This window comes from Zingiber officinale, chromosome 8B (assembly GCF_018446385.1).
Source record: "Zingiber officinale cultivar Zhangliang chromosome 8B, Zo_v1.1, whole genome shotgun sequence".
NCBI classification, from domain to species: Eukaryota; Viridiplantae; Streptophyta; class Magnoliopsida; order Zingiberales; family Zingiberaceae; genus Zingiber; species Zingiber officinale.
In genome coordinates this window covers 59,170,887-59,242,975 of record NC_056001.1, presented here as the reverse complement: position 1 = coordinate 59,242,975, position 72,089 = coordinate 59,170,887, and the positions used below count along the sequence as shown (strand labels likewise).

Genomic DNA, 72,089 nt, shown 5'->3' with positions numbered 1-72,089 from the left:
AAACTTCATTTTTAAAAATAGAAGAAAAGTTTTTAAAACTGCATGATTCACTCTCTCCCCTCTTACGTGCGTCTCAATCTAACAGAAAGAAGTACTCTTATTATCTAGTCTTTTCTGGAATATGGGCAAGAGTTTACAATGATCAGAAAGAAATCAAAATAGTCATACAAGAATGTGAAAAATCATCCTACAAAGGTTTTTACTCCTTAAATGAGGCATTTACTTCTGCTAGGGAAAGAATAGACTCTAATTTTTTATAAGCGCCTTGGTAATGATAGGCGGAAAAATTTAGTTAGACAAAACATATGCTCAAGCAACTTCCAATGAGTCTGAAAAAACAAACACACAACATTCAAGCCTTATTCATAGGCCCAATTACTCAACTTTGGCCTAGCTTAAAGTCAAGGTTGCTGAAGCTTCCGAACAAAGGGCTTCAGAAGCAATGCTTTTGGATTTTCCTACTACTATCCTAGAAGACATATTCTCATATGTTCGTAGTATGGAAGAAAGATCTACTTTCCAAACATTCCTTGACTTATGTGAAATACTCAAGGAATTCCATACAAGCCCTCTTGAAGTTATGACAATTATCTATGAAACTAAATTCAATTATAAACTGAAATGCCAAAAGCGTTCCAAAGCCTGTGTAGATTCAGAAAAATATGGTTGTCCGTGCCAACTAATTTACTCCTTTAGAAAAGCCAATATTAACTTTGGAACATATATACCAAGAAATTTCATAGGAAGATTTATTACTCTATTTGTTTAATGGATTATGGACTTCTATATAAACTTTGGGTATACTACTTGAATTCCGTTAAAGACTTCCCAAAGAAATTGGGTGACATTATAGCTTACGCTCTTAAAGAAGAAGAAACACTTGTTATATGCACTTTTGAAAGTTCTCCACCAGAGTGGATAAACTTAAATATAAAACTAGTTAAACACTTAATCAAGATAGACATCCATGAAATCAATGACCTTCAATTAGAAATTGAAGAATATCCCTCTGATCCTAATCTAGAGTGGGCATCACTTCCTGCACTAGAAGTTCAACTTAAGAACTGGTGTGCTTCAACACAAGGAAACAATTGATTATGGGATCAGCATGAAGACCCAGAAAATTATATACTAGTCGAAGAAACTTACACGGAAAAAATCTACTGGCCAAGAGACATGGACACTAAATTTTTTTGTTTAATTTCTTTACTCAACATACAACCCTCTACCAACATTATCAGAAGAAAGCAGAAAGGTGAGCAACAAAGAAAATAGCTGCTCAACAAGATCAACAACGTCCTACAAGCGTGCTCTAAACACTACCAACACTTCGACTCAAGCCACCAGCTCTAGAGCTCTGCCATTAAACTCAATAGGTGAACACAATTTGAAAAATATGATAGAATACTGAAGACGATGTAAATAATGACATCAAAAATGCAAATAATGATGTCATCATACCAAAAATGTAAGTCGTGAGTTGTGATGACATGGAACATTAGTCTCCAACAACAACTTTATTTACTAGTAGCAATTTTATTATCCACTATCCTACTTCATTCTCCACTACCCTGACACCTCATCTCCACCATATTTGCCCCCCCCCCCCCCCCCTCAACTCATCCCGAAGCAAGCACCTCATCCTTTCTTCACCCTAAAACAAACTCTCCCTCTCCAATAAATACCACTCTTCTCCAACATTAAAGGCATCCAAATCTGTGTAAGCAGTGAGTGCAAGTGTGCAAGTGTGTTTCCAAGTATATTTCTAGTTTTTCTATAAGTATCTCCTGTAATGTTCTTATAATTTCCTTATGTAAGCTTGCAACTAGCTAAGTTAGTTTGTATGCTTTCAATTTCCTAATTTGTATGTCTTCCTATAAAATTTCTATGATAGCTTAGTAAAACTTTCTGTTAGTACTGGAAGTACCAACTAATCAAATCTAATTTGGATAACGACAAAGGATTCAAAGTTAAGTCATGTTATGATCTAACAAGATTAACTAAGTGTGCAGAAAAGTCCTAGTTGAGGCTAGGCAAGAAATCCTCATCAAGGTATTGAGTAAAAAATCCTGCCCGAGAGGACTGGGCATAGAGTAATGGTCAAGAGGATTGGGCACAAAGTCTTGGTCAGGTAGATGATAACCATAATTTTACTGCATTATTTTGATTCATATATGCATGGTTTGATGTTGATTTCATAGTTTAAATCATGATTACATCACATTTTGTGCATAGTGTGTATTTTTGGACTTAATTACAAATTATTTTATTTTTATATTATTTGATGCTAATATTTGATTCTTATTTTATAGGCATCAAAGGATCTTGAATTTGGATCTATTTGGACCGAAATTGGGCTCAAATCGGAGTTCAAACAAGAAGATCAAGCTTTGAAGTATTATGGGTCGTTTATCAAGAATTGGAGAGATCTGTACCATCCGTTGAGAATCTGGCCCATCCAACCTAATGAGGAGCAGATCTAATCCATTGATGAAGACCCAGAAGTTTTGATCCAGATCTGAGTTTATCTAGCCATTGATCAAGCCGAATTAATCTGGGCCGTTTATTGAAGACTAGGCGGATCTGGGCCATCCAGTGATGATCTGATCGATCTGACCTACGGGAGGGTAGATCCAGACCCTAGATTAACATCAGTACCTTCGGATCGGATTTTGGATGACTTTTCACCGTTGATTTAGCCCGGAATCATCTCAGTCGTCCGTTCAGATCCAGATCTGATTTAAATCTGAGAAGCTACAGTAGCATTCCTCTTCGTCGATCCCCTGCGCTGTTCTTCGTCCCGCGGCACGGCATCTTCCGGATCTCGGCCTCATTCCTTCTCCGATCAATTTCCCGAGCTTCTACCTTGGTGGAAGACTTCTTAGCAGCTCATCCCGATCATCTGGAGCACCGGCGAGTGTTCTCTCCGGCGGAAATCTGCTCACTGCGACTTCTCTGTTTTCGTCAGATTTGGAGGTGGTCTTCCAAATCTGTGCATCCGCTTCCATCCGTGAGCTTTGGCGGTGTTCCTCCACTGCTTCTGGACCATTTCCGACGACATTTCATCCATCATCTTCTCCACATCAAATCTAAGGTTGCAGCTCACAGATTGTCAGATTTCTTGAGGTTGGCAGCTCCAATCTTCATCCGTTTCGTTTGGAGTGGTCTCCGATGATGCTGGTGAAGGCTGAGCTGAGTTCAGTTGCTGAGGTTGTCTTCTCCGATTACAGTTGGAGTGTTCTCTGTTGTTTCCTTGTGTGACGGCAAGGAGAAGTTGCCGAGAAGATTGGTTTGGTGTTGAGATGGTTTAGGGTTTACTTTTTGCATTCTTTTTATTGTTGATTGATTTAGATTTCAGTTTCCGTTGTTGAATTCATTAATCATAGTTCATTTTATGCTTAATTGTTTTAATTCATGTGTTTTGAGTAATTTAGTTTCAATTGATTTTAAAGTTGTTGTTAATCTTGCTTTAGCTTAAATTTCAGTACTGTTGAGTAGTTTCATTACTGTAGTTAAGGTTTAAATGTTGCTTTAGATCGTATTCATTATTGTCTTGTTGTTCACTCTTAGTTTAGATATGTGTTGATGGATTTATCACAACGTAGTGTGACAATGCGTAATGATTTGTTCATTGGCACATAGTTAGGTTTCACTCTTGCATTATATTTATTTCTTATTCGCTGTGCTTTACTTTTGTTAGATTTAGATTCAAGCATCAACCCCCCCCCCCCCCCCATTTTCATATTAAAAACCCCAAAAATAGGAATAAATATGATCCTAAGATTACATCCTACCATTTGTTCCTCGAGAGATCGATCCTGGGCTCGTTACTACAACGTTATTATGAAGACACAAATAAGTGATACAAGGTGATGTAAATCTTCAAGATATCCAAGACACAAATAAGTTACAACAGCATGTGCAACCCTGTTTTCTGAAATTGCTATTGTTGTGAAAGCTGAATGCAGAATTTGGGATTAGCCAGTTACACTTTAATGCAGAAATTAGTGAATTGTTCAGATTCGGTTTTCAAAGTTCTGGAATGTTTACAGAAATTTGACATAAGAAGCAACAAATGATGCTGAATTGATTTACAGAAAATCCGGACCCAAAGAACTGAAATCATCTCATTGCTTATGTGAAATTGATTGTGATTGTGAAATTAATTGTTTTCTTGCTAACATGATCAGAAATAAATAGAGATGCAAAGTGTGTTGTTATTGCAGTTGTGAATTGTGTGCTGTATTGCAAAAGCTGCATTTCAATTTTAAAATCAGTTATGGCACAGCTGGGCTACTGAACTTGAAAGATTATTATTACTTATAGAGTCTTGAAATGTTAGTTGAAGTGCCTTATATTTGTGATGATAGCACCCAATGGAAAACTACGGATTGACACAGTACAGAAAAAATGAAATCTGCAGAATGAAAAGGGAAGCAGTGGCTAGAAGAGTTTCAAATAAGTGGAAAGCATGATGTTCTTCATTGTCCGAGACGGCCAAATTTTAAGTGTGAGGGAGGGAGTTATTCTTCATGAGTTGAGATTATTTTTGAAGTTTCAAAGTGTTGGAATTTAAGTGTAGAAACAGTGAGAGAGAAAAAAATTTTGGCACATCAAAAGAGTGTATCAAAGGTGAAGAAAGAGTATCAAGATTCTTTGTTGGTCATCAAATTGAAGGGGAGGTTAGCTTGGTATTTTGAATTGATAAAAACAAATGGTATTCATCTCTTTTTACATCAAAATGGTCAACTCATCAAGTATATTCCTCCAATACTCTCATCTTCTCATTTGCGTCATTAATGTCTTTTCTTTTGCTACTTCATCTACTTTCATTGTACTTTTTGCTTCCATTTCAATTCTTGATGATAAATTCCTTTTCATTCATGTATGCTATGTTTATAGTGGTGGAGAATTAGAAAATGAGCAAGCTTATGGTAGTGAAATGTTGTGAGTTGCATTGAGTGAGCTCCACATATATGCAATTTTGAGTGTGAGAGTTAGAATAGGTAAATCCCTTGAGAGAGTGCAACTTGCTTAAATTTTTCAATTGGATTGAAACTACCATACCTACTGATTATTGTTTAGATTGTATTCATGATTGTTTGTGATCTTAAGATGATCTTAGTTAAATTCTTTTTACTATCTTTTAGATATTGCTAGGGAAATTTCTATGGAGATGATTTTTAGTTTTCTTTACTTGCACGGGACGTTCAAGACTAAGTGTGGGGGATTTGATAACCATGATTTTACTGCATTATTTTGATTCATATATGTATGGTTTGATGTTGATTTCATAGTTTAAATCATGGTTACATCACATTTTGTGCATAGTGTGTATTTTTGGACTTAATTACAAATTACTTTATTTTTATATTATTTGATGCTAATATTTGATTCTTATTTTGTAGGCATCAAAGGATCTTGAATTTGGATCTATTTGGACCGAAATTGGGCTCAAATCGGAGTTCAAACAAGAAGATCAAGCTTTGAAGCATTATGGGCCGTTTATCAAGAATATGAGAGATCTGTACCATCCGTTGAGAATCTGGCCCATCCAACCTAATGAGGAGCAGATCTAATCCATTGATGAAGACCCAGAAGTTTTGATCCAGATCTGAGTTCATCTAGCCATTGATCAAGCCGAATTAATCTGTGCCATTTATTGAAGACTAGGCGGATCTGGGCCATCCAGTGATGATCTGATCGATCCGACCTACGGGAGGGTAGATCCAGACCCTAGATTAACATCAGTACCTTCGGATCGGATTTTGGATGACTTTTCATCGTTGATTTAGCCCGGAATCATCTCAGCCGTCCTTTCAGATCCAGATCTGATTTAAATCTGAGAAGCTACAGTAGCATTCCTCTTCGCCGATCCCCTACGCTGTTCTTCGTCCCGCGGTGCGGCATCTTCCAGATTTCGGCCCCATTCCTTCTCCGATCAATTTCCCGAGCTTCTACCTTGGTGGAAGACTTCTTAGCAGCTCATCCCGATCATCTAGAGCACCGGCGAGTGATCTCTCCGGCGGAAATCTGCTCACGGCGACTTCTCTGTTTTCGCAAGATTTGGAGGTGGTCTTCCAAATCTGCTCTCCGATTCCATTCAGTGACGCTTGGAGGTGGTTCGCCGGTGTTATTGAGCTTCATCCGACGCTCATCCGCAGTCCACATTTTCACTTCAGATCCAGAGAGCTCCGAGATGTAGATTTCCATCATTTTCGGCATTTATGGGTTTTGGGATGTTCTTAGCTCGTCGGGGGGTGGTCCGTCGGCGTTGCTGAGTATACCTGAAACTGATACGCCGCTTAGATGCTCCACTGAGGTCCGAAATTGGGTGGTCACGATTTCGGCCTCTTGTGTGACGGCTTGAGTGTGAAGTTTGGTGAGATTGATTGTGAGATTGGATTGGTTAGGGTTTAGTTCACTTTTATTATTATTTTGTAACTTAGAACAGATTACTTTTATGTTTTGTTATATTTTTATGCAGGTAGTTAGCATTTCTTTCCTTGTTGAAGCATAGTTTAATTTTAATTTGTTGCTTGGTTAAGTGTTTAGAGTTTAAATTCAAGCTAGGGTTTTAATTGGTGTTGTAGATCAGATTTATTTGCATCTTGTATTTCATTCCTTAGTTTAAGTGTGTCAATAATTTAATCTCAATGTAGGAGTGACAATGCGTTAAGGTTTGATTATTGACACATAGGTAGGTTTTATTTGTGCATTAGATTAATTTCTTTATTCGCTGTGCTTTTCATTTGTTAGATTTAGATTCAAGCATCAACCCCCCTATTTTCATATTAAAAACCCCAAAAATAGGAATAAATACGATCCTAAGATTACATCCTACCGTTTGTTCCTCGAGAGATCGATCCTGGGCTCGTTACTACAACGTTATTATGAAATTAAGGGGGTCAGTGGATATACATTTGTTAATTTGATTTACGAGTGTGACAGACATCGTTATCAGTGGACCAGACAGAAGAATTGATAGATTGAGGACATCGGGCAGAAGTCCTAGGGGTTGTGGACACCAGGAGGAAGTCTAGGTGGATCGAGGATCAAACGTCTAGCGGAAGTCCAAGAGGTCAAGATCGGAGCTAACAAAATGTCCAACACAAGTGTTTGGTAAAGGTAATCTCTCATGAGAGGAGTAGGTGAGGACGAGTTTCCCAATGAGGGAACAGTAAGCATCAGTCCGACCTAGGATTTCACCGAAAACCTAAAAGTCAGGACCGGATAATCCGAGATTATCAAAATGTTCTTATTTCATATTACATTTGTTTATGCTAACTCGGTTTTGTAGAGTTAACTAAGCATGGATCAGCTGATACAAGCATTTGATGGATCTAGGTGGCTCAAGATATAGGCACCTGAACAACTTTCAGGCGCATATATCACCTCAGCGCGCAGAGCAAGGTGAGGTGTCAACTTCTAGTTGGTTGGCACACGTTAGATCCAGGTGCCTCAAAGGGATTAAGGCGCCTAGGATAAGATAGAGGCGACCAGGAGGAGCTCCACTCAACATTTGCCACAACAACAATCTAAGCACCTCAAAGGGATTAAGGTGCCTATGTTGGTGCAATATTCCCTGGGTCAGGTTGACCAGATTAGCTAAACTTAAGTTGGCTCAAGCTTGAGTCTTAATATTTAGATTTCGATGTTTGACAATATATGAAGATTGTAGGTGCAATCGTCCGATTGGGAAGATTATTGGAGAAATTTCCCTCTGATCAAGGTTTGACCAGGTTGATGTGAAGAAGAGTCAAGTAGGTCAAGGTTGACCGGATACTTGACTGGAAATCCTGGTGAGTGAGTGAAGCTAGGCATTTGTCAAAATCCTAGTGAGTAAAGTTAGGTGAAAGCCCTGGTAAGTAAAGTCAGGCAGATGGAAAGTCCTAGTGAGTGAAGTTAGGCAGTTGAAAATCCTGGTGAGTGAACCCAAGTGAAAGACCTAGTGAGTGAAGCTAGACAGTTGGAAAATCCTGGTGAGTGAAGCCAGGCGAAAGTCCTGGTGAGTGAAGCCAGGCAGGTGAAAGTTCTGGTGAGTGAAACTAGGCAGGTGAAAGTCCCGATGAGTAAAGTCGGGCAGTGGAAAGACCTGGTGAGTGAAACTAGGCACGTGAAAATCCAGGTGGGTCAAGGTTGACTGGACACCTGATGTTGGAAAGTCCAAGTAGGTCAAAGGGTTGACTAGATACTTGACACGCGGAAATCCAGGTGGGTCAAGGCTGACCGAACACCTGGTGTTGGGAAGGTCAAGTAGGTCAAAGGAGTGATCGGATACTTGACACGAGGAGAAAAGTCCAAGTGTGTCAAAGGGTTGACCGGACACTTGGTGAAGAAGTCCCAGCAAGTTAAGGTTGACTGAATGTTAGGCATGAGGAGTTCCAACAGGTCACGGTTGACTGGATGTTAGAATTGGAGACCCTTGAGATTGAGTTGAACAAATCAAGGGTGGTCAATCGATCAACCGATTGATTGAATGTGTGATGCAAGTGAAGGTTGGCCCAATCGATTAGTCGATCGATTAGGAAGTAAAATCGCGAGCACAGAATACTCCCCAATCGATCGGTCGATCGATTGGGCACCTCTAATCGATTGGTCGATCGATTGGGTACCTCCAATCGATCGGACGATCGATTGGGGGCTAGAAATCGCGTGTGACGCGAGAGAGCTGAATCGATCGGCCGATTGATTCATGCCATTTTCCAGAGAGCATAGAAGAAGGCTAAATCGATCAGCTGATCGATTCAGCCTCCCCAATCGATCAGCCGATCGATTAGGAGACGACCGGTGCGCAGGATAAAGTCGTTGGCGAGTGTCTTCCTCCGCAGTTCTTCCTCTCCACTTCTTGCGATCTCTCTCACATATTCACGCCAGTTCTTGAAGCTTTCTTGAAGGAAAGTGTTACTACACTTCCAAGGTCAAGAGGCGTTCCACGAGAAGAAGAAGTAAATTAGGGTTTCATATTGTAAATCTTGTAAGATTTCACTTGTATTTTGCTTTCCTTTCTTCTTGTTGTATTGAGAGTTTATACAAGGCTTCTCCGCCTTCGGTGGTTCCCAAGAGGAGTGTTTTTCACAGTAAAGAGTGTGTCGTGTGTGGATCCTTGAATTAGTCATCTCTTCTTGAGGTGGATACCAAGTAAATCCTTATGTTAACGTTGTGAGTGTTTGTTTCGAGCTCTTTTCCGTTGCACATCATCACAAAACATCAAGATAACGAACTCGACGAGCTATTCACCCCCCTCCCTTCTAACACCAACCGACCCTAACAAGTAGTATCTGTTGGGAGGTATACTATAAGCCTAACTTTTGTATGAACATCTGTTTTAAAATATTTTGAAATAAGAATCACTTTGGTCAAATGATTGCATTTTATATTTATATATATGTCAATGCAGTTGTCCATTTAATTTATATTGTAGATAATATGGTGTGTGGTGCCACATAAAAGATCATGTTATCGGTTCCTTATAAATTATAAATAGTAGCTCACAACCAAGATGGATTGGGGCAAACCATTGGAACCGTTGTAGTGTAATTTGGTATTAGTTTGTCTTGACTATAAAATTACACTAGTACACTATGTGTGTATTGAGCAGGACCCTTTGAGATTGTTCGATTTGTACTAACTACATAAAAGAACAGAACCTCTGTTATTATGGATGTGCGTCCTCTTAATCCCTATATAATAACAAGTACGTATACTTAGTATTTATTTCTTTAACTTATCAATGGGTGAGATTTATTCGTTAAATCAATGGGCCTGATGAGTTGGGAAATAGTACTATTTATATGGTGTGTTGTTGATTATAGAAGGAATTTGTATCCTAATTATTTAGGCTGATGATGTCCCTTAAGGAGTTCATAAGAATTATCATGTAAACCGTGCAGGTGGATTTAGTCCGGCATGATAATAAAATTGAGTGGTACTACTCTTGGAATCATATGTTAATTAATTGAGTTATCAGTAACTCATTTAATTAACGGGCATACGATATCTTAAACACGGGGAGATTAACACACTTATGATAAGAAGGAACCCATATTGTAATATAGGATTGGTGCGGTAGTTCAATAATAACCCTTTAGTGGTATGTGTTATTATTGATGGACTTGGGTTGGGTGTTCGGGCCGAACACAGGAAGCCCAAGCTCATCAGGAGGCCTAAACCAATTCCTCCTCTAGGTCCCTGTTGTAGCCTCTATATAAAGCCTCGCATCCACCCATCCTTAACTTGGTTTGGTTTAACTGGGTTTGGTTTAACTTGGTTTAGTTTAACTTAACTTGGTTTGGTTTAACTTAAGTTGGTTTGGTTTAACTTAACTTAGTTTGGTTTAACTTAACTTGATTTGGTTTAACTTGGTTATAGAAAGAGAGATTTTTTCTAAATAGAATTCGGTTATAGAAAGAGATTTTTTCTAAACAAAATTTTGTTATTTTTTTTCTTTCTTTGTAACTGACGACAAACATATAAAAAGGAGTAGGTGGTGGCTCCTAAAACCTAACTTTCTAATTTTCTATAATCCTCTTCCCTCCTTGTGGTCGGCGCCCCTCTTCCCTTGCTAGGGTCGGCCACATCTCCACCTAGGGCCGGCCACTTCTCTTCCTTATGGCCAGCGCCCCTCACCTCCCCTCTTCCTCCTTGGTGGTCAACGCCACCTTCACCTCCACCTAGGGTTGGCGTCATTCTTCCCAAGCTAGGGTCGGCACCCCTCCCCTCATCCTTGAGGGCCAGTGCCCCTCCTTGCTAGGGTCGGCGCCCCTCCTTGCTAGATCACTTGGTGGCCGGTGGCTTGGAGAAGAGGAAGAAGTTGAAGAAGAAGAAGATTAGAAGGTGCCCCCTCCTAGAGCCTCCTTTTGTAGCCGGCGGTTTGAAAATCGAGAAGAGAAGGAAGGTGGTGTTGTCTTGGTAGATCGTCGCCCACACGACATCCAAGAAGATGAGAGGAATACGGCAGAAGATCAAGAGGTCTTTAGCTACGAAGAAATATACAACTAGTTCTTTAATTCCACTGCGTAATTAGTCGAGTTTTCTTCGTATCGATTTTGAATACCAACACAAGAGGCCAACAATCTTGTACTTCGATCAAGGTGTGTTTTGATCCATCAAGAACTTGCTTGATTGATCAAACACATGTTTGATCGAACATGCGGGTTGCTAGGAAAAGTTTTGTATTTGTACAATTTTTGTACAGGGAAATTTAAATAGAACGGAATTCCAGCACCTTCAAGTGGTATCAGAGCTAAGTTTCCTGGTTCTGTGTGATTGATTTTCGGTTAAATTATGCACTGCTCGTACATAAGTTTAGGCCGGATAATAGTAAAATGTGCTAGATAGATTAACTCTGTGGTTGCAGGCATCCTAGATCCAACTATTATGGCTTTGTGTGTTTGTGTATGATTTCAACCCTCGGGCATATCGAGGTTGTTTTGTATGCATGATTGTAATAATTAAAATACGGTCGGTTGTCGTATTATTTTTTTACATTTTGTTCGATTTAGATTACATGTAAATTCCTTTGTAGAATATAGGATCGATAAATGTAAATTTTATTTCTTTTTGTTGCGGCTTGTATTCTTGCTATGCGTGGTGTTATTTTGAGGACCGGAGACGCGGCAGAGAAGGAAGCGAGATAGACGCGACGGCTTGATCCATTGGCGGCATATTGGAGGACAGCGATCTATTGGCGGCATATTGGAGGACAGCATTAGATGAGGTCATAATAGTTGGAAATTTTATTTTTATATTTATTGCCTTTATATGTTGTTTATGTGTGCTGTGATAATGCTATTTTTTATGTGTTGTGATGTGTATGCTGTGATGTGCGTGCATGATTAAAATTCCTCAATTTAAATAACTAAGTAGGAGAGAGATTATTTAAATAAATTCCACGGTCTCTATTATTGGTTTGTAAGTGATGCATTCAAACTTGCGCGTTGGTTTTGAGTGTCTTCCTCCACATCGGATGAGTTTGTTTACGGGTCACTAGATCAAACTTCCTCTATGGATGATTATAGGAAATTATTTAGGGTTGTGTGATTTTTTCCATCTGAAGGAGCACAATCCTAATTAATGGACTAAGTATCAAGTAATGGTATATACTTATGTGAATTTAATAGTATCCTCCCCATCAGAATCACTGCTATTATTTGTGTGACCGAAGATGAACCAACTATTAATTTTATTTGTCATAAAGTTAGGTTGACAAGATAATAAAATTAATGGGTAAAACCTCCTCTTACAAATGTTTGAATTAATATACGTCCACACTATCGTGGCATACGAAATTCATGGTGTTTTGAAGTGTTGGTGAATTTAAATTATATTGTTTAAGGAATCAATATTATTTTAAATTCTAAAGTTTTGACCAAATATTTTATTTTTTGATTCTCAGGATTTTAAAATGGCTTTCAATCCTCTTGCTTTTATTTTAAAAGAAAATAAACTTACTGGTCCAAATTATATTGATTGGAAACGAAACTTGGGCATTGTCTTAACTACTGAAGAATACAAGTTCGTACTTCTTGAGGTCTGTCCTAGCATGCCTGATAAGGATTCTAGTGAAGAGAAGATAGAGAGACATAGGAAATGGGTCAAGGCAGATGAGATGGCGTGGTGTTACATTTTGGCTTCTATGTCAAATGTGTTGCAACATCAGCATCAGACCCTACCCACTGCCTATGACATGATGCTCAATCTCAAGGAACTCTTCGGACACCAGAATCGGGCTACCAGACAGGAGAACAATAAAGGTGTATCTTATTCATTAGTTGTTGAAACATGTTTAGCGGTGTTATCTACCGGTACCTGGTGTGTAGATACAGGAGCCACTGATCATGTCTGCAATTCATTGCGGAGGTTTCAGGAAACTTGACGACTACATGAAGGGGAAATCACCGTCTACATGGGTAATGCTACGAGAGTGGCGGCTATTGCAGTGGGAGATGTTTATCTATCTTTTGATAGGAATAAAACTTTGATTTTGAAAAATTATCTTTACGTACCATATTTTAGAAAGAACTTGATTTCAGTTTCTAAATTATTTAATGATAGATATTCTGTTTCTTTTGATGACAAAGTGGTTGTCAAGAAAAATAAGGTGGTTATCTGTTCTAGTGCATTAGTTGTTAATTTATATACTCTTAATCCAATAACTCCCACGATGCAACAAATGGAAATTAATAACACATCTTCAAATTCTAATAAGAAAAAGTAACCTTTGGAAATGAAAACATATATTTGGCATCTAAGGTTGGGTCATATTAACTTGAGTAGGATTCAAAAGTTAATAGCCGATGGACCTTTGGGTTCATTGGTAGTGGAAAACTTTCCGACCTGTGAGTCTTGCTTGCAAGGAAAAAAGACCAAAAGGTCTTTTAAAGCAAAGGGGTATAGAGCCAAAGAAGTGTTGGAATTGGTTCATTCTGATTTGTGTGGGCCTATGACTATCCAAGCAAGATGTGGTTTCGAATATTTTGTCTCTTTTATAGAAAACTATTCGAGATATGGATACATTTACTTGATGCGCCGCAAGTCTGAGTGCTTTGATAAGTTCAAAGAGTACAAGGTTGATGTGAAGAAACGTCATGGTAAAAGTATCAAGACACTATGGTCTGATCATGGTGGAGAGTACCTCTTAGGAGAGTTTAGAAGTTATTTATCAGAGGTCGGGATTCAATCCCAATTGTCTGCTCCTGATACACTCCAACAGAATGGTGTGACGGAACGAAGGAATAGGACTCTTATGAAAATAGTTAGATCAATGATGAATTATTCAGAATTACCAAATTCATTTTGGGGATATGCTCTGGAAACGGCGGCGTACATTCTGAACTTGGTACCTTCTAAATCAGTACCCTCTACTTCCACAAAATTATGGAACGGGCGTAAGCCTAGTTTGAAACACATTCGGATTTGGGGTAGTCCAGCACATATGCTGAAGGGAGATGCTGATAACCTAGAATCACGTACAGAAGTTCGCTTGTTCGTGGGATATCCTAAATGAACGAAAGGTGGTTTGTTTTATATTCCTAAAGATCAGAAGGTCATTGTTAGCACCAATACCCGATTTTTAGAAGAGGACTATATAATGAACCACAAGCCCATGTTCTTGAGGAAATAAGAGAGGACACTTCTACTTTAGCACCAACGGTGCAAGATGAGATACCACAAGTTACTGCAACATGTGTCCCAAATGATGCACAATTATAGGTAGTGTCTCGCCGTAGTGGGAGGGTTGTTAGGTAACCTAATAGATTCATGTCTTTGTGAGAGTCTTCGAACTTGATCCCTAGTGAACATAAAGTTGATCCCTGGACATATGATGAAGCACTCCAAGATAAAGATGTAACATTTTGGCAAAGTGCAATGAACTCTGAAATAGAATCTATGCATTCTAATCGGGTCTAGGAGCTTGTAGAATCACCAATGGTGTAAAAACCATTGGATGTAAATGGGTCTACAAAAGAAAAAGAGGAACAGACGGGAAGGTGGAAACCTTTAAAGCGAGGCTTGTTGCGAAGGGGTATACTCAGAAAGAGAGAATCAATTATGAGAAAACTTTTTCGTCGGTAGTCATGCTTAAGTCTATCCGGATTCTTTTATCTATTGCTGCTCATATGGATTATGAGGTTTAGTAAATAGATGTCAAGATAGCTTTCCTTAATGGAAGTCTTAAAGAGAACATCCATATGAAGCAACCAGAGGGATTCATTGCGAAGGGCAAAGAGCATCTTGTATGTAAGCTCAATTGATCCATCTATGAACTGAAGCAAGTTTCGAGATCTTGGAACATCCGGTTTGATGAAGTGATCCAGTCTTATGGATTCATTCAGTGTCCGGATGAGTCTTATGTATACAAGAAAAGTGACGGAAACGTGGTGGTATTTCTTGTACTATACGTAGATGACATTTTGCTCATTGGCAACAATGTCAAAGTGTTGTTAGACGTAAGGATATGGATGTCCAAGCAGTTTGATATGAAGGACTTGGGAGAATGTGGCCATATTCTTGGGATCAAAGTAATAAGGGTTCGTAAGAAAAGGATGTCGTGCTTATCCCAAGCTTCATACATCGATACTATCCTAGCTCGTTTTAGCATGCAAAACTCCAAGAAAAGTTTTCTACCTTTTAGGCATGGAGTACTTTTATCTAAAGAGATGTGTCCTAAAACATCAAAGGAGATAGAGGAGATAGAGGAGATAAAGGGAGTTCCTTATACTTCGGCTATGGGAAGTCTAATGTATGTGATGCTATGTACGAGACCGGATATCTGTTTTATCATGGGCATGGTTAGCAGATATCAAAGTAACCCAGGATCGGGACATTGGACTGCCGTAAAGCATATATTGAAGTACCTGAAAAGGACTAGAGATTATATGCTGGTTTATCAAGCAGATAATTTACTCCCTATGAGTTACACGGATTCGGATTTTCAATCAGATAGGGACAGCAGTAAATCAACCTCGGGGTATGTGTTTACTTTGGGAGATGGAGTCATAGCATGGAGGAGTGTTAAGCAGAAATGCGTTTCAGACTCCACCATGGAAGCTGAGTATGTGGCAGCCTCTGAGACAGACAAAGAAGCTGTATGGCTCAGAAACTTCTTGATGGACTTAGATGTAATTTCTTATTTGCCCAAAGTTGTCACAATTTATTGTGATAACAGTGGTGCAGTAGCAAACTCGAAGGAACCACGAGCACATAAGGCAAGTAAACACATTGAGCACAAGTACCACCTGATACAAGACATCGTAAAATGAGGAGAAGTTGTTGTCGCCAAGATTACATCAGCAGATAACCTGACAAATCCTTTCACTAAGGCTCTTTCGGCGAGAGCTTTTGATAGCCATGTTTAGGGGAAGGGAATCAAATGTATGGCAGCATTTATGGCAGCATAGTCTTTTAGTATAAGTGGGAGATTGTTGGGATGTATACTATAAGTCTAACTTTTGTATGAACATCTATTTTGAAATATTTTGAAATAAGAATCACTTTGGTCAAATGATTGCATTTTATATTTATATATATGTCAATGCAGTTGTCCATTTAATTTATATTGTAGATAACATGGTATGTTGTGCCACATAAAAGATCATGTTATCAGTTCCTTATAAATTATAAATAGTAGCTCACAACCAAGATGAATTGGGACAAATCATTGGAACGGTTGTAGTGTAATTTGGTATTAGTTTGTCTTGACTATAAGATTACACTAGTACACTATGTGTGTATTGAGCATGACCGTTTGAGGTTGTTCGATTTGTACTGACTACATAAAAGAACAGAACCTCTATTATTATGGATGTGCATCCTCTTAATCCCTATATAATAACAAACATGTATACTTAGTATTTATTTCTTTAACTTATCAATGGGTGAGATTTATTCGTTAAATCAATAAGCTCGATGAGTTGGGAAATAGTACTGTTTATATGGTGTGTTGTTGATTATAGAAGGAATTTGTATCCTAATTATTTAGGCTGATGATGTCCCCTTGAGGAGCTCATAAGGATTATCATGTAAACCCTGCAGGTGGACTTAGCCCGGCATGACAATAAAGTTGAGTGGTACTACTCTTGGAATCATATGTTAATTAATTGAGTTGTCAGTAACTCGTTTAATTAACGGGCATACAATATCTTAAACACGGGGAGATTAACGCACTCATGATAAGAAGAAGCACATATTATAATATGGGATTGGTGCGATAGTTCAATAATAACCCTTTAGTGGTATGAGTTATTATTGATGGACTTGGATTGGGTGTTCGGGCCGAACATAGGAAGCCCAAGCCCATCAGGAGGTCAAAACTAATTCCTCATCTAGGTCCCTGTTGTAGCCTCTATATAAAGTCTCACATCCACCCATCCTTAACTTGGTTTGGTTTAACTGGGTTTGGTTTAACTTGGTTTAGTTTAACTTAACTTGATTTGATTTAACTTAACTTGGTTTGGTTTAACTTAACTTGGTTTGGTTTAACTTAGTTTGGTTTAACTTGGTTATAGAAAGAGAGATTTTTTCTAAACAGAATTCGGTTATAGAAAAAGAGATTTTTTCTAAACAGAATTCTGTTATTTTTTCTTTCTTTGTAACCGGCGGCAAGCTTATAAAAAGGAATAGGTGGTGGCTCATAAAACCTAACTTTCTAATTTTCTATAATCATCTTCCCTCCTTGTGGTCGGCGCCCCTCACCTCCCCTCCTCCTCCTTGGTGGTCGGCGCCACCTTCACCTCCACCTAGGGTCTGCGCCATTCTTCCCAAGCTAGGGCTGACGCCCCTCCCCTCATCCTTGAGGGTCGGCGCCCCTCCCTGCTAGATCACTTGGTGGTTGGTGGCTTAGTGAAGAGGAAGAAGTTGAAGAAGAGGAAGAAGATTAGAAGGTGCCCCATCCTAGAGCCTCCTTTTGTAGCCGACGGTTTGGAAATCGAGAAGAGAAGGAGGGTGGTGTTGTCTTGGTAGATCGTCGCCCACACGACGTCCAAGAAGAGGAGAGGAATATGACAGAAGATCAAGAGGTCTTTAGCTACGAAGAAATATACAACTAGTTCTTTAATTTCACTGCATAATTAGTCGAGTTTTCTTCGTATCGATTTTGAATACCAACACAAGAGTCCAGCGATCTTGTATTTCGATCAAGGTGTGCTTTGATCCATCAAGAATTTGCTTGATTAATCAAACACATGTCTGATCAAACATGCGGGTTGCTAGGAAAAATTATGTACTTATATAATGATCCGGCAGTAAGAAGGGGGGACCCACTTCCTGAAGGGTCTCAGCCTGAGAACCGATGAAAGGCTGTGCGGTGGATGGCCGAGCCGAGCGGATGGGTAGGTCCAAACGGAGCTATAGATAAACCCATCCATGGGCTCATGTTTCCGACGCCCAGGCAGGAAGACCGAAGGGCCGAACGGGAGTCCGATCGGCAGGGGCCAAGGGCCGAGGGGGTTGTCCGTTCGGCCAAAATAGGGGCGAGGGTATAAAGGGGGTCGAGCGGCCTATGCGCTCGACTCAGGATATGAGATATCAGCCGAAGCATGTCTAATGATTAGGCCGTACACAAGATCGCACGATCTTGCCGTCACATCATGGAGAGGCTGATACAGTAACAGTATGGTCTCATGGACGTCTCCCTGACAGATCCATATTTAGACATGGCCCTTCTGACAAACCCATACCTGGGCATGGTGGCGGTGGTTGCTTTGATTGGCACGCCCAGCTTCTTTGAGAGATCTATATAAGGCTTCCATTTCTCCACTGGAGGTATGAAAATCTTCATCTTGAAGCCACCTTTTGTTATTCCTCGCTTGACTTGAGCGTCGGCGTCGCCGGGACACCCCTCCGGCTCGGTTTTGTTGTTCACCGAGCATTCGAGGATCTAGCGAGGCGCCACGTGCCCGCCCACCGATTCCGGTTCGACAGATCAAATTGGCACCGCCTATGGGAACGCCTCCGCATCCGATCGGTAACAATGGACGGCTGGACGACAAAACATGGTGACGCTGAGGGAACTCGACGCCCTGGTCGAGATAAGGGCCAAACTTGTTGAACAAAAATAGAAAGCAGAGGGAGCAACAAGCGACATCTGCGTCAGTGGCGGCGGAAGCACCTCCAGCCTACCGCATTTCACGGGCCTTATTTCGCACCCAAGCCGCACCATTCGAAGAGATAGAGGTTCTTCTTCGGACGAAATACCAAGGCGGGATGACAGAAAAGGTAAGGCTCCCCGGGCGGACTCATCTCCCGAGCGGGCCAACCGCCAATTTTCGGAGGCTATTCTACGAGACCCTCTGCCCAAGCACTACGTGCCTCCGACGATCGGCGAGTACAACGGAACAACGGACCCGGATGATCATCTGGGTAAGTTTGATAACACGGCCACGCTCCATCAATACACCGATGGAGTGAAATGCCGCGTCTTTCTTACCACACTCTCGGGATCGGCTCAACGGTGGTTCCGGAGGTTGCCGGACGGATCTATCACAAGCTTCAAGGATTTCCGAACGGCCTTCCTCCACCACTTTGCTAGCAGTCGGCGTTATCAGAAGACAAGTGTCAGCCTGTTCGCCATCAAGCAAGATCCAAAGGAATCGCTTCGAGCTTACATCCAACGATTCAACCAAGTGGCAATGGACATCCCAACGGCCACATCGGAGACGATGATGAACGCCTTCACACAAGGCCTGGTAGATGGTGACTTCTTCCGGTCGCTCATCCGAAAGCCGCCCCGAGATTATGATCACATGTTGCATCGGGCCAACGAATACATAAACGTGGAAGAAGCGCAAGCCGCTCGGAAAAAGGAAACTCTAGCCGAGCGTGCACCTGTTCAGGCCGAGCGGAAACAGCACGCCGCTCAGCAGCCACCTAGAGGACCAAGGGCCGAAGCAATTCGATTCCCCCACGCCATCACATGTACAAGAGGTGGCTGCCGCTCGGCCCAAACCGAAGAAGAAGTGGACCCCTCCACCAGTCGGATACGCACAACACGAGGGATTGTCAAGTCTTCCCTTCGTGACTAATCCCATTCCTGGAGAGCCGAACGACGGTCTCCTCCCCTCGACAGAAGACAGAGGACCTATGAAGCTGACCGGACCCGCACCGAGAGGCGACATCACCAGACGCCCGATCGGCACCGATCCCCAAGACGGGAGAATCGCCGGGCGTCCAGAGAACGGTCCCGACCGTCCGCTCGGGAGGAGGAAAACAGGAGCAATACTTCCCGGGGCGAGATCAGCGTTATTGCTGGAGGGCCGACCGGAGGAGATTCCAACCGAGCCAGAAAGGCGGGCGTTCGGCAGCTGCAGATCCACGCGGTCGGCTGTAGCCAAGAGCGGGCAAGTGGACCGGAAATTACTTTCGGGCTCGGAGATTTAGAAGGAGTAGAAGTGCCCCATGACGCGCGCTGCTCATCAAAGCGGTAATAGCAAATTACACCATTCACCGCATATTTGTTGACACATGGAGCTCGGTCAACATCATATTCAAGAAGGCGTTCGATCAGTTGCAAATTGATCGAGCCGAGCTGCTGCCCATGACGACCCCGCTCTACGGGTTTACGGGCAACGAAGTTCAGCCGGTCGGGCAGATCCGGCTAGCCACCTCGCTGGGAGAAGAGCCGCTCAGGAGGACCAGGACAATAAACTTCGTGGTGGTCGACTCTCCGTCATCCTACAACGTCATTTTGGGACGACCGGCGAATTCCGAGCGGTTGTCTCAACCTTCCACCAAGATAAAGTTCGGTGGAGGACCAAGTAGGAGAAGTACCGGAGATCAGCTAGCAGCTCGGCGGTGCTATATAGAGATGATTCGAGCAGAAGCTTGCTCCTCGAGGTACACGTCATAACCGAGAAACCTCCTGCTTTAATTTATGATGAAAAGGAGGAAGTTCAGATCCATCCAACCCGATCGGAGGCCACGACTTTTATCGCCTCGGATCTGGAGGAAGAATAGAAGGAGAAGCTGATCCAATGCCTCCAACGAAATCATGATGTCTTCGTCTGGTCGACACATGAATTGCCCGGAATTTCGCCGAGCATAGCGCAGCATGAGTTACATGTCCGACCAGACGCTCGGCCGATAAAGCAGAGAAAAAGAGATTTCAGTGCGGAGCAGAATGCCATCATCCGGGCGGAAGTAGAAAAACTTCTGAAGGCCAGCCACGTACGCGAGGTGCAGTTCCCGAGCTGGCTGGCCAACGTAGTATTGGTCTCCAAGCCGGGCGGCAAATGGAGAGTTTGCATCGACTTTCGGGACTTGAACAAAGCATGTCCCAAGGATTTTTATCCTCTGCCCCGGATAGATCAGCTGGTGGACTCTACGGCCGGCTGCGAATTAATCTGCATGCTTGACGCCTACCAAGGATATCATCAAGTGCCGCTCGCCCGGGAAGATCAAGAAAAAGTAAGCTTCGTGACGGCCGACGGCGATTGAAGAATGCCGGGGCCACCTATCAACGCTTGATGAACAAAGTATTCCGGGAGCAGATCGGGCGGAATCTGGAAGTTTATGTAGACGATATTCTTATTAAATCCGTCCGAGCGGTAGATCTCTGCAAGGACATGGAAGAAACCTTCCGAACGCTGCGCAGATATGGAGTCAAGCTGAATCCCCAGAAGTGCATGTTCGGAGCAAAAGGAGGGCATTTCTTGGGATATATAGTGACCGAGCGGGGAATTGAAGCCAACCCCAGCAAGGTGAAAGCTCTGCAAAACATGCTTCCTCCTAGAAACACAAGGGAGGTACAACGGTTGACCGGTCGGATAACTGCATTGTCCAGATTCATCTCCAAAACCGCCGACCGGAGCCTGCCATTCTTCAAGATCCTGCGCAAGGCTACTAAGTTCCAGTGGGATGAAGAGTGTGACCGAGCATTTGAAGAGTTGAAAACATATCTAAATTCTCTGCCTGTGCTGGCCAAGCCGAGCGGGGGTGAGTCACTTTATATGTATCTATCGTCAACTGAGCATGCTGTAGGCTCAGCACTTGTGAGGGCGAACGGCGAAGAGCAGCCGGTGTATTTTCTGAGCCACATTTTAAAAGATGCTGAGTCTCGTTACACCGGCCGAGAAGTTGGCCTTTGCTTTGGTTCTAGCCGCTCGTCGCCTTCGACCGTATTTCTTGGCTCACACCATCATTGTCCGGACGAACAGTCCACTCGGAAGAGTGCTGTTGAATCCAGAAGCGTCCGGACGGCTCATCAAGTGGACGACAGAATTAAGCGAGTTTGACATCCAATATCAGACCCGCTCGGCGATTAAAGCCCAATCCTTGGCTGATTTTGTGACCGAAGTGCAAAGGCCTGAGTCGGAAGCTATGTGGAGAATATATGTGGATGGATCCTCCACTCGGCTCGGAAGTGGGATCGGAATAGTACTACTCTCACCTCAGGAAGAAAAGATGCACCTATCCGTCCGGCTGGATTACAAAGCTACTAACAATGAGGCAGAGTATGAGGCCCTTATAGCCGGACTGCAGGCAGCACGGCATGTGGGAGCCGGTCGGGTGACACTTTATTCGGATTCACAGTTGGCCGCTCAGCAGCTCTCCGGCACCTTTGAAATCAACTGTGTTCGGCTCAAACTCTACGCTGAGGCCTTTGAAAAACTCAAAGCTGCTTTCCGAGAGGTGCTTATTCAGAAGATTCCCCGAACGGAGAACCAGGCGGCCGATGAGTTAGCCAAGCTTGTGAGCTCGATAACGCCAGTCGCCCTTCAGCAACCAATTGAAAAAATACTACTGGTAGCGCATGTCGACCGGACGCAAGGCCTCACGTTTCCAAGTGACTGGAGGACACCTATTATAGAATTCCTCCGTTCGGGCACCACACCATCTGAGGAATATGCAGCCCGGCTCCTCAGAAGAAGAGCCGGTCGGTTTACACTCATCGGAGATCAGCTTTACAAGAAAGCTTTTTCGCGTCCTTTGCTGAAATGTGTAAGCTCAGAAGACTCAGCTTACATCCTCCAGGAAGTACATCAAGGATTATGCGGGGGACATCCGGGCGGGCGCTCGTTGGCCAAGAAGATCCTCTTGGCCGGATACTTTTGGCCAACCTTACAAACAGATGCCGCTCGGACAGTATCTACATGCCAGAAGTATCATAACTTCATCCACCGACCGGCAGAGGAGATGAAGGCATCAACCATCTCATGTCCGTTTGATCAATGGGGAATGGATATTGTGGGTCCATTTCCGATGGCGACCGGGCAGAGGAAATTCTTACTAGTGGCGGTAGACTACTTCTCCAAGTGGGTGGAGGCCGAGCCGCTCGCAAAGATTACTGAACAAATGGTTAAAAAATTCATCTGGCAACACATCATTTGTCGGTTCGGCATCCCCCGCCGACTAGTGTCCGACAACGGGCGGCAGTTCACAGGGAAAATGTTAGAAGAGTGGTGCAGGAGCTACGGCATTGAGCAACATTTCACGTCTGTGGCCTATCCTCAGAGCAACGGTCAGGCTGAAGTCGCCAACAGGGAAATTCTCCGTATTCTGCGGGCTCGGCTCGACCATTTGGGGGGGAGTTGGCCAGATGAAGTGCCGAGCGTCTTGTGGGCCATCCGAACGACGCCAAAGGAAGGGACAGGAGTCACACCGTTCCATTTGGTATATGGCGGTGAGGCCGTCATTCCAGTCGAAGTCAGCATTGATTCAATCCGGATCCAGAGCTACGATGATAACAACGCCGAACGAAGAAACATGGAGCTGGACTTGGTAGAAGAGGAGAGGGCGAAGGCAGCCGTTCGACTGATGGCATACCGCCAGCGGATGAAGCAAACTTACAACCGGCGCGTCATTCTCAGATCATTCCAGGTCGACGATCTTGTCTGGAAGAAAGTCAAACCGGTCGGCGACGTCGGCAAGCTTGAAGCTCCATGGGCCGGTCCCTTCAGAGTCATCGAAAATCTCCGCTCGGGCGCGTATTATTTGGAAGACAAGGACGGTCGGCAGCTAGATAGACCGTGGAGCGCGAACCACCTCCAGCCTTACCGGGCGGGATGAAAGGTGTATCACTGTAAATCACTCGGTGTACTTCATTTTTCGACTGAATGCTTGAAATGCAGAAATGAAGAGTCAAAAGAGCGAAAATGAGACGTTATCGTGGGTCGAAGGCCCTGTACCGTTCGAACGGCGGTAAATTATCTTAGCAAAAATGCTCGACGAAGCAGACCCTGAGCCGTTCGGCCAGGAATACGTTCTCCGCACTGGGTGAAAGGTGCGCTAAATGTAACTGTATATGCTCCTCGGTCGCCTAGGCACTTGCGATGCAGGAAGTAGAAGGATGATAGCACAGGGTATCCTCTGCGAAACGGAAGGCCAAGGTCGCTCGACCTGGTAAGGAGTTAGCCCTAAAGCCGTCTAGCCCAGACATTAAACCGGAGAGCCGCGCCGACCGGCTATAAATATCCGCGCCGACGAGCACCGTCGTTAAAAATCGAGAGCCGCGCCGGCCGGCAAAAATTATCCGCGCGGAAAGCCGACGAGGACCGTCGTTAAAAATCGAGACGCGCCGGCCGCTATAAATACCGGCGGGATGACAGAAAAGGTAAGGCTCCCCGAGCGGAAAGCCGACGAGCACCGTCGTTAAAAATCGAGAGCCGCGCCGACCGGCTATAAATATCCGCGCCGACGAGCACCGTCGTTAAAAATCGAGAGCCGCGCCGACCGGCTATAAATATCCGCGCCGACGAGCACCGTCGTTAAAAATCGAGAGCCGCGCCGACCGGCTATAAATATCCGCGCCGACGAGCCCCGTCGTTAAAAATCGAGAGACGGGCCGGCGTCTATAAATAATCCGAGCGGAAAGCCGACGAGCACCGTCGTTAAAAATCGAGAGCCGCGCCGACCGGCTATAAATATCCGCGCCGACGAGCACCGTCGTTAAAAATCGAGAGACGGGCCGGCGTCTATAAATAATCCGAGCGGAAAGCCGACGAGCACCGTCGTTAAAAATCGAGAGCCGCGCCGATCGGCTATAAATATCCGCGCCGACGAGCCCCGTCGTTAAAAATCGAGAGCCGCGCCAATAATCCAAGCGGAAAGCCGACGAGCACCGTCGTTAAAATCGAGAGCCGCGACCGGCTATAAATATCAAGCCGACGAGCCCCGTCGTTAAAAATCGAGAGACGTCTATAAATAATCCGAGCCGAAGCCGACGAGCACCGTCGTTAAAATCGAGAGCCGCGACCGGCTATAAATATTCAAGCCGACGAGCCCCGTCGTTAAAATCGAGACGGCGTCTATAAATAATCCGGGCGGAAAGCCGACGAGCACCGTCGTTAAAAATCGAAAGCCGCACCGATAAATATCCAACGAGCCCCGTCGTTAAAAATCGAGACGGGCCGGCGTCTATAAATAATCCGAGCGGAAAGCCGACGAGCACCGTCGTTAAAAATCGAGAGCCGCGCCGATCGGCTATAAATATACCAAGCGGAAGAACGAATATCGGAGTAAGAAATTGTGGAAACTATAAATATTAAAGCATTCAGGCCCGAAGGGGGGTTGGTCCTTCGACACTCGGCGTTTGTTGACTTCACGCAAGCAGGATACGTGCAGAACGAGTAGGTCTGCTCACTCGCACTTTATGCAATGAGCCAAGCCGATCGGACGCGTGAAGGAGAAAGCTTAAGAGCACGACTGGCGAAAATTTTACAAGCATTAATGTTAAGCAAACAAAAGAATATTATGGACAATGAGTAGGAAGACAGGAAAAGGGGCATCGTTTCATTAGAAGAAAAATTATGCCGAACGGCACGTACAAAAATCTCACATCCGCCGAGCGGAGGAAGTACAAAAAGTGCTTGAAATAACCCACATCACTCCGGATCCTCAAAATTAAAAAAGGTGTCCGGGATGTCGTCGATCATGGCCGCCAGTTCGGGAGGGGGAATGCTCAGGTCAGCAGGAAGATGCCCCCCCTTCTTGAAGTACGCCGTGGTGACCTTGACCGCCTCGAGGAAGGTTGAGGAGACGTTGCCACCAAACTTTTCACCAAATCGCTCTGACTGGATGTATTCTTGGCGCGCTACAGCTAGGCGACTCGGCTCTCCCTCCTTATATTTTTTGAGCAACGCCCGGGAAGCAGTTAAGGAATCTTGGAGGGCCTTCAAGTTTGCTTCAGCCTTTGTGCGACCTCCTGTTCGGCGTTCAGCTGGGCCTCCAGATCCTTAGTTCGCTGATTTAGCGCATGGACATCTACTTTCATTCTGTCCAGGTCAGCGATCGCCTGCCTCTTCTGGCTACCGGCGCGCTTCACATCTTTGTCACGCTTCTTCACCAAGTACTCTAGCCGAGCTACCTCAGCAGCCAGGTCGGCAGCCTTCTTCTGTTCGGCCTCAAGAGCTTGTTTCTCCCGCTCGGCCGTGGGACCTTCCGACACTTGGAGTTTTTCCAGAAGGCCCTCCAACTCGGCTAGCCGATGGCTAGTGGCAATTTGCTCAGCCCAGCGCTGTAAGGGAAATAATAATGTCAGGAATCAAACAATAGCATGACACGGGAATGAAGATGGGTTTACCTGAGTGGCCTGCTGCATATTGTTATCGCCGAGCTGCTTGGGCGTCATAAGGGCCACCTGAATCTGGGCGTCCTCGAAGAGTTTGGCGAGCGGACCAGTCAGGGTTATTTCGTGAACGGGGCTCGATGGACGGTCGGCAGACAGTAAATATTCCTCCGATGGGAATCGGAGGGTAGTCTTGATGGTAGGGTGGCCGGACGGCGCTTCTTCAGTCGCGGCCGCCTGATGCGAGGACTCCCCTATGGTGGAAGTTTCGCCCAACCGACGTAAGCGGCGGCGAGGTCGGGGAGGAGAGCCAGAAGACTGTGCGGCAGGCGAAGCCATAGGGGTCCCGATCCGGGATGGCGTGCGGTCGGGCGAAGTTACGCCGATCGGCGCCTGTGGTTCCCCCTCTTGGGCTGACGGAAGGCGGGGGTCTCTTCGACGTTTCCGCCGAACCTCCAAAGGTGGATCTCCAACCTGGGGAACGCCCAGCTCGGCGGGAGCCGAGGAAACAGGATCAATTTCCGCCTCAACCTCCGCTGAAGCGGATGAGGCAGCTTCTGTTTCAGGAGCGGACTGTGCCCCTCCCTCTCCTGCATCTGCCGGGCGGCTAGGGATTAAACCCCGCTCGGCGAGCTCCTTTTTGGTGGCCGCTTCAATTTCTACAGACTTCAATTTCAAGTGAGCGGTAGCCTTGGAACGCCACATGACGTCAGCTGCAGAGAAAGAAATTAAAATCAGTTAGACAAAAAAGACTAAGAGAGTAAAGAGTCCTTACTCATGCGGAAGGGGAGGTTCGCCCGAACGGGAGATAATCCGAAAATATATAGCACCCCCTTCAGGAGCAACTGGTCGATCTTGTATCGCTGGCCGGACAACCAGTTCGCCGCATGAAGATAGGCTGGATTACTTCTGAACTTGCCAAGCTCCGGCTGGGTCGGCACGGCGGTCTGCCATTTGGTGCGGAAGGCTGGCCGATCGGGAAGTCGGATGAAGAAGAAAAACTCCTTCCAGTGTTTGTTGGAGGTCGGCATGTTATCAAAAAATTTAAAGCCTATTCTACTTTGGAAGATAAAGGTGCCCGGCTCGGATTGTTTGGGGTAGAAGAAGAAATGGAATATCTTAGGGTCAAGAGGAATACTGTGCAACTTAAAGAGGACGACCATCCCGCTCAGCAACCTAAAGGAATTCGGCACAAGCTGGCCGAGCGGGATGCGGAAGTAATTACAAACCTCCAGAATAAATGGATGGGTAGGAAATCTAAGGCCGCCCTGGAATTGGTCTAAAAAGAAACAAATGGAGCCGATCGGCGGGTCATGTGGACGGTCGGTCAGGCCGGCTATAATTATTTCGTGGTCATCAGGAAGCCCATATGTCCGAACAAGGCGCTGGGCATGCTCCTCATCGAATCGGCTCTCCATGGTCAGGTACCAGGGGCCCGAAATGTTAACAGCGGGTTCGGAGGAACTCGCCATCTCAAAAAGAAATCAAAGGAAGGGAAACGAAAGGAGCGAAATGAGCAGGGAAGACCTATTAAGTGAAGGCAGAAGACTCACTGGGAAGGAAACGGGGGGAAAAATCACCGAGGAGGTGATCACCGCTTAAGAACAGACACTGGGTCGCCGAAGGCCGCAGCAACAGGACGAAGCAGGAGGCAGCGCGCAAGCAAGCATGCGGCGAAGGAAGGAGACGGGGGCCTTATACTGCCGAGGCTAGGTAGCCTCCGCCGTCGGATGCAGGTCACGAAGGACGAGGCCGTCATCCGACCGTCTATTTCAAAGCAATCGCGTCCCATCGTATTAAGCATCGACGCCACGCGAGAAGAGCCACGTGGCGTCTTGCCACTAGGCACAATTAATGCGCGTCATACCGCGCATGCTGCGACTTAATGGAAGGGATTTGCGCGATTTTCGAGAAGATTTAGACAAGCCAACATCCACTTTGAGCGAGGCATCCGAAACGAAGAGCCGAGCGGCTAAATCCGGCATAAAGGCCGAACAACTAAAGAAAGAATATAAGCTACGGAAAGGAGGCGATAGCCCGCTCGAATACATATAGTCCAGTCAGTCGGACTCGCTGCCTCCTTCGACTAGACTTGAAGGGAAGGCAAGTGATCCGGCAGTAAGAAGGGGGGACCCACTTCCTGAAGGGTCTCAGCCTGAGAACCGATGAAAGGCTGTGCGGTGGATGGCCGAGCCGAGCGGATGGGTAGGTCCGAACGGAGCTATAGATAAACCCATCCATGGGCTCATGTTTCCGACGCCCAGGCAGGAAGACCGAAGGGCCGAGCGGGAGTCCGATCGGCAGGGGCCAAGGGCCGAGGGGGTTGTCCGTTCGGCCAAAATAGGGGCGAGGGTATAAAGGGGGTCGAGCGGCCTATGCGCTCGACTCAGGATATGAGATATCAGCCGAAGCATGTCTAATGATTAGGCCGTACACAAGATCGCACGATCTTGCCGTCACATCATGGAGAGGCTGATACAGTAACAGTATGGTCTCATGGACGTCTCCCTGACAGATCCATATTTAGACATGGCCCTTCTGACAGACCCATACCTGGGCATGGTCAAAGGCAGGTGGTTGCTTTGATTGGCACGCCCAGGCTTCTTTGAGAGATCTATATAAGGCTTCCATTTCTCCACTGGAGGTATGAAAAATCTTCATCTTGAAGCCACCTTTTTGTTATTCCTCGCCTGACTTGAGCGTCGGAGGGCCGTCGCCGGGACACCCCTCCCGGCTCGGTTTCGTTGCAGGTTCACCGGAGCATTCGAGGATCTAGCAGGAAGCGCCACGTGCCCAGCGTCCACTGATTCCCGGTTCGGACAGGATCATATAATTTTTGTATAGAGAAATTTAAACAGAACGGAATTCCAGCGCCTTCAGTATCAAAGCGAGATCGCTCTTCACTGGAATCATCGCCGGAAAGGGCAACAAGCTAGAGGGAGAAGAAGTTGAAGCAAATTTTAACAAGTAAAAGACTTCATCAAAAGCTCAACTTCAAGATGGATTTTCGAGATGGACTCGGATATAATACAAGGGTGCCTCCACTATACGTATCCACAAGTTTTGATTCTTGGAAATAAATAATCGAAAAATTCTTCATGATGGAGATAGAGCAATGGTTTGCTCTAATGGAAGGCTTTGAAGCTCTAAAGAATTCAAAAGGTAAAATCCAAGAAGAGCAAATGGAGTCAAGAGCAAATTAAAAGGAGTGAGGCAAATGACAAGGAGCTTTAAGCAATATCTTGACTCAAATTGGAGAATTTAAAGATGCCAAGGAGCTTTAAGCAAATTGGCTAAAATTCATGAAGTTCCTTCCACTACACCAAACCAGAAGAACCCAAAGAGGGTAACTCATTGGATAAAGAGGAAGAAGAGGAGAACTCAGAAGTTAGAGATGCTCAACATCCGAAGAAGAAGTCCAAGAAGCTTCATCTTCAAAAGAATGCAACGAAAAAGGTAAAGAGGGAGCATACTCTTTGTTCCATGTACAAGATGAAGATGAAGAAATCTCCACCTCTAGAATCGAGGGAGAACAACATTCATTGACACTGGGCCAAGAAGAAGGAGAAGCTTCTACTTCCGGATCAAGTGAAAAAGAAGAGGATGAGGCAACATCCACAAGTCAAGTGAAATCAATTGGAGGATCGAGTGTCATCCCTACAAGAAAAAATATAATAATTTTAATTATTAATAATAAAAATCATATCATTTGCTTTGAGTGTAAGGAAAGAGGGCACTACAAGAGCAAGTGTCCTAAGTTGGCCAAGAAGAAGGGTCAAGTGGCACCCAAGGGCAAGGAGAAGCCCAAGAGAGTCGACCCCGTGATAAAGAAGAGCAAGGAACACACTGTGTGTTTCTTATGCCATCAAAAAGGACATTATCGAAATCAATATCCAAAAGGAAAGAAACCGACCAAAGTCAAAGGAGTAAGCACAAGTCAAGGGGGAGCTTCCAAGGTAAAACCCAAGGTATCATTTGTTGAGCCAATTTCTTTAAATCATGGTAAAAAAGCATGCTAGTTCAAATTTATATAATTTTAATGCTATTTACCATAAAAATAGAAGGCATGATAGGATTAAAGAAAAATATGTAACTCTTCATGCCAAGACTACCTCGCCGAAGGTTAGGAAGGTAGATAAACTAGGAAAGAACACTAAGGACCTTAGTTATAAGTCTAGAAATAGAAATGCTCAAGGATTTAATGATAAACCAAAATCTAAGGATTTATGGAAAGAAAATCAAGTCTTGAGGTCAAGGCTTGATAAAATTGAAAAGACCCTTAAAAGGATGGAATGTATCCTTAAGGGACAAAAAGAGCATAACCTAGATTTCGAAAACCAAAAGTCATCCAATGGCCATGGAGGTTTGGGATACAAACCTAAGACCAAGAAAAATGTGGCTTCTTATCATAGGATTCCATATAGTTATGGAACCAACCCTAGGTCTAGGGGTCAAGTCAAAGATACAAGGGAAGTCATCCCTAGAAGTATTTTTGTGAAGACCAATGTGACTAAGACTTCTAAGAAGTCAAAGAAAGTCACCAAAAAGGTCATAAGGGAAGCAATCCCGAGAGTTGACCTAGAGGAAGTGACCAAGGCTTTTAAGAAGCCTAAAAAGGTCATTAGGAAGGTATCTAGGAAAGTTATCCCTAGTGAGTACCTAGAGCACCCAAGGAGCACCAATAGATTTTGAGTTCCTAGGAGTATATTTTTTTCACCCTAGATGGGTTAGAGAGTGTCAACTTTAAATAGGTAAGGGTGGTTAACCCAACCTTGATAAAATTGACACTTAGAGATATTTTCAAGGTTTTTGTTAACCTTTGAAAATGAAAAGAATTAATTGATTACTCTGTGAAAGAGTAAAATGTGTCAAAATTTGATAAATTAAACTTAATTTAAATTGACACAATTAATCAAGAGTAAAAGAAATGTCGAGTTGGGTTTTGACATTTTCTTAAGATAATATGGGCAATCTAGGATCAGTTTTTAGTTTAGCTAAGGATTTAAGATACTTAGATAGATGATCTAGGTATATTTTATTTATGCTACTTGTCATGCTTTGTTTGCCCATCATATGTCATGACATCATGTTTAGAATTCATGCTTATTATGAAAAACAAATAAAAATATCATGTCATGTCATACATACATCATGTAGCAATAGTATATTTTCTTTTGAAAATTATTTCTATTTTGATGTATGTTATAAAATCATCATGCATTATTTTAATTTTCTTGTAATTAAGGACAATGACATTTACTAACAAGTGACATCCTAGGTGAATGTTCATAACTCCTAAAATACCTAGATAGATATGCATGATCCCTAGTTTAGGGCAAAATCAAAATCTACATCTCACAAAGATTATAAGGTGACTTGTATGTATTTTAGTACACATTAGATACAAGTAAGATATTAGGATGATGAACAAGACTCAAAATGTTAATTTAGTACATCTTATTGAGTTTTAAATTCATTAAAACACATAGTTATGTGACCTCCAATCATTGGGAAAGCTAATGTACAAGTCATGTGCATTAAGCCCAAAGAACATGGTTGAAAATTTGTTTTGAAAAATATTTTAAATATACTTTGGAAAACCTTGGTGAACGCTATCTTTTGATAGCAATCATCATTGAAAAGTTAGACACAAACTTAGAAGAAATATTGAAGTTTTTGTAAGTTTCCAAATTTGTGTCAATCTTTGAAAATAAGATGTATTTTCTTAGAAAATTATTTTTCTATGATAGTATATACCCTAAACAATGTCTACAAGAGTTTTCATGATTTTTAGAATTTTTAGGGCATTTCTGAATTTCGGCTGAAATTGGATTTCAAAAATTCAGAAACCCAATCGATCGGACGATCGATTGGGTAGGCTCAATCGATCAGCCGATCGATTGAGAAGAGTTTTCCAATGAGCAGAAGCTCACTGAATCGATCAGTCGATTGATTCACCCTGCCTGGATCGATCAGTGGATCAATTCAGAGACATTTTCCATGAAGAAAAACTCATGGAATCGATTAGGCGATCGATTGAACTTAAGTCCCAACCCAATCGATTGAAAAGGCTGATTTTAGCTTGAGAAAGTCTAATTTCAGCACTTTAAGCCATTTTTAGCCTCTTTAACCATTCCTAACCCCTTAAAATATATTTTTATACATTTAAGGGTAGTTTTCATGATAAAAATAAGGAGAAATGGTTAAGAAACACTAAGTTGAAGTTTAGGTTGATGTTTGTATTCAAATATTGATACTTAAATCTTAAAATTTCAAGTTTTGGATTTCCTAAAAGTTTAGATATTCCAAGTCATTGTTGGTGCAATAACAGAAGTTTGATGCATGTCTTTAGGGGGAGTTACTCTTTAAGGACATGAAATTTATTTTTCTGAAACCATAGAAGGTGGTAAAACCTTCATTTTGAAAAATGCTCAAGGTTGAGCATAGGATACAATGAAGCGTATAGGACCTTCATTGTTGGAATGATGAATGCTCTAGGATGAGCATTGTGAAGAGGTTTAATGCTCACGGGTGAGCATTGGATACATGAAGGGGATGAGACCTTCATTGTGGTGTTATGAGCAACATGTGAGGTTGTGAACAACGTCGAGTAACTCTTCAGTGGGAGAGCTTTTAATGTGTGCCAATAGGGGGAGAATGTAGGGTTAAGTTAGGCCTTCATTGTTTCTCTAGGAAAGTTTGGGGGAGAATGTAGGGTTTAAATTATGCTTTCATTATCCAAATGGGGAGTTTGCCATCTAAGAAGGGAAAGAATGAAGGAAACCCTCATTCATACCTTGACATGAAAAGAAGTTAAGACTATGGAATTAATCTAACTTAAAGGTATTATCAAACATCAAAAAGGGAGAGATTGTTGGTGCAATATCCCCTGGGTCAGGTTGACCAGGTTGACTAAGCTTGAGTTGGCTCAAGCTTGAGTCTTGATGTTTAAGTTTCGATGTTTGACAATATATGGAGATTGCAGGTGCAATCGTTCAATTGGGGAGATTGTTGGAGCAATTCTCCTCTGGTCAAGATTTGACCATGTTGATATGAAGAAGAGTCAAGTAGGTCAAGGTTTATCGGATACTTGACTGGAAATCCTAGTGAGTGAAGTCAGGTAAAAGACCTAGTTAGTGAAGGTAGCCAGTTGTGAAAATCCTAGTGAGTGAAGCTAGGTGAAAGTCTTGGTGAGTGAAGTCAGGTGAAAGTTCTAGTGAGTGAAGCAAGGCAGATGGAATGTCCTAGTGAGTGAAGCTAGGCAGTTGAAAATTCTGGTGAGTGAACACAGGTGAAAGACCTAGTGAGTGAAGCTAGACAGTTGGAAAATCCTGGTGAGTGAAGTCAGATGAAAGTCCTGGTGAGTGAAGTCAGGCGGGTAAAAGTCCTAGTGAGTGAAGCTAGGCAGGTGAAAGTCTCAGTGAGTGAAGTCAGGCAGTGGAAAAACCTGGTGAGTGAAACCAGGCACGTGGAAATCCAAGTGGGTCAAGGTTGACCGGCCACCTGGTGTTGGAAAGTCCAAGTAGGTCAAAGGGTTGACCAGATACTTGGCACGCGAAAATCCAGGTGTGTCAAGGTTGACCGGACACCTAGTGTTGGGAAGTCCAAGTAGGTCAAAGGAGTGATCGGACACTTGGCACGAGGAGAAAAGTCCAAGTGGATCAAAGGGTTGACCGGACACTTGGTTAAGAAGTCCTAGTAGGTTAAGGTTGACCGGGTGCTAGGCATGAGGAATTCCAACAAGTCACGGTTGACCGGATATTGGAATTGGGGACCCTTGAGCTTGAGTTGAGCAAGTCAAGGGTGGTCAATCGACCAGCCGATTGATTGAACCGAAGCCCAATTGATCAGTCGATCGATTGAATGTGTGCTACGAGTGAAGGTTGGCCCAATCGATCAGTCGATCAATTGGGAAGTAAAATCGTGAGCACAGAATGCTCCCCAATCAATCGGACGATCGATTGGGGGCTGGAAATCGCGTATGACGCGAGAGAGCTAAATCGATCGACCGATCGATTCATGCCATTTTCAGAGAGCACAGAAGAAGGTTGAATCTATCAGCCGATCGATTGGAAGACGACCGTTGCGCGGGATAAAGTCGTTGGCGAGCGTCTTCCTCCGCAGTTCTTCCTCTCCACTTCTTGCGATCTCTCTCATAGATTCATGTCAGTTCTTGAAGCTTTCTTGGAGCAAAGTGTTACTACACTACCAAGGTTAAGAGGCGTTCCACAAGAAGAAGAAGCAAATTAGTGTTTCATATTGTAAATCTTGTAAGATTTCACTTGCATTTTGCTTTCCTTTCTTCTTGTTGTATTGAGAGTTTGTATAAGGCTTCTCCGCTTTTGGTAGTTATCGAGAAAGAGTATTTTTCATAGTAGAGAGTGTGTCGTGTGTGGATCCTTGGATTAGTCACCTCTTCTTGAGGTGGATACCAAGTAAATCCTTGTGTTAGCGTTGTGAGTGTTTGCTTCGAACTCTTTTCCGCTGCACATCATCGAGAAGCATCAAGACAACGAACGCGACGAGCTATTCCCCCCCCCCCCCCCCCCCTCTCCCCTCTAGCATCAACCGACCCTAACATCTTAGACGAGGATAAGGCGTGACGAACTCGGAGTCGATCAACATTGGTCTAGGCTCCTCAATGGCATAAAGGCGCCTAGATCCTCCTTTATAAGGAGGGTTCAACCATCAGCTATCAACAACTTGAACAAGCAACTAAATGCTCGAAAGCTCGCCGTGCTCCTCCGATTTCTGATGCTACTGCCCTGTGACACTACTTCAACAACTAAGCTCTACACGGATGTTTCATATTGTCGGTATAATCTATTTTTATGAAAAAATTGTAATAATTCTTATATACTTACTTTATACTTGTCGAATTACTAGTGGATTGTCTATCGAAAGTGATCGACGAACACGGACCTTAGAGTAAGAGTCGTCATAAGCTCTGAACCAAGTAAAACCAAAAATGTTAACATTATTTATTTTTCTGTCTTTAATTTCTGCTGCATTTACTTCGAGCTTTAATGAAAAAAAATCATGAGCGCTATCACCCCTCTAGCTTTGCTTTCTTGATCTTACGCTTTATAGGCCTAAGGGAAAAAACTTTATTTTTGTCTCCTTTGTCTTCATGAAATTAGGAATTGTCTCGTGGTTTAAGCTTGTAAAATTTGTGCTGACTAAGTTGGACAGCAAGAGCTATTGAAAACTCATTATAAGATCTACAAAAGTCGAGATAAAGCTTGAACAACAAAACATAACTGATGAGAAGCAAATGAGAAGAAAATATCCTTCAAAAGTGTTCAAATTCATCCTAAATCAAAATCAACGATTACGGTTCAAAATTACTAGTTAATATTTACAATTACTGTTTGCTATTTACTGTCGTCGATTACTGTCTGTTGATTACTGTTCACAATTTCAGTTCACTAAATTAGCACCACCTTATAAACCAGCACTAAGGTGGTGTTAGGTGTTGGTTTTTAAATACCATCAACACAAAGGTGGTGTTGTTAAAAATCAGCACTAAAGTGATGCTGATTTTTACACCCTAAATCCTAAAATCAACACCCAGCACCATCTTAGTGCTGATATTTAAATACCAGCACTAAAGTGTTGCTTGTATTTAAAAATCAGCACCACAATAATTGTTACATGTCATTAAAAGTGAGAGAAGAGAGCATTTTAGTTTAATCTAAAAGAAAAGAAAGAAAAATTGTTACATGCAGATGAGAGAAAAAAAATAAAAAATTGAGTTATAACTGTCTCAGATCGTTGACGTAAGATGTCACCGCGATCACTCACATAAAGATGTGCAGAGTAATATTCTTTTATATATATATATATGAGATTTTTATCCTACACGCCCTTACGTCTCAGATTATCCACGTCACGCACCTGGACTCATACTCAATCGCTCATGAGTGTGTAGGGTAAAAATCCCATATATATATATATATATATATAAAAGGGCAAATAGTTTGGAGAGGGCATATGCTAAGTGACACACCTTCGATTAAACAAGTTGATATTTTTTAAAAAATATCCAAACAAATCTAGAAATTTGTTTGATACTGCAAATCAATACAAAATTCATACCTGCATCTAAAGATGCAATAAATATTAATTATTGATATCAAAATTGAACCAAAATGGTACAAATCAACTCAAAAATTTGCTCACCCTCAAACAAAATTTGAATTCTCGATTTAGGGCTGGAATAGAGCTCAAAGCTTCCTAAAAATCATCGTCCCAAGTTACACGTTGGTCGACAACGGTGAACAAGTTCACGCGAAACTCCGACACGAAATAAGACACAATAACTCATCTCAATATTGCGATATTACTTTAAAATTTTGGTACCAAATTACCAATAGAAAGCTTAAGCCGCGAGCTTTCCAAATATATAACCAATTCTGAATTTTGGCAATCAATGGCAACATAATCAATGATGAAAGTAGCGACAAAGGTTTTGGGATGAACTTAGAAAGATTTAATCAGGGATAGAGAATGTAAGAAGATTCGATCAACTACTCTGTTATTTTAAACCTAGTTATTAAGAAGTCAATTAATTATTTATATATAGACTTTCAACCCTAATTATTAAGAAGACAAATAATAATACCTATTATTTTAAACTCTCGTTACTAAGAAGACAATTAATTATTTACACATGGACTTGAAACCCTTATAATTATTTAAAATATAATTTATTATTTATACGTGACTTTTAGAACCCTGTTTACTTGGGAGAGAAAATAAAAATTATGAAAAAAAATTACCAAGAAAATTTTCCCTCCTTTACTTTGTAAAAAAAAGGACAGATTACATTCTCTCTTATTTACTTCCAAATAAAATAGGAGCTATGTTCCTTTCTTTTATTTACTTAATGGGCAAACCGATTTATAAATCCATCAACGAGTTATCATTTTTGCTTCCATCTAAATATGATGGAAGACAATTCCTTTCCTCCATGTTTCAACGTGCGCAACTATTTCTCGGAGTAGCGACTAACCTCATGCCATCACAAAATCCTCTTCCTTCATGATATCCTCTTCCTTCTAGCTACTCTATGAGGGTGTCGCGTGCGATCGGGAGGAAGCAGCCAAGCGAGCAAGAGCAACCTTGAAGGTCTCTCGCACGAGTGAACTTGACCGCGTGAGGGCAAGCATGAGCAACCTCGGAGGTCGTTCGTGGGGCCAACAACCCTCCAAGGGCGAGAACAACCAACTAGTCTTCTTTAATGGTTATAACTTTGTCTTTGCTTTTGATCTAGAAGATCTACCGAGAGCTTAGGCAAAGGGACATTTGGTACTCCATACAAAGCAATGCTAGAGGGCGCAACAGATTTACCTTCTTTTTTTTGTCACGGCGAAACAACATCAACTATGTGATCCTATTGTACATCTGCCCCTGCCTATGGATCCTATCCCGATCTAGCATTTTTACTTACACATGCGAAATATTTAACTAGACAGTCGACTTCTTTCATAGTTTGGCAAATTGGCTGGCCTCTCTTAGGACGTTGATACGTTGACACTTATTGAATTGGCTAAAAGTCATCTACTTTGTTAGGAATAAGCTCAATTTAACTTCCTAGGCTCTCCACGCCAAGCATTTTGAACTCCTTGAGCTTACCACTCTGAGCTCATTGAACTCTCGGCTCCAAACTCCTACGATCTCTATTTTGAGCTAGCACCTCTCCCATCTTAGCACTTTGAGCTTCCTATGGCAAGTTCAACTTCTCACTTTCTATTTTATTTGTCGTTCTTCTACCATGACGCTTAAGGTATATTTAGTTGAAAGTTATTATTAATAACCTTAATTATTTATCTAAAATTATATTATTTAATTATGTTTGATTCCAGTAATGAATAATTCTTAGAAAATAGAGCATACCCTCCACATCCCATGTCATCAAATGGGAGATATAATTTCGTGAATACCTTGAAAGTGTGAGATTTTATATAATTCCAGAGTTAAGTACCAAAATATCTATTTTAAAAGTTAAACTAAACGTTATGTTTTATTCTTATAATTTTAATTATGTGATTATCTATATTCATATAACCAAAATTATAAAGGATAACTTAACCCTTCTAATTATAAGCTATATTATCTATGCATCCACAATCCATGATCCTTACAACCTAATGACCACATGCTATTGAAATTAAAAAGACCCCGGGATTGATCCCCTATGACTCTCTCACTCTGGGATCTGATTTCTTAGTTTTTAGCTTTAATTCTGCAACTTCATTGTAACTTAAATATCAGAGGAGACTCTTACCCAAAATAACTTCTGCACACCATCTAATATATGCTTTTATGAGAATTAACTTGCCCCCAGGGCGTAGCGCAGACGGTGGGCGCATGGTATCTCTGGCGTAATGGCCAGGGGTCGATTCTCAGGAACTGACGACCTGGGGTTTACCCCGCCATGCGCCTATGGCCTGTGTACCTGCATGAACCTCCCTCCATATCCGTGGGGCCGGCACTAGGGGGGCCGCTAAGGTAGCGGATCTACCTTTTTTTTTATGAGAATTAACTTTTTGTCTTGATGGTGGATGGAAAATTTTTGTGATATCAAATCAGTTATCTCCAAGAATAATTAATGAGACTAACTATAATTATCATTTTTTTTTTATGAGAATTAGCTTGCCCCGAGGCTATAGTACAAGGTAAGGATACTAAGTTGTTTTTGGACAATCGCTTGGCCGACCAGACATATAGAATGTCGTCGAAGGACTTGTCCCTTAGTCGATCTATCAGTTTCAACCAAAGAGCTCAATCAAATCGGGCATCCATTTTGTTCGATCGAACCGTAGTTCCGATCGACTAAACTGCTCGACTAAATTATTCAATTGTGCTATCTTAAAGAAATCTTTGCCCTAGAGAATGCTGACTCGTTTTAAGCTATTCGTTCATATTGAGAGACTCGACGTCTGATCCATCCAATGGTCCAATCGGATAACTTCTTGGCCGCAACAATTGACTGTGCTGACTTCAAGAGTTGACCCTTCCTTAACTTTGATCGTCATGTCAATCGATCTTCTAGACTGTGATTCGACTCGAAGGCTCATCTCAATCATCGTATCAATAATAAACATGAAAGAAAAAAAATACATTCTTCAAAAGATGATAGGTTGTACCATTTATTTATAAATTAGTCCAAATCTTTAAGCTTTGCTTCTCATAAATAATACATAGAAAATAGAAAACAAAATCCAAGTACAGTATAATAGAAGAGTAACTAGAAAAATTCCAAACCACAATTTAAACTTTATCCTCGATCTTTATGTTAAAAAATATTTACTCTCACTCCCTAATCATATATAATAGATATTAATTTACCTAATTATTATTTTTTTTTATAGATACAAAAGTCTAAAAGAAAGTATAATTATTCCTAAATTTAATATTATTTAAAGAGAAACAAGAATATTTTTCCATCCAATTAAACATAACTCTTTTTTCACCAGACCAATCAATTAAGAATCCTACTAATCGATTGACTTAAGCGGAATCGATTAACCAATCGATTCATCCTAAGTTAATCGATTAGTATGAGCTCTCAATCAATTGATCAGGCGGAAAAAAATCATACTCAATTTGATAAAAAATATACTAGATTTTAATCTAAATGTACTTAATTTAGGAAGAATTATACCTCCTTTTAAATTTTTTGTACCTATAAAAAATAAAGAGCAATTAGGCAAATCAAAAAATATGTATTCTCACTCCATAACTAAACATAATGGACATCAATTTATCTAATTATCTTATTTTTTTAGAGGTACAAAAAGTCTAAAATGAGATATAATTTCTCATAAATTTTGTATCATTTAAAATGAATCTAATATATTTTCCATCCAATTGACCACAACTTTTTTTCACCTGACCAATCGATTGAAAATCATATTAATCGATTGATTTAGACTGAATCAATTGACCAATCGCTTCATCCTAAGTTAATCAATTGGTATGAGCTCACAATCGATTGATTAAGCAAAAAAAATCATGCTCAATTTAATAAAAAATATACTAAATTCTATTCTAAATGTGTTAAATTTAGAAAAAAAAATATCTCCTTTTGAATTTTCTGTTCCTATAAAAAATAAATGATAATTAGATAAATTACTATGCATTAAGAAGTTGCATAAAAAAAATTATATGTGGAAATAAACCCTTTTTTTTTTAATGTAGGGACTGAGGAAGAATAGTTTGTTGTAGAAAGCTTTGAGCAATTGTCTCATAATTCAAGCATTTACTATATGGTTAAAATAATATTATATGATCTAGTATTTACAATCTAGTGGTTATAACTACTGTATTTTGCCACATATTTTATTTGGTTCAAGTGCACTTAAATATGATCAAAGATCAACTCTTACTGTCACTTGAGGGGATTCAAATGGTGCAAATAGCCTCTGATAAAATCCAAGATAAAACAGACTTTCGAATTGATCCGACTCTTTCTTCGGATCCACACCCGCGAGAGTTTCGTACATTATTTGAAAAACAAACTAGACAATTGAATTCCCCTTTAAGGGATTAGGAAAAAAAAATATCAAACCACAAAAAGGGATTTCAGCACGTTTCTCAATTGCAGCTAAGTTGGAATGGAAGGTCACATGGATTGTTCGGCCTCTGGGCCTTCTCATGGGCCCAGCCTATCAACTGTTTTGTCATATGAGATTTCTGAAAGTTCTATAACAAAAATAAATCATAATCTTTCTCCTTTCATTCTCTGTGAGTTGAATCACGAAATAAATATCATCTACACTGAATAAAACGCCACGAGGAAATGCTATATTAGTTTCTATTTATCCAAACAGAAGAGTAAAAGTTTTTACATATCATTTTCCTATGGAGATATTCTTTTGCTTTTCCACAAATTAATTCAAACATGTAATCTGGTGGCTCCTACCTACAGAATCACTTCTAGTTTACACTTGCGTCGTGATGGAAGGCTGAAACAAAGACAAAGGCAGTGGGCTTACTTGAAAGAAGCAATGACATGATGGCTCAGTGGTCCTCCACTGATCTCGAGCTTCTCCGCAAACAAACGATATAAAATGCAGTTCCTAACTGTAAAAGCATGGAGTTTTGCTAGCAGCAGTGTTTTTACCACCAGATCGATCAGTTCATCCAGGTAAAAATTTTGCAGTTTAACTCATTAAGATTACTGATGAGCACTAAAAGTCTAAATCCATGAAGCTTCGGGAGAAGTAGTGTTTTCAAAACGGACCGACCAAAACTGCCGACTGATTACAGATAAACCACATTCAAATATGATTGGTCCAGTCGAAAAAAGCGACTGCACACGGCTAAATAAAAGAGAGGATGGGAGAAGATCATATAGTTAATAATTGAGATGGACCACTACAACAAGTACCAAGAAAAACAGAGGGACGGGGTAGCCGACGAGGAGTATGTTGTTGGTTTGGACAAGCTACTCTATCATACCTCCTGTTGTTTTCATGGCAATGAATTTTTGGCGAGACAGGGAAAGGAATCGAGGTCCAAGGATAAGGTATGAGGTGAGAAGGTGGGAGAATTAACATAGCATTATTGATTGATTTTTGTTTTTTTTTTTTGGAAAAACTAGAGGCGCACTGATATAATCTAGGCATTGAATTTCAAGGAATAGAAAAGAGATTTCTTATCTTCATGCTGCATGTTCTATGGTGAATGTTGGTAGCATCCTGCATTTGATAAGGAAAAAAGGTTAAGAATAATTCTCTAGAAAGGTGAAAAATGAACAGGGAATGTTTAAATTTTCAAACCACCAAATCTTTAATGAATACTCACTATCGTTGTAGCAAAGGTCACATAGATCCTGTCAGATTTAAAGAACCCAATCCAGTGGTGATGGTCCCCTCCGAGTCATGTCCAAGTTCTGAGCATCCGGCAATTTATGTGGATGAACTGATGAGCATCCAACTTACATAATTATTGTCGTCAACCTCTCTTTTTTTCCTTTTCATGCTCCAAGTTATGATATACGAGAAGACCATTACTTTCAGTAAATAGTAAGTAGAAGAACAAAGCACTATTTTCTAATAATTCGAGGATGGAAAGCAAATTGCTTATGAAAATGATAGGTAGAGTGAGTGCATGGTATGTATTGCAAGGAAAACAGAAGTAGATAATTTGCTAATCATTACTTCAACAGATGATAGAAATATGTTTTCTACTCTAGATGCTCTCTGATGTCAGGAGAAAATAGATTTAAAAACAAAGGGACAACCGTAGCCACAGTGGATTTTTTAATTCTCAAGTCATAAGAAGAACAATCTAAATAAGAAAGGAGAGCAATGAAGATGCAGAAACTCGTTCATGAAATATCCCTGCTCAAGTCCAAACGCATTCATAATGACAAAGCGTTTTAAAACTCGGACCAGAGGTTGAATCAACTGGAGTACCACTATTAAGCGCGATTGGATTGGCTTCTGGTTAGCTAGTCTGTCAAATCTAATTGTAACATACTGGTTTGAGAGTATAACATAGACTCTGAACTTAGTCAACATTAATGATGAAACATACCATCAAATGAGATCTTGAATTGAGCATACAATTTTTTCAGTTGAAATATAAGTTACTGCCGCTAAGGCCCTGTTTGTGATAAGAAAACTTTTCAAATTTTCATATTCAGGAAAAAGGAAATGTTGAGAAATAAAAAATATTTAAGTTTTCAAATCTTCAAATTTTAAAAAAAAACATGCTGGGTAAATCAAATCAATAAATCAAATATTGATTTTATGAACTTGACACTATCAAATATTTGATTACTGAGAAAACAACATATAACAAGAGCATATTCTGGAGAAAAGAAAATTGTATAGTTTTTATTGATTAAGCATTCTGTTTTTTTTTTATTTTGATAATGCCGCCATTAAACAAATAACTATAATTTAAAATGAAAACGTTATATCTATAAAAAAAAATAATATTTAAATTTTTTATCCTTTTTACATATGCAGATTCAGTGAATCCAGTTTCCTAAACATATAATTAACTCTTGATAATTAATAATAGATGGCAAACAAAAAATTCTTATAAAAAATAGAAAATAAAAATATCATTGTCAATATCTATAAGAACTTATTTTACTTTAACTTGGCAGTTATATTTTTTACTTTTGACAGTTATTATTTATCTTTCTGTTTTTTTATCAAAACTAAATCTATTTTTTTATAAAAGAAAAACTTTAGTTTACTTGTTGGAAAGGTCTTGCCACCGGCAGGATTGACTAAAATATATTAAAAGAATAGGAATAGTGGATGCAGAACATAATAATTGACATAATCTATTAAGGATCAGAAGGTGAGGCAGGATATGGGAAGCTCACCTGTGGGCCTTCTGCTCTACATCATTGCCACGTGTGGGCTTTGTCATTTAAAAGCCTCAGCTGACTTAGACTTCTGTACCTCTCCATGTGAAGATTGGCTTCCTGGTGCATGCATCAGCTGTTTTGCCCAGAAACATAAATAAAATATTCATGATGAACTGTCAAATGTTAAGCAAAACTGTCACAAAGAAGTGAGAAAATTTAGATTTATTCCGTGAGATTTGACTGTTTCTCAGTTTGATCCTTAAACTGGTAGGTACTATAGTTTACTTCTTATTCTGAAGTTCTACTTTCAACCTCTCATCTCTAGCACTTCAACTGGACAAAATCCAGGAAGCCGATTCCAAATAGCTGATAGTAATGCGCGCTCTATGATTCAGTGTTGTTGTTATTGCGTTTTAGCTTCACCTTAACATTTTCTTCCAGATTTTTTGTTCAGACAAAAAATTTAAACAAAAAACTTCATATATTATAATCTTCTCTAACTACAAAAAGGTGGTCATTTTATCCAGATTTCTAGTAGAACAAGAGAACACGGTGAAAAAGAGACCCGACAATAAATTCAAGAACTAAATTGAAATAAAACATGGGTGCAGCCCCTCCGTGCAGTGCTCCATGATGAGTGTTCAGGTGCACCCATTCCTGGTTACCAAGTGCATCCATTTTATCATACCAGATGCACCCGTTTTATCATACTATGTGCAATACTTAAGGGTGCACTAGTTTTTCAATTTCAGGTGCTCCCATTTTTCTTCAATAACAGATGCAGTTGTTTTCAATGCCAGTGAATCCAGTCTTCAACCATAGGAGCTGCACTTATGTTAGTTTTGTTCCTAAATTGATAGAAAATCAGGATCCAACCAAATAGATTAAAACAACTTCACATGAAAACTAAAATCCGTCCTCAATGCATCCTAAATTTGTGTCCCAATGATTTGTTTAAGTATGTCTGAATTTTTGAGGCTGTGCTAGTAGTTTGTGGGAGGTTGAGAAGCAACCTAGTAAGCATTATCACGCTGCTAATAGTATAATACTACAAGCTGGCAATCATTTATTACTATGACAAGTGGGAACAGATGAACCAAGATATAGTTATGAACATATACAAATGACACACGCTTATATGAAAATGAGATTAAAAAAAAAATACAGGTATAATTTTTTAGAATAGAAAAATAAAATTTGATAATACATATCTTGTATGAATAAATTCCATTCTTCATTATCATATAGTTAAAAGCAGCCTAGAGAATAGTTAAAAGCATATTATATAAAGCCTACTTCATTGGCATTGGCCATTCAAAGGGAAAGCTTGAAGAGTCATCAGATACACTCACCAATCATAGATATCTCCCCTCTGCAATCTTCTGAAACCACTCCCAGTTCAATCACTTCCGTCCTCACTCCGCCCATCCCTCTACTTTCTGAGCTCTAATCAGCCTTTGCAGAGTGATAGTAGAATTACCAATGGATTTGGACTACGGAACAAATGCCCAGATGGATTTGGAGAGGGTGATGATGGAGAAGCTAAGGGAATTCTCACAAACACCGGTCCTGCACTCCCATCCACTCGGCTACTCCGGCGCCCTCCCCCCAGAGCTCCTCAACACTGGAGGGGCCTCTTCTTCAGAGATGCAGATGCTGCTGAGCTCTCCGGCGGGCGGCCTCTGCGAAAGGCCATCCGTGGCAGACATGAGGGAGATGATATTCCGCATGGCCGCGCTGCAGCCCATCCAAATCGATCCCGAGTCAGTGAAGCCGCCGAAGCGGCGGAACGTGAGGATATCGAAGGACCCGCAGAGCGTGGCCGCCCGCCACCGGCGGGAGCGGATCAGCGAGCGGATAAGGATCCTGCAGCAGCTGGTGCCCGGGGGGACCAAGATGGACACGGCGTCGATGCTGGACGAGGCCATCCACTACATGAAGTTCCTGAAGAGCCAGGTGCAGTCGCTGGAGCAGGCGGCAGCCACCAGCCGCTCCACCGGGCCTGTCGCCGCCACATGCTTCCCTAGTGGAGGATCACCCCACGGGAGCTACGCCTGCTTCGAGGCCCCGGATTTGGGAGCCCAATACCTCCTGAATAATTTCTCCGATATTTGCTGAGCTTCATGTGCAATTGATTGCATATATACACTAATGTTCTAGTTAAATTTTCAAACTTGACGACCATGCTTTATAATATCAATCATCTCTTCTCGATCAACAATGAATGAACTCCATGCTTTAGCTTATTGCCCACAAGATCAGCAATAACCTAATGATTTCTGTATGTTGATTTCTAATGATTGAAGGAGTGATTGGTCTACAACCTGCCAACATACGGATCTTTTCACTGCGCATGCATGTGAAAGGCGTAGTAGCTGCTTAAGTTGCTGTTGCAAAAGCGCAAGGTGCACATTGCATGACAAGAACTTGCGTAAATCATTGAGCTTAATTTTTCTTTATGATTGATCCAAGAATGATACTTGGGTAGATCGTGCCAGGGTTGACTTTGGCGCTGACATAATTCTTCAGCTGACTGAACAGGGTCGGTCGTACATGTAGTTGTCAGGCCATCATGTAGAACAAATACTTCCACAAGAGATGAAACATTACGCATCCAGCATGCAACTAATAGATGGTCAAAAGCGAGGCAAAATTTATTGTTTATGAATAGACTGTCGATTGCTTTTCCTACTAACCTGCGCCTTAGAACTACCAGGAAATGATCGGAAATGTCAGCTTTGTGTTGCATGTTCTTCACTCTAATCGGTGGGTGGTGCAACGCCTCCTGATGCGGGCCTGAAGATTTAACAAAAGATTAACTATTCTAGTAGCTCCCGTGACATAAGACACAAAGCTTACAGGCCAACAAAAACTCTGAATGCATCGTAGATTCCCCATTGTTTTCCTGTAAGAATCCCAATCATAATGACGTGAATAAGAAGACCTCGGTATAGTTCCGGAAAAGATGGTGTGTTGGCTAGGTGGCGTCGAGATTGACCGCGAGAAGACTCCAAGCAGGAGGGGCCTAGTGCCGTGATCAAGCCTACGTATCAAAGAGAAAAACTGAAAGAAGAAAACATCGGAAACCGGATCAGGGAGGGGTCCCGGCGCAGACACTCCAACGCTCAAGTTAAACAAAGTGGAGGAAGAAATGAAGAACAAAAATGGAATAGAGAACTCTGATAGCGAAGCTTACCCGTGGCTGAAGGTGGAGACCCCTTATATACTGTTGTTTTCTCTCTATATGAATATCAATGCATTTTCGAAATAAGACCAACCAATCTGACACACCACAGTCTTTCCTAAAATAAACCCACCACTTCTGTGCTTTACAAGGTAGAAGCTTCCGCCATATAGATGGCCCAGGATATATTTCCTTGATTCTCTGACAACGGTTACACAAAACGCCAAAAAGGAATATTAGTCCGTTGGACTGATGAGCCATAAATACGCTTTGATGGTAGGTCAATCGAGTTCCCTCAAACGTCCAATCAGACCTCGTTCTCAGATAGAGTCCGGGTCGGTTAAGGAATGTTGACCATCTCGAGGACTCGACCTCTTTGAGAACTCAACATCCGCTCGGACAAGAAATCCGGGTCAAATAAGGAACGTGGACCATCTAGAGGACTCGTCATCCGCTCAGAAAGGGAGTCCGCCCGAGTCGTTCGTCTAGAATATCAAGTCAGACCGAGAGGACTCGGTTCTAATTAGAACGACACAGGATTCCATTGAGCAAGGGGGACTAGGGATTCGATCGAACAAAAGGTTTGATCAGCTGGACTATTCGGCCAAGCCACGTGACCATGCTAGCCCCGAGTGTTAACCTCTCCTTGACTTTGACTGCTACATCAGCTAACTTTCTTGACTTCAACCCCAATTTCTGGACCTACCTTATTCGTCGTATCACAAGTCTCCCCTTCAAGTCTAGTTGAAGGAGGCTACAAGCTCGACTAACTAGACATTTATGTCTTTTTGTGTTTCTCACTTCTCGATCGGATGCTCAATCCCGAATTAGTCTGCTTGAGCTGACGTCATTCTCCCACCGTCATACTTGTACCTCGAAAATAGGACACGTCACTTATAATTAATGCTTAGTGCAACAAGCAAATCTTTTGACCATAATAATGATTACTATCTCTCATCCTTAATAAATGCGGGTTATATCTCTCTGTCACATGGCGAGTGCATGTGGAAAGAATATCTTAAGTGACAGGTTGCTATAAGGGTTTGATGCGACAGACGATCATTCAAATTCAACGGCCCTGATTCTCCCTCTCTCTCCTGCTTCCTACGAGCGGACGACCCTGGTGGAGCATTACTAGGGTTTTTAAGATTTTGAATGTTCCCTTCAACCCCTATCTGTTTTTCATTCTCCTCCGACTTCTTCTTTAACCCTTCTCGCTGTCGCCTATGATTGCTTAGGGTTTCCTCTCTCCATCGTAAGTTTATTTTTCAAACCTCCTCTGCTTCCTTCTTTCGTTTTTCATTGCCATCGTTCCTCCTTCTGTCGTCCTTGGCCTTTAGTATACTTCGACCATCTTAGACTTTAATGACGGGGAGGTGGACCAGAGTCGCCTTACCTATCACCTCCCCTACAACCACCATATCATTATACTTTCAGGCCACGATCATCCCAACCTTCCTCTAGCCGGCTACATTACCCTCTTTAAGACCATTTTCTGGCCGGTCTTCACTTTCCGTTGCACCCATTCTTTTCCGAAGTTTCTCGCAACTTTCACATTCCCCTCCAACAGTTAGCCTCCAACTCCATTAAGTAATTATGCGGGGTCATTATTCCCTTCCGCTTATACCACGTCCCTTTGCACCCCCCACATCTTTCACTATTTTTATTATCCCAAGAAATCTGAACCGGACATCTTTCTTCTCTAAGCCCAAACGGAACCCGTCTTTTTTGATAAAATGTCCTCTTCCAATAAACATTGAAAATCTCATTACTTTTATCTCCGACCAGTTCCTCCTGTATCTTTTCCGATTAGCTGGTAAATGGACTACCTCCTGCGCCCGAGTTGGCTGATTACCATTGGGATCCCTGTATGCCACCGCCTCGGAGACTCTATCTAGTCTAAAATTTAATATCCACAAGAGAGAGTCTTCTACATTTTCACGCTAAGTCCTATTCGAGCTAGATTGCCCTATAGCTATGGTAAGAAATTCGACTCCCCTTTGATGTTATATCTAACTAATTTCCTTTTCTCGTTTTGCAGCAAGAACCATATGGAAAGCATGTCCGGCCGAGTCCACAAAATTGGACGATGACGAGATAAATCAACATGCAAAAGCCGAGCAGGCTTGTTGTGACGCGTTACCTATCAGCTCAACCGAGGAGCCAACCGACGAGGAGGCTGCCAGTAGGGCCACAGGCAGTGATGCGGTGGCCAACATTGAAGAACTGCAGCCACTCAGCCTTCCATGGTTCCTGACCAGGTCCCTTCCGAGTCCACCACATCTGACGCACCTCTGCATTTTCGTCACAAAAGGCGTCGACCGAATACGCTTGCATCCCTGGCTTTAACCACCACACCTCTACCTCGTCCACTCTCTGAGCGAGGGGAGAGATCGGCTCCTGCTAGACACGAGGCCAACTTTCAGGCCCTGAAAAGTCAACGCCATACTGAGAGGGCACCATACTGAGGTTGCCCTCTCAGAACTAGCTATGACTAGCCCCTCCAAGCCCCTTTCACCTCAACATACAATCAAGATAAAGGGTCAGCTAGCTCAGGTATGGGCAGACACAGCCAAGCGCATGCCAAAGAAAGTGACTGACCGCTTATTTCAGGACATCACAAGGTGAGTTTTCTCTATCACATGGATATCACATTTCCATTCTTTGAATCTTGTTTTAACTTCTTTCTTTGGTCAGTTTTGGGTGATGGACTTGCCCATGCGCCAAAAGATGGTAGAGATAAGCCACACTTACTAAACCCTGAGAAGTTCTGTGAGAGAAGCAGGGACTTTCCGAGCCCCCTCTGAGCAGCTCCAAGAGGAAGTGACTCATCTAAAGAAAGAGCTAGAGAGTCAAAACGAGCTACTACTAAGGTCGAGAAGGTCCTTATTGAAGAAAAGGAAAGAAGACTCGTTCAAGCAACCTCCATGGAAAAACTTCAAAAACGACACCAGACCGCCGAGTCCCACCTCCAGTCTGAGAACGCCCGGAAAGTAAGGGTCATATCAAACTTTGACCAGAAAAATACAGAAGCTAGAGCCCTCTCTTCGAAGTTAAAAGAGACAGAGGCAACCCATGCGTCTGAGAGGCCGCCAAAGCAACCGAGCTAATCGTGAAGGACTTGTAGCTCAGGGAAAAGTAGCAGGCCTTAGATAACAAAGATCTTGAGCTGGAGGCGCTAAATGCCGAGCTGGCTAACTACAAGGCGAGAGAAGCCGAGCAACTTTAAGGCCTACAAGGTGAATTATTTGCGCTCCCGGGAATTCAATCTTCTCCTCGGCCGACAAACTTCAAAAATGTTTGGTTACAGAGCGGAGGGGGCCATAAAGCAACTTAGAGAAGTCGGTCATCTCACTGTGGACCTTCCCTTGAATTTTATCAGAGATCTTAGAGGATGTTCCGGATGATGCTTTCCCGAACTTTGCTTAGACTTTGTTTAGTGTTCTTAGAAAATTTCTCCCTTCGGGGGTTGTATTCCCCAAGCACAGTAAACACTTACACTATTTTGTCGTAACTATCTTTTATTGCCTTTTGGCACTTGTATTCTTCTGTTTATGTTGTGATGAGCTATATGCCTGAATTTATGCGAGTAGCGCTTAAACAGATGTCGCACAACCAAGCATCGCCCCGACCGATCAGAAAACTTTTGCTTTAGTGGGTACGTACAACTCTTGGCAAGGCGGCTATTCACTGACCTCCTCTTCATGGTCTTACTAGGGGCTTATTGATGAAATATTGACCAAGTGAAAAATAAATAGATAATCATCGAGCATTTTGACTTAATTGATTATCCAGCCAATCAGTTCAGTGGTACTGAGAGAGCGGCTAAATCGAGCTAAGCGAGCCGCTAAAGTGTGTTGAGTGAACGGCTGAATCGTACTAGGCGAGCGGTTGAATCATGCTGATAGAGCAGCTGAATCACGCCAAGCAAGCGGCTACATGATTTCTCTGCAAATGTACGGAGGACCCCACCCATAACTCGGCGCTAGGTTGCAGGAGTTGGGAATTGAACCCTCAACCGGCTGGTCGAAAAGCACGAGGAAAGCTGCTTATAACTCAGTGCTAAGACTCGAGAGTTTGACATTGAACCTCTAACCGGATGGTCGGATGGTCAAAGGACATGAGGAAACTCGCTTATAACTCGGCGCAGAGGCACAAGAATCTGGAGTTGAACCTCCAACTAGATGGTCAAAGGGCACGGGGAAACCCGCTTATAACTCAGTGCTAAGGCTCAAAAGTCTGGAATTGAACCTCCAATCGGATGATCGAAGAGCACGGGGAAACCCGCTTATAACTCGACGCTAAGGTTCGAGAGTCTAGAATTAAACCTCCGATCAAATGGCCGAAGGGCACAGGAAGACCTGCTTATAACTTGGCACTCAGGCCCAAGAATCTAGAATTAAACTTCTGACCAAATGGTCGAAGGGCACGGGGAAACCCATTTATAACTCGACGTTAAGGCTAGAGAGTCTAGAATTAAACCTCCAACTGGATGGTCGAAGGGCATGGAAAACCCCGCTTATAACTTAGCACTCATACCCAAGAATATGGAATTAAAACTCCAACCGGATAGTTGAAGGGCACGGGGAAATCTGCTTATAATTCGACGCTAAGGCTCGAGAGTCTGGAATTAAACCTCTAACCGAATAGTTGAAGGGCATGGGAAAACCAACTTATAACTTGGCACCCATGCCCTACAGTTTGAAATTAAACCTCCGATCAGATGGTCGAAAGGTGAGAAAACCTGCTTATAACTCAGCGCTAAGGCACGAGAGTTTGGAATTAAACCTCCGACCCGATGGTTGAAGGAAACGGGAAAATTTGCTTATAATTTGGTGCTAAGGCACGAGAGTCTGGAATTAAACCTCCCACCGAATGGTCAAAGTACACGAGGTAACCCAGGCACGAAAGTCTGGAATTAAACCTCCGACCGGATAGCCAAAGGGCACGGGAAAATCCGCTTATAACTCGGCGCTAAGTCTCGAGAGTCTGGAGTAGAACCTCTTGAGCTAAATTTACGTGAATATTCAACATGATATATAAACGCATTACAAGTGTACTCTTAGATCTGATAGGGATGGAGAGGATTTGCACTCCACGGCCAATCCAAGTTTTTCCCTTCAACGCCTTAAAGATAGTAGGAGCTCGATGCAAGCTTTTGCACCACCTTGTATGGTCCATACATTGCGGCTCCATCTTGCTAACATCCCCAACCAGCTTGATCAGCTTCCAAACTAGGTCGCTCACTTGAAAGAATCGTAGGATGGCCCTCCGAGTGTAATTTTGCTTCATTCACTGCCGATATTGTAAGATATGACAAATAAAATAATAAGTGTTATTGGAGAAATAATCTTATTGGATTTTTCAAAGAATTTTAAAAAAATTTCAGAATTTAAACGAAGTCCGTATGACCAGTTTAAATAAGGGGATGAATTGATTAAGCCCATAGAAGACCTGTTTAGAATACTCAATTAAAGTGGGAGTTGATTGAGAAATTAACTTAGGATTTAATTAAGTTAAACCTAAGTATATAAGCCAATTATTCCCTTCTTTTCTCCCCTCACTCGCGACTTCTCTCCTCTCCCCGATTCCTCTGTTCACTGCATCTCCACCAACACCATTCGTGTCAGCGTCGTGCGACCACCGACAGCCGAGTCTCTCCTTCCCCTCCGTACATCGTCGGAATCCATCCGTCTATCTTCCATCTTAGGGCGTCAACCCCCGTTTGCGCAAGCAGATCTTCGACCGAAAGGGGGAAAACCTGAGCCCTATTCCCAATCTGCGTCTCTTCTCCTGTTTCCGATCTCCTCTCCACATCAGCAGCGTAGATGCACACCTAGCTATGCCATTCGTGGTCGATCTCCTTCATCCCATGCCCTATTTTCTCTGATTCATCATCGCGAGGCAGTAGCCTTTCGATCGTTGACGTTGTGACTTCTTCACCAGGGTGGTTCCGCAGCCGGTGCCACCAGCTGCAAAAGTGGTTAGTGTCATGGTTACCACAGGTGATTAGCCATCCTTCTTCCCCCTTCCATAGTCGGGGGCAGATCTGATGTCACCGTACCCTAGTTCTGGCCCGGCAGCAGCTACCTTGCTGTCACCTTGGAGGTAATCAACTAACCCTAATAAATTATTTGGGTGATTGATTCATCATTAATGTTGATTTGTGGTTATTTGATTTGGAGGGTAACACCTTCACATAGCTTTAGCTATCTCTGTGTGTGGGTGATCCACAGCTCCAGCCGCAGATTTTTCAGCAGCAATTATTCCAGCCGCAAGTCAACAATAGAGCGCACTGAATTGGGTAAGTTGTGGTTTGATTCGTACATGAATGTAGATTCAGATTGGAATGGTGTAGTTGTTGGGATCAGTGAATCTAATCTTAATTATGGAGTTAACTGGTTGTTATGGATAGTAAGTTGATAATGGAGTTAACTGGTTGTTATGGATAGTAAGTTGATATTGATTAGTGTAAAGGATGAATGATTTAGTTGTGGATTAATTGATTTGAATTGAGCTACAGATTGGGTTGTGGAATGATAAGAGTTTATGAATTGAGTTAAACCTGACAGGATTAATGAAATTGGTTAACTGTCATATTTGGGGTTAATAATTGAACTGGAATTAATGTATGGATTCCTAATTAGGTTAGGGTTAAGTTAGCTATTTGGTTCATGATGGATTTAACTAACCAGTTCATATTTGACCTAGTTATATCATATATTATGTGATTTGCAGGATTTTGATTCGTAACTAGCGTCTCGATGTGCTATTGTTTAGCACGATCGACACATAAAAGCGGATATTTCTTCCTTGGCCTCTTTAGTTCTTTGAACTTAATGCATGATTGTTTTGTTTGATGGATTAGGCTCCTTTACCTTAAATCTATTTGTTTGATATTCTACTTGAGACTTATTTGTTTGACCTTAGAGATAATCTAGTTATTTCCTATATAGTCTTAGCTTTTGAATATCTATACTCTGTTGTGTATATACATATAAAATATGTATTGTAAGGGATGTCTTGTTGACTGAGTTAACATGTTGATTATACTTATGTTGAGTGTATACATATTTAGTATGTGCTATAGGAGTTACCTTGTTGACTATCCATTCGTATATTGGGTGAGTCACGTGTCTATATAACTATTGGATTATACCTATGTAGTTGTGTGTACATATGTCTGATGTGTACTATTGAAGAAATCATGTTGATAGTGCCTATGTTGGTGATCTTATGTGGCTGGTGTGATATTGGAGGTATCATGTTAATTATACCTACGTTGTAGGGTGCATACGTGTATGTTGTGTACATGTCTAGTGTTGCTACTTGTTATGTTTGTTGTTTAGTAGACATCAATTGGATCTACCCATACCTATAAATATAGGTGTTAGATGGATCATTGTACTGGAGGTATTTATGATGATTGGGAGGCTGCTTTGATGATGATTGGGAGGCTGCTTTGATGATGATCGTGTCGGTGGCATAATTACTACATCATGTTCATCATTGCACTGCATGTTAACGGCCATTTGCTCCCTTGTGGTATGAGCTAATCGCCAGTCATATATATGCATGTTGATGACCACTTGCTCCCCTTTGGTATGAGCTAGTCATCAGACATGTTAGCTGCCCATTCGGCCACTGTGGGAGAGTGATAGCTAGGAGTGGAGCTAGTCTTGCCATGCTCACTTGGCCGCTCAATGTTATACTCTGTCCGCCTCGACCACTCGAAAGTAGTGGGTCTTGAGGGTACAGTAGTCAAGGAGCCAGAGATGTGAGTAGTCAGGATCCCTGATGCTATGTAGCTAGATGGCTACTTAGCGAACTATCTGCCTCAGCCACTCTATTGTGGTATCTGGAGGGTAGTACAATTGTTAGGGACCCAAGCCTCTCGGCCATAGAAGGGTCGTGGTGTCTTGAGGGGTGGCGAGGATGACCATGTAGCATGCATGCGCATTTGTATATGATGTGCGGTGCATCTGTGGAGATATATCTGCATACATATCTTGTAGTTACTAGCTACATGTGATTGTGATATGCTACACTTGTTTGAGCTATGATTGTTGTATACGATTATAACGCTTCATACGTATCATTTATTATACATGTATATGCTATCGATTATATTGCTCAGGTGTTACGAGCAGGTCTGTTGCTGATCCCCGGTGAGTTTACTGATCATTATACCGTATGAGTCGATTCCAATTTGGATATATGTATTCATTATGTCATTTACGATCATGATCTTATACGTTAGATCTAGATTGGGTATGTGTATTTATTATGTCAGTTATGTTTAGATGCATTGATTTTTTGTCAGTGTAATCATGTTCTTATTTCCCTACTAAGACTGTATACTTTGATCTCCATGTTTTATATAGACCATGCACTATCTTGTCTATTACCTGCTGAGTGACCCGCACTCACCACCGTATTTGTGTATTGTCTTTTTTCTTAGGTAGCAGGTAAATGATTATGGAGTCGCTTGGAGTATCCTGTCTGTCGATCACACGTCACATCAGAAGACGGTCTTTATTTCGCTTTTATTTTGTTACATATTTTTCTTATGGTATTGACATTGTATTGGTGTTTAGCCATGTGGCTACTTTATCGTTTTGGTATTCGGTTGTGTTTAAGCCGTGTCGGCACGTATTGTATCTTTTTTTATTTATGTGGCTTTCATATGTCTTCCGCTGTGTTTTGGTACAGTCGTATGGGTTGCTTATTATACAATTGTGCGGTTATGTTATTTCTATTCCAGCTATGTGGGTTGTGTATATAACTGTGTGGTTGTGTATGTTTCAACCGTGTGGGATGTTGATAGCTTGTGAGTAGCCTTATGACATTGTATATATTCATTTGTCACTATTACAAGGAGATGTTATCCATTTGTCCAATAGAGACTCCTCTGGGACGTGACAAATATGCTACCAACCAGTCGAGCAGCGACTTTATCTCTGATCTCGTCTATCAGATCGAGCTCCATAAGGCGCCGACCTAAGTTGTCTTCATCATACAATTGCCTCCAATCGGACTCAAAGCCGACATCCGCAAGGACGACTAATTCTCCACCATAAACAAGATGAAAAGGGGTTATACCTGTAACTTCTCAAGGCGTAATGTGATAAAACCACAACACACTAGACAGTTCATCTACCCAACTTCCTCCAACATTATCTAACTTAGTTTTGAAGCCTCTGATGATCTCCTTGTTGGTGACTTCCGCTTGGCCATTGCTTTGAGGGTACGTCACGGAAGTAAAAGCTTGCAAGATACTGTAACTTGAGCACCACTCCCAGATTTTATCACCTCGGAATTGTCTTCCATTGTCCGAAATGAGCTTGTGAGGAATTTCGTACCGACATATGATGTTTTGCCACATAAACTTGATAACCATTCGCTCAGTTATCTTTGTCAGAGCCTTAGCTTAAACCCACTTAGAAAAATAATCAACTGCTACCAAAAGGAATCTCTTCTAAGCGGGTGTCATCAGGAAGGGTCCTACAATATCCATTCCTATTGGTCGAACGGGGCTGACATAATGGAGGTCTTCAGCAATTCTGTGGAGTGGTGCGGAATGTTCTAGTGTTTTTGGCACGATCAACAAATGACTATTAACCAAGCTGAGTCGGCTTGCAGAGTGGGCCAAAAATACCCGGCTAGCAAAATCTTCCAAGCAAGCGACCGACCTCCCGAGTGGCTTCCACAGAACCTTGATGAACCTCTTGTAAAATGTATTACACATCATCTGTCTCGATGCATTTGAGCAAAGGGTGACAGAAAGTCCTTTTGTACAAGTGATCTCCAACCAATGTAAATCGTTAGGACTTTTTCTTGATCATACGTGCTTATTCAGGTTGGCTGGTAAACTTCCTTGTTGGAGAAACGAAATTAACGACACTCTCCAGTCGCTCTGTAATTCTAGCTCGACTTGTCATTCGATGTGAGCTATCAACAATGTTTGCTCCATAGGTTTGTCCAAAGTCCAAAGGATTAAGGAGCCAGCTAGCTTGGCTAACTCGTCCGCCTTTTAATTTTCCGCTTGGGGGATTTTCTATAAGGTCACTTCTTGAAATCCTGCTTTTAATTTCTCAAAGGCCTTCGCGTAAAACCTTAGTCGTTCACTGTTGATCTCAAAGTTACCTGACAACTGCTGAGTCGCCAACTAGGAATCTGACTAGATTAGGACTCGATGGGTTTCCACATGCTTTACAGCTTACAGGCCGACTATCAGTGCTTCATACTCCGCTTCATTATTAGTGGCTCGATAGTCCAACTGAATGGACAACTGCAGTCTGTCTTTACGGGTGATATTATAAGAATTCCGCCCTCGCTACCTTGTCGAGTGGACGACCCAACCACAGATTTTTTTAAGTTTCTTCTGGTTCCAGACTTTGTATTTCAGTCACAAAATCGACTAAGACATGAGTTTTGATGGACATTCGGAGTTGATACTTTATGTCATTCGCTCAGCTTCGTGGTTCACTTGATCAATCTTTCCAAAACTTCCAGGTTGATGAGCACTTGGCCCAGGGTACTATTGGTTAATACTATAATTGGATGAGAGAGAAAATAGGATCGTAACATCTAAGCGGCTAAAATTAGCCCATAGACCAACTTCTCAAGAGCGGTATAGCGGCATTCAGTATCTTTCAATAAATGGCTTAAAAAATACACAGGTTGTTGTTCCTTGCCCTCTTGCGGTACTAACACCGACTCGACGACACTTTTAGTGGCGGATAAGTGCACCCACTATGGGTTTAACAAGTATAGGCAATGCGACCAAGTAATCCTCCAGTCCCTCCCGCGCTTTATCACACTCAACATCCCACTGGAACTTGGTAGCCCGACGGAGTATTTTAAAGAAGGGTAGGCTCCAATTGGACTATCTCGAAATGAGACGGGACACTGTCGTGATCCATTTGGTCAGTCATTGCGCTTCCTTCAGATTGCGCAAGGGAGTCATGTCCCGGAAAGCATGTACCTTGCTCAGGTCAGCCTCGATCCCCCGCTCTGTCACTATGTAGCCAAGGAAACGCCCGCTCTTGGCCCCGAACAAACATTTGCTTGGGTTGAGCTTGAGTCCATACTCCCGCAATGTTTAGCAAGTTTCGTCGATGTCTGCAAATAAACTGTCCGCTAGGAGGGACTTGATCAAGATGTCATCTACGTACACCTTTATGTTTTTTCCGATCTGGATCCAGAACACTTTGTTCATAAGTCGTTGGTAAGTAACTCCTACATTCTTTAGTCCGAACGGCATAACATTATAGCAATAGGTTCCTTTTGCAGTAATGAAACTTTCTCCTTATGGTAGCCCTGATACGGGTCTAGCATGTATATCAACTCATAGCTGGAGGTCGAGTCCACCACTTGGTCGATGCGTGGATAATAATCTTTCGGACATATTTTGTTCAGATCCCTGAAGTCTACGCAAATGCGTCATTTGTACCCGGATTTACATACCAGGACTATGTTGTCCAACTAGGTCGGGAATTGCACCTCCCGAACGTGCCCAACCTCGAGCAATTTATCAACTTCCGCTCAGCTTCAAAATCTCTCTTCCTTTGCTTGACAGACTGAGCATCCTGGAGGACATGGAGCACATGTTCCATGACGCTTGGCGAGATATCGGTGATCTCCCGAAGTGTCCAAGTGAACACGTCATTGTTACGCGTTAGACACGCGACAGATCAACCTTGACCTCTGGGGTCAGGTCAGTCGCTATTTGAGTGGTGGCCTTCGGTCGGTCTAGATGGATCTACACCTCTTCCTTCTCTTCATAAACTAGTGGTGGGGGCGATTTATGAATGGCATTGACTTCCGCTCGCTGGATCTTCAGAGTTGCGCGAGCTTCAGTCTTAATCATATCTACATAACACTTACATGCTATCAGTTGGTCTCCTCTTACTTTGCCCACCTAGTCTTCCATCGAGAACTTGATCTTTTGGCAGAACGTGGAGATGACCGCTCGAAACTCATTCAACGTCGATCAACCTAAAATCACGTTGTAGGCCGAGAGAGTAGCCACCACAATGAAGGTCGAACGACAAGTCCTCATTAGGGGCTCCTCCCCCAAAGAGATAGTCAATCGAATTTGTCTGATCGACTGCATTTCATTGTCGATGAATCCATATAGGGGCGTTGTCATGGCTACACTCTTATCTATTTGCAACTGCTTGAATGTCCTCTTGAAGATGATGTTAACAGAACTTCACGTGACCACAAAGGTATGATGTATATTATAGTTAACTATAACAACCTTAATGATCAAGGTATCATTGTGCGATACTTCCACCCCTTCTAAGTTCTTGGGACCGAAGTTGATTTTCGACCCCCGTGCATGCTCTCGGCTACACCCAACCGTGTGAATTTCCGGTCGGCGAGCGTGTGACTTTCTAGCTCGATTAGAATCTCCGTCGGTAGGGCCGCCAACTATCATACCTATATCACCCGAACGGCATTGCTGCGATTTTCTTCTTGCCGAGTCGAGGGACGCTCAGGCATGACTCGGGCAAGAGCTGGAACTCGGTTGTCTCGTTGCTAGGGTACTTGCTGGTTTCGATCAGCATTCCCCAGGCCTCGCCCTAGGGTTCGTTCGGTCGTTGATAGCAATGATTGTTCGGAGACGGCGATCGATGGTGGAAACCTTGGCTAGCCACTCAACGCATCCCCTGATTGTATCTATAATACTCCTAAGTGCTATGAGTCCCCGTCTGATGGTAAGTGCAGAAAGGTTGGACCCATTGGCGGGGCTTGGCGAACGAGGTCCGAACGACCTCCACATTCTGAATGATGTGCGACCTCTGCTCGTGAGGACACGGCTAGGGACCCGCTCAGGGTCCTTTGTGCGGATAAGGAGGGAGAAGAGGGGGCTCTAAGGCAAAGACAGGAGTAGGCGTAGCTACCTCCTTCCGAGCAAACTGAGTTTCCTCCATGTTAATGTACTTTGTCACCCTTCCCAACATGTGATCGAAATCTATGGGAGGCTTCTTTATTAGGGACCGGAAGAAGTCTCCATCTGTGAGCTCTTGGGAAAAAGCGCTCACCAAAATCTCTAGAGTAGTCAAAGGGACATCCATAACTACTTGGTTGAACCGTTTGATGTATGCCCTCAGCGCCTCCTTGGCCCCTGCTTGAGGGAAAATAAACTTAGCATGATCTTATGGTATCGACGACTATTGGCGAAGTGGTGGAACTTGAAGCAGCACATGGAGTCAGCCGAAAGGTTGAACCATCTTTATGTCGAGCCCAAGAGATTAGTCAAGAACACTCGGCATTTGACATCATCCGTGTATTAGTGGAAGATGGCTGCATTTTCGAACTTGAGTAGATGGTCCTCCGGGTCAGTCGTGCCTCTATACTCTCCAATTGCAAGGGGTCGGAAATGAGGCAACAGCTTATCCTCCAATATTTCCAAAGAGAACAGTATACTCAACCGTTCAAGGGAGCCACTAGGGATTGGCGTCTTCCCTTTTTGCGAATCCCGAGCGAATGCATCCCTTGAAGATGATCCCGGTGGCCTCTCCACTCGACCCATATCATCAAAGGGCATGCGGAATAACACCCTATTATATGCAATCGGAGATGGGGGCACGGAAGGACAATCGATCGACTGTGCAAGAACCTGATTAAAATCGGCTGGAGGAGGGACCAGTGGAAACTATATTGGTCCTTCCACCCTAGTCCTCCGCTCGGTGTGAGGTCCTATCACCAAGAATGTTGGGTCGTTTGGCAAAGGGTGTCCAGGAGCTTGTTGTTGTTGCGCTATCTTTTGTGCCTAGGTATCCACGAGCAAATTCAGGTCCTCTAACGACAAGGTAATTGTTGTGAATCGTCCAACTCCTTCCATCTTCATATTTTAGAAACAGACAGTTTTCCATAGAAGACGCCAAATTTGATCCTGTCTGAAGGCGGGGGCAATGGCTCGCTGGGTAGGTGGCGTGAGGTTGACTGCGAGAAGGCTCCGAGCAGGATGGGACCTGATGCCACAATCGAGCCTGCGTGTCAAAGAGAAAAGCTGGAAGAAGAAAACGTCAATAACCGGGCCAAGGAGGGGGTCTTCGGTGCAGACATTCAGACGGTCAAGTCGGACAATGGACGAGGAAGAAATGAAGAACAAAAATGACGAATAGTGAACTCCGATAGCAAAGCTTACCTGTGCATGTAAGTGGAGACCCCTTATATATTGATGTTTTCTCTTTGCACGAATATCAATGCATTTCTGAAATAAGACCAACCAATCTGACACACCGCAGTCTTTCTAAAATAGACTCACCACTTCTGTGCTTTGCAGGGTAAAAGCTTCCGCCGTACAGATGGCGCGGGACATATTCCCTTGATTCTTTGACAACAATTACATAAAATGTCAAAAAAGAATATTAATCCGTTAGACTGATAAGCCATTAATATACTTTGATGGTAGGCCAACTGAGTCCCCTCTAATATCCATCGAACCTCATTCTCGAACGGAGTTCGGGTCGGCTAAGGAATGTTGACCATCTCGAGGACTAGACCTCTTTGAAGACTTGGCATCCGCTCGAATACGAAATCCGGGTCGGATAAGAAATGTTGGTCATACGGAGGACTCGGCCTCTTTGAGGACTCGGCATCCGCTCGGACAAAGAGTCCGGCCGAGCCGTTCGTCTTATATATTCAATCAGACCAAGAGGACTCGATTCTGACTAGGACGGCTCAGGATTCCATTGAGCCAGGGGGACTCGAGATCCAATCGGACAAAAGGTCCGATCGGCTGGACTATTCAGCCGAGTCACGTGACCATGCTAGTCCTGAGTGTTGACCTCTCCTTGACTTTGACTGTCACATCAGTCAATTTTCTTGACTTCAATCCTAACTTCAAGGACCCTATCTTATTCACTGTATCAAGAACTGAACTTAGTTCCTTAATGTGCCGAATAGTATATCAAAGAGAAACTGCAGCATCATGCACAGAACTCTCGTATCGATGAGACATTTGGGAGGCTCGAAAAGAACAATTCATTGAAGGATATTTTTTGGTCTTCCATTGTAAGAAGACATCGGTTATAACAGCAAAAATATGAGCAAAAAAGTGACAGGAGTTACCTCGAGAAGATTATGAGAAAACAGGAACATGAACTAGTTAGCAACTGCAAACAAGGCAAAGACCAAATAAAGATTGAGCTAAAAGTCAAAACAAGACAGAAGTCAAATCAAATTTAATAGTCTAGCTAAAAGTTACATGAAAGGATAAAAAGTAGAGCTATAATGATTTTGGAATTTAAATTTTTCTTATAGTGAATTTCCATCCAGGTCTGACCTTGTGAATTTCATTGAGTATCTAGTTTGTTTAAGAGAATAAGAATGCAACAGATTAAGCTTCTCAAGGGGAATAAAACAGATTAAGCTTCTCAACATTACTAAGGTTTTCAAGATTTCATAAAACATGAAAGAGGCTGGTCGAGTGTGTATGCAACAAAGATGATTTTCATAGTCAAGAAGAAAGATCTAAGATTAATTAAACACTGTGAGTACATACATTATCAAAGAAGATTGAAAACCATATCAATATATGTAAAGGATGTGTGTATTTTATATGACAAAAAAAGATTGTTGGAAATGAATCAAGCGTGCTTACAAGGAATTTGACGTCCTCATAGTGGAACTAGTCCTTTATGAAGTCTGCAATTTGAATGCAACAGCAAACAAATCTGCAGTTGAAGGTATGATTTCTTAGCTGAAAGCAAACGTACCCTGGAAGAGCTTCTGATGCAACAAACTTAGGTAGTCCATCTCTCAAACCTTTAGCAAACCCTGGTTGAGTTTGGATCCTGATCTTCACTGCCTCCATGGGGAAAAGGGCAGCATTAACAATTATTTCAGCAGAAGCAGATCCCACAAGATAAATGACAGTTTTATAGTTTTATACTTGGATGCATGCTCTGGTCCAGCAAACTCCGAGTATAACTTCTTGAAGAACTCATAAAATTCAAATTTGAAAAAGCCTCTAAAGCCTTGCTCATTTAACCAAACCGTAAACCATGCAGAGATATTCTTGTACTTTTCTGGGTCAATCTGAATTTCACAAAGGAAAACGAAAATGTCAATGCAGTTTGCTGCTGATCAAGAATACTAGTAAAAGTTGTTTTATCTTAAAAAAAAAAATCTACAAATCTAACAAAGTACTAAAATTTTATTCAGGAAACAGAGAATGAATATAAATAAATAAAGCTGATGAAAATGAAGCAAACAAAACTAATGCTAACCATTTTGGCAAAACGAAGAATGCAGTAAGTTTGCATCAAATTCCAATATAAAACTTGCAATAATGGCAACTCGAAGCCAAGAATCACGAATTTGATGAACAGCCAAGTGGCATCTTTAAGGAAGAAGGCTCTGGCTTTTTCATGCTAACTGGACTCAAATGATGAAAGAAGTAGAGTATACCCTCAGAAAACTGTGTCCTCTCAAAAATTTCTTTAGAAATTACTCCGTTTCCAGGCATTTCATATTGCAGACCTAAATATGCGCAGAAAAAGCATCGCGATCAAACAGAGTAGACTCAAGATGCAAACGTTGCTTCATTCGAACTGGTTTTTATCTTGATCTACAAGTTCCATCCAAATTTAACTGGAAATTCAAAAGAAAGCACGAAGACCGTGAATTGATTCGGGCTGTAGTTACCACCAGCCAATCTTAAATCGCCGCCTCGTCATCCCACCAAATTGCATAAACACTGATTAGACAATTGAAGGAACCCTAGCCCCAATAGAAACCCCACGCAATCAAAAATTCTAGAGCCTCACCAGCGTAGTGCAGGTGACGAGGTCGAGCGGGGTGACGGCCATATGGTTATGGCCGTAATTGGTGCTGCCGCCCAATCTAAAGGCGAAGGCATTTCGTTTTTCCTAGGCTCCCTCGGCGACTCCAAGAAGAACAAACCGCAGATGGAATTTCTACCTGAAATCCACGTTCATCTGGACCGAATCAGAGGGAAAATCTCCAGCTTCGGAGCCTCTCCTAGGCCAGTGACATGGCGGAGGAGACGGAGAAGAGGAAGCCATGGAGGAGCGAGCTGCAGACAGATCCTCCGGAGTCTCCCATGGACGGATCCTGAACCAGGAGTAACGTTCCTGGATTCGATGGGATCGTCCGACCGACGACGGAACTCTCGTCGGCGACGGCCACCGCGGTGCGCTTGTGTTCTTGGGAGCTTGTGGGCGACGACGCCCATGCGGCCATGCCACCAAGCGAAGGGCAAGGTAGTAGTTTGAAGTAACAACAAGGGTATTTTAGGTAATTAGCGTAATATTTCGATCGCTTTAGTCGCCACGTCAGCTTTACTCAAATTGAGGCCGTAGAATCGAGCGGGGGCCCGGGAGAAGGGTTTCGGCAACGAAGCAACACGTGTCCGTGTATGGTAAGAAGACGTTCCGTGAGAGAAGCGAGTCTGTCGCCTGCGCTATTACCCGACTCTTCATTCGGTGCAAAAAGTGGGACCCAGTTTTACATGGCCTAGGTAGGCCGGCCCAATTACAAAGTGGCCGATTTTTCTTTGTTTTAAGTTGGCATAAGATATCCGACTTAAGTCTATAAATTGATTAGTTCTTAGTATTTATATCTTTGATTGAATCATCAGTCTCCAATCCTAAATTTTCAATTACATTAAATTAAAATGTCTTCAAATTGGAGCAAAGGTGAAACTCTCACTTTAGGTTATATCTTTGGACTTTAAGTTAACCCATGAGAGCTAAAATTTATTTAAATGCTTTTAAGGTAGGTATAGACTATAGAATAAGCAAAGATGGCCCAAGCCCGGCTTAAGGCATAGGTCATTAAGACCTATGCCTAGGGCCCCAATTTTATTGGGGCCCATTGATTAATTAATTAAAGATATTAAAAAAATTAAATTAGCATCATTAATATTAATTAATTATAAATGTATTATTAATTCATTAATGACATCTTTTCAATTAATTCATTATCGATTCTACTTCCTATTTATACCTTGTAGTTATTTTATTTCCTCATTAATTGTCTACCGTAATTTTATATGAGATTTTATTCTGCCTTAAATATAATTCATTTTTAAATTGACATATTTTTTCTTTTTTTATTATTACTCCGATTCTCATTTTATTTTGCAATTAGTAATACTATTCTTATAAAACCTAATGAATTTTTTCCCCTCAAGATTTCTTAAAAATCCTAATAGTTGTCTCGCGATTTTGTATGTTTCTCCTTCCTCACCGATGATACTCGGAGAGAACGTCCTTCTCTTCCTCTGTCGATAATATTTCTTCCTCGCTCTTTCTTTTTATTTCTCAATAATAATATGAATTAGAAATTTTTTTATCATAAAATACAAAGTAAAATGCATTAATAAAAATAAATTTTTTAAAATTAAAATTAATAAAATCTATTTGACATTCTAACTAAAAAGATTAAATAATTTAATAATTTTACTAATAAAAAATAAAATTATTATCAAAATACCTGTAAGAAAACTAAATTTTATATCAAAAATTAGTTTTTTTTTAAAATAATATTTAATTCTTTTTAATAACTAATTTTAAAAATATTTTTTAAAAATTATTATTTTCGATCCCAAATCTAAATGAAAATTGTTTTAAAAAAATAAAAATATATTAAAAAAATTTGTTTTTTAATTTTTTGGCCTAGGGCCACAAGGAATGGCCCTGAGGTGGCCTACATGCTCTATCCATCTTAGATGTTAAGATAAAAAAGAGTCGGAGTCTCCTTTGAGTATCGTCACACAGTGATGCAATTACTTGACATAACGATAGTGCTAAGGCATCTATTTGTGACTAGATATTTGTTGCAACACTAATTATATTTAGTGTTGATGGTGCTCTTGTGAAAATTCGTAGGAAATTAAAGAGAAGACTATTTTGTTGTTTTGCAAATGGGAAAATAAGGACTTCGTCATATGGCTCCTATAAGTTTTCCTACTTGTAACTTTTAGATGTGAGACTAAACCTGTTGGAATCCAACGGCTTGCATTTACTAGCTATTGGAACCCAATGGCTAAGATTAGGTAGCCGTTGGATCAAAACCATGGATCCTACTGTGGGATGTGATATACCTAATAATTTTTGATGGGCTGGCCGGATTGGGCTCGTCCAGAAGCTAGGATCGAGAAACTTAAATTGCTCGAGTGCTAAGGAGACCTTAATTACGACGCTCGGGAGTCGGATCCAAAGGTGTTTACAGGGGTGTAGCCAAAATTAAAAATTATCTGGAGTTGGCTGCCGACTTTACATGCTTCTTCCATGCTCACGTACTCCTGTCATTCATGGTGACAACTGCTAGTTGAAGGAGTACAAGAGATTGGCAAAGCCACCGGTGACATCATGTTCACAAATTTCTCTAGGTCAAACACCTTCCATCTCTCCCATGCATTCAAATCCCTACTGATTACCCATGCGTTAAAATAGATGGTCGTCCTGGGAGGAATTTGGTACTTGTCGCTTGAAGGATCGACGATTAGTGGTAGCATAGGGTCAGGGCAGCTACAGGTGGCCTTGGTGTTTCGGAGACGATGGTTACAACCGAGTCGCGACGATAGGTCGAAGTCAACGTCGCTTGTGGTAGGGAAAACAATGGCAACGAAACTCTCGACGAGAAGAGCAATGAACACAGAGTGGTGGTGGTGGTGAGGGAGGAAGGCAACAACGATAAAGCTAGGGTAGCTACGCAAATATCGCATGTTGTTAAAGAGAAGGAAGGTCGTAGTTGTGCTCGTCGAGTCGTGGTCGGACGCCTGCAATGAGGCCCAAGGAAGTCGGCTTTGACACTGACGCCAATTGCCCACACGGCAAATCGTGAGCAATGTGTTGCGGTGTCATGTGCAGGGAGTTGAAAGCAGCCACAATAGGGAAAATTTAGGTTAATTGAAAACGTGGGATTGAAAAAAAATTAATACTTTTTTTTAAAAATAATGGATGGAACTAGAGCCCATCCTAACCCAAGTGTGGCTCTGTCCTTGGGTGCTCGGAAAGAGAAAATCGATTGAATCTAAATATTAGATTCAAGGAGCGTTCGAGACACTAGCAGAGTCAGAAAATAAAATTTACTCAGGCTAATATTGACCGGCGATGATTTACCCTAGCTAATCATCCATATGGGACCCGATTACTGATGAAAAATTTATCTGTGTGGATCCATATGACATCTACTTACTACTGATAAAAAATTTATATGGGATAGTATGCTAAAAAATAAATCTACCCACGATAAAGCCCAAGTAAATCAATGCTTGGTTTCGCCCTTGGTTCGGGAACCAAGTTCGGAGTCATAGGATGCTCGGAAATATGAAGCAAAATTAGAAGATGCTCAAGGGTTGGGTTCAGGGCCAAATAGTACTCGACTTCAGAGACTAATACTCATAAAAATGAACAGCCAGACGACTTACAGTACTAGAAATATGAATTCAGGGAGAAGAACGAAGCTTTGGAAGAAGGCTAGATACAATGACAGACGATAATCATTAACAACGGAGCTATTACTAAGAGAAAGGATAGCAAATTGTTATTAAACGACAAAATAATAAATGGTGATTATAAAAGAAAGGTCACTCAGAGAAAGGGAGGTTCACTCTCATATACTCATTTCTCTTATTTCTGACTATTTTTTTTCTCAATATCTTACTGGGATAACACTGGCACTCTCTGATCATGTGTTGACTTTGAGTAGAAACTCTTCAACTCGATACAGAGAAGGTGAAGAGTGCTTGACCACCAACATCCAAGAAGTATTTGGTTGAGAGCTTCAAATTATACCATATCAATATGGAATATATAGAAAAACTTATTAGAAAGCTGGCAAATAAGATTTGGTAATTAAAGATGGCGTGAAAATATTTGAATAGCAGATCAAGACATTAGACACGAACCAATAAACCCTCAATCTATAATTTAGACTCCTATTTTTCATATTATTTGATTCTGTCCGAAAACTAGAAAGATGACTAATTAGAAACTCAACTCTACTATTAACCAAACGAAGACTTCAAACTATCATACGTATCACAAAGAGTGTTAGCTGCCGGGCCAGAGAAGGAATCCCTGACATTGACTCTCTGATGCTTAAATCAATAATCGATTTTGAGAGTGGAATAGTGAAATAACTGTAGCAATGATCGTGTAAAAATATGTAGCATCACATACCTCTGCCAGTGGATGAAGACCCTTTTATATTGTTACTGTTGTGTCTATACATAAATTACGAATCAATTCTAAAAAGGAAAAGTCATAAAGTGACTCTAACACATTTCCTAAAATGATAGCTTGCAAATCTCTGTGATTTGACAGGCTCAATGCTTCGGAAGTGTGATTTACCTGCAGAATATTTCTATCCTATGTGGCACGAAAGGCCAAAAAAGCATAATAATTTGTTGGGCTACTAGGCCCACAAAAGACTATTTTGACCAACTGATCGAATTACTGTATAATCTGACCCCTGACTCTCAAAAAGTTCTCGGTCAATGTTTATGAGTGCAGTCGACGATTCAACTTTCACTCGGCTTCTTTATTTGAACAGTACACAACCAAGTATCTAACATGTTCGATCAGACCATACGTCAGATTGGCTGAATCACTTGGTCGGTATAATTGATACTTAGCTTCATACTCCATCAGTAATTATTAAATCAGTCTTCAAGGCCAAACTGGCCGAAGGGCCCTATCAAACGAGTCCCTGGCTTAACACTCCATCGATGCACAGGATTGGAACTCATGGTCCGGCCGACTTGGAGGTCCGGTCGAGCATTCTCTTGTTCCAATTGGGGTTGACCACCCCTTAACTTTGACCCCATGTCAACCGGCCTCCTAGACTTTAACTTATCCTAAAGGGGATCACCTTAAACACCGTATTATTATTATTGATCTTGTCTGAGAGCTGAAGAGATGGCGCACTGGTAATAATGACTGAATGGTTGACTGAAGCAAGACTTTTCCCTTCCTGGCGAGGCCTCCTTATGATCCTGCGTACACGTCGACGATTCAACAGAGAGTTAGTGACCAAAAATCATGAAAGGGGATCCCTGGCAAGGCCCTCCGACACTCAAGTTAGTCCGATCCTCGATGAAGGAATGAGGAACAACAGAGAAAAATGTCTTTGCACGAGAATGAGGTTCAGGTGATGTAAATTACGTACCTTGCCAACAGAGAGGACCCCTCTTTATATACCACCTCTCATAACCTCCATGATCATGAGGTGCCCTCGTGTGTAGGAGTTTGTTAGTTTGTTATGTAATGAGTATCCGATGAATCTTTTATCTACCCACAGATATACCTCTTTTGTCGCTTATGGCTTAGGCATTTGATGAAGCTATTACAAGAATATGCTGTCATAAATGGTTACCCAACAAGTTAACCTTGGAAGGATGTTTCAAAGAAATATTCCCGGACAATTCTGATAGGTTGTTAAAATATTGTCTATTACTTGTCTGCTAAATATATCTCGGTCGGCTAACAAGGCTAACTGTCCTTATGTCTATCCTTGTATTGAGTTGCTTTGTTATCTATTGAATGTTGTCATAAATTCTGTCGAAGATTCATATGATATGTTAAGCATGCTAGAAATCTTCTAAGGCAAGCATCTGATAAACTGTGTATATTGAAAAAAGGTAGATCCGCTACCTTAGCGGCCCCCCTAGTGTCGGCCCCACAGATATGGAGGGAGGTTCATGCAGGTACACAGGCCATAGGCGCATGGCGGGGTAAACCCCAGGTCGTCAGTTCCTGAGAATCGACCCCTGGCCATTATGCCAGACTGTGTATATTGAAGATCCATTCAGAAGTATGCAACTAAGTTTCTTAATTTTCGGTCGGCTTCATGGCCGATCGTGCATGAAGAGCATTATGAAGTTAATTGCCTCGAACCCAGCCGACCTTTAATCTCGTCCAGTATATATGGAAAGATTTATAAGGCTACATGCCTTGAGCCAGACCGACCTATCATTTGGTCGAACGTACACGGAGAGATTTATGAGGTCAAGTAATTTAAGCCCAGCCGGTATTTCATCTAGTCGGGCGCACATATAAATTTGTGATGCTAAGTGCTCTAGGCCCGGCTAGTCTTTCATCTGGCCGGGTGCACATGTAGATACCTAAGGTCAAGTGCTCTAGACCCAGCCGGTCTTTCATCCGGTCGGACTCACATAGAGATTTATGAGGTTAAGTGCTTTAGATTCAGCTCGTATATAATCCGGACCGGTGCATATGGAAAGTTATGAAGCTAAGTGCTTTACGCCAGCTGGTCTTTCATCCGGCCGGATGCACATATAGATTTATGATGCTAAGTGATTTAGGTCCGATCGACCTTTATTCTAACCGATCTGTCCTCTCCCACGCGATTAGTTAACTGGGAAGTATACTCCTATTCTAGATTTACCTGCCAAGTCGCCTTGATTTTAACTGTCATGTGGCCTTAGCTTGAATTTGACTATCAGGTCAATTCCTGAGTACGCTTATCATAGACTGTATCAATAATTATTATTATTATTATTATTATTATTATTATTATTATTATTTCTAAGTGTCTAAACTTTGCTTAACTAACAGTAGAGATAGACGGTTTTTTTTTTTTTAAATTTCCTGATATATTCGTCTATTGGATAAATCCGAAATACAATTTATACACACTTATAACTTATTCTTCATATTCTGGATAGGCTGTTTTCATTTAGTAACATGAAGTCGCAAATTGCAAACATGAAGGACTCCTTAAAGATTAATAGATCACAAAGATCTTCGAAGATTTGAGACGATAGGAACCGATGCCGCCTTACATCTGCACATGTCCAGTATCAAATCTGAACATGTTCAACTGTTCAAATCTAATGTTCAGGTCATAAAGCCTCCCTTTCTGACACTCATTGAGGGTGTGGATATCCTCCGATCCGATCCTTTACGCGCAAAAACAACTCACACTTGACCATTGAAGTCGTCAACTAGAGCCCACAAACAAAGCTAGCTAGCTTCAACAGCTCACAATAATCTTTGTCAACTTAATGACACACACATGACGCTGGGCTTATTTGTCTGCATTAATTCAGCTAATGCCATCATTAAGCTTAAACTCAGAGGACCACTTCTCCACAAACCCTAATAATTAAAGAGAGAAGAAAATATATATTTGAAAAGACAACTTTTGGACCGACCTCCATGCATGCATCGGTGTGACCTTTTACTTTGCATCAAAAGCTATGAATGGAGAGGTCCTAGGCAAAATAAACTAACTCCAACTTGCTGCCGGCTTAATTAATGAATTCTATGTAAAGTTGTTACTCGTGCGATCTTATGATCACAAGTTTGAGTCACAAAGATAATGTCTTCCATTGCAAAGTAATTAAACTGCATATAATAGATTCTCGAGACTCGGTATTAACGAAAGTAACTTTTTCTGCTAGTCTTAATCTCATGCTTTACACTGCTGCATCTGCCAGGACAGTGTGTGCAAGAGTCAGTGCAACTTAAGGCTTTTGCTTTGTGATGAGAGATCGAGCTCACGTTGGCAAAGCACAGGAGACAGTATATGTGCCACTGGATATCACATCCTTCTTCTTTATCAGCGTGAATTTAACAGCTAAACCCTATATATTCTTCTCTCACTGACAGTTCATTTCTTAGAAGCAAAATGTTATATTAAATAGTCTGCACACCTTTCCATGGGTATTCACCTGGATGTTCCTAGTAGGTCGGGGCACTCGGATCACTTCTGGATGTTCCTACAGGGAGACACCGCAATAGGGCATGGTCTGATCAGGCCTAGACCGTCACTGGATTAAGGCTCCATCAGGGCTCATACTATTGTAAACACCCTCTCCGAAAGTTGCTCTTTCTCCCTTAAATTCCACCATCAAAGTTTAACTTAAGCATCAAAAGAGCTTTGTCAGACATCTTCAATACCCTCTAATGTGTGTTAATCCATGTAGGTTTAGCCATTTTATTAGAGGAAACTTAGTTATCAATGCCCCGCGAGAAGACGGATTTTGGACGCATCGCTAGTATTATTAATGAGAGAAAGGACAATAAAGACTTAATCAATGGATGGATGAAGAGGGAGTGCTTGTTGGGTGGTCCATTAATTAGTTAGCTAATCAATGTGAATTTATGTTGAAAGTGAGTGTGTTGAAGTGGTGGAGGTGACCTCATTCAAGTGAGCTTTTGAAATGGATTGGTCAACTTCTTGGAGCATTGTATAATGCTTGTATTATTGCAATTTAAGCACCTTTTTACGCAAAGTGCTTTAAGCTAATGCTGCTTTAATTAGTTTAGTTTAGGCGGAGTATTTTTGTTTACATACTAATTTGAATTGATTATTCCGTGTGCCAATTAACCGATAAGCATCCATAGCTGGCTATATATTGTTAATGGACTAAAATACATTTTGGTTGACATAGTGGTAAGTGAATTAGATCCTTGTGCTTTTTAGTGGTATCTGTAGGATCAAAGAAGTGCACCTTGGTCGCTAAATCAATTACTAGGAGAATTAATTAATACAAAGTTACATGGCTAAGTACCTTAATTAATTAATGTAAAATTTGAAACTTTACATGA

General features: G+C 41.9%; 1 protein-coding gene and 2 long non-coding RNA genes across 11 annotated transcripts; 2 read left to right on the top strand and 1 right to left on the bottom strand.

Annotated features, from left to right (window-relative positions):
* Positions 1-40,806: 40,806 nt before the first annotated feature.
* On the bottom strand, positions 40,807-63,752 carry LOC122017978. Of its 9 annotated transcripts, none has more exons than XR_006121507.1 (6): positions 62,772-63,752; positions 62,144-62,580; positions 61,612-61,655; positions 41,816-43,473; positions 41,005-41,709; positions 40,807-40,931 (listed from the first exon to the last, which is right to left on the bottom strand). It is a non-coding gene; the product is annotated as an uncharacterized LOC122017978 (long non-coding RNA). The 9 variants fall into 9 exon arrangements; XR_006121509.1 differs by lacking the exon at positions 40,807-40,931 and having other exon boundaries at positions 41,583-41,709; positions 41,816-41,992; positions 43,356-43,473; XR_006121508.1 differs by lacking the exon at positions 40,807-40,931 and having other exon boundaries at positions 41,583-41,709; positions 41,816-41,983; positions 43,356-43,473.
* Positions 44,479-45,671, top strand: LOC122017977 (transcription factor HEC2-like). Its single transcript, XM_042575710.1, has one exon. The coding sequence runs from the start codon at positions 44,823-44,825 to the stop codon at positions 45,456-45,458; it is 636 nt and encodes a 211-aa protein (XP_042431644.1). The 5' UTR covers positions 44,479-44,822; the 3' UTR covers positions 45,459-45,671.
* On the top strand, positions 52,337-55,122 carry LOC122017979. The gene is made up of 3 exons (XR_006121515.1): positions 52,337-52,632; positions 52,710-52,828; positions 54,986-55,122. It is a non-coding gene; the product is annotated as an uncharacterized LOC122017979 (long non-coding RNA).
* Positions 63,753-72,089: the final 8,337 nt, after the last annotated feature.

Coding starts and splice junctions, on each gene's coding strand:
- LOC122017977 (XM_042575710.1), top strand. CDS start 44,823: ATGGATTTGGACTACGGAACAAATGCCCAGATGGATTTGGAGAGGGTG.